The sequence below is a fragment of the Prinia subflava genome, chromosome 4 (assembly GCF_021018805.1).
Source record: "Prinia subflava isolate CZ2003 ecotype Zambia chromosome 4, Cam_Psub_1.2, whole genome shotgun sequence".
In the NCBI taxonomy this organism is placed as follows: domain Eukaryota; kingdom Metazoa; phylum Chordata; class Aves; order Passeriformes; family Cisticolidae; genus Prinia; species Prinia subflava.
The window spans coordinates 3,001,509-3,072,980 of record NC_086250.1 but is presented as its reverse complement, the minus strand read 5'-3'; the positions used below and the strand labels follow the sequence as shown (position 1 = coordinate 3,072,980).

The following is a 71,472-nucleotide window of genomic DNA, read 5'->3' as shown; positions in this document are numbered from 1 at the left end:
CGTGTTAATAGCTTTGTTTTTTAGCATCGCTGCAATGACAGCATGATTTTGCCACCGTGGAAAGTTTCTTTTCAAACAATTTCCCCCCCGTTTATTTTTTCACAGTAGCATAATATAATACCTTGAGATGATAAATTATAATATTTTGCTTCTATTATAACCGCTTATTAAACTGTCAAAGCACAAACTACCAAAATATTTAATGTAATTGCAGAAACAACACTTAGTCACAGAAATTAGTACTCTTTTGAAATAACACAGGGAGTTAGACCAATTTCAGACCAATTCATTTGAATTAGCAAATTTCCTCAAGCAGTTATCAGGATAGAAGGAGTGTGTGACAATGCTATGAACACTACAGAATGTAAAGAGGAAAATTAGTATTGCCTACCCTTTTTTGTGTGTAAAATGACACAATTATAATTGCACTCCAGCTTTCAAACTAACCAGTATCTTCCTAGCCAGCAGTCACTTGTGATCAAACCGAGTTGAGCATGCATTTTTCCCCTTTGAGACCTTGTTCTTAAAAACTGCTTTTAGCATGACTCACAGGCAAAGATTAAGTTGTAATGACAAAAAGGAGAGGACTATTTCTGCTTTTAGCATGGGAGATTTAAACTAATGAAGTCTCTTTCCAATGAGACACTGTCAAACCCTATAGTTTTGTACCACAGTCCTGTGGAGGCCATACCTTTCATCAACACCAAAAAGTTAAGAGGTGTTGAGGAGTGAATGCAGATGAAAAAAAAAAGCACATCTCCATGCACATTGCATTTTTGCCCTGCACAGACTTTGGCTTTTGCCCCACCAAGTGTTTCAACCATGCACTTAGTGCCTAGGAATCCATACAGCTAGAATGTCTTAGCTCCACTAGGGCCTGAAATAAATGAATTTTTTTTCGTTACAGTTAACTTACTTCCCGCGATATAATTTTAACAATAGTCATAAAAATGTTAATATTCACTTGATTACAGTTTTAACAACCTCTCATCTTGCTTTCAGCACAGTCAGCTATTGCCAAACAAGGGGAACTTGATGAGCAAAGAGCACTAGGGAAGAGCTGCTCTGAAGGCACGTCCTCGGTGGGGAAGTGGGCAGGATGGAGGTAAGCAGCGATAATAGTGATAATACAGTGAAAATAAATCTAGCCTTGCCTGGACCTGTCTGCTGTGGTGATGGCATCCTGCTCTTATCCTTTCTAAAACTAGCACAGGGTCTGTGGACCATGGGAAATTAATTCAATGTAACTCTCCCTCCTCTCTCACCACAGTCCAGCTCCCAACATACACAGCGAGGGCTTTTCTCAGAAACGGACAGTAACTATTTCATTTTAACAATCTTGCTAAAACGACAGAACAGAACCGTCCTGCTACTTTTAACTTCGTCTCACAGCAAACAGCACACGGCGTTTCACACAACGAAAATGAAGTGAAGCAGCAGCAGCAGCTCCGCCACATTTGCCCATTGTCGCTGCCTGCCCTGTGACCCCTGCGAGCTCCCAGCATGCCCAGACCCGCCTTCAGCACAAAATGGAAGGGATTTCAGCACAAACTGCGAGAAACAAACCGCAAACACGCAAGCAGCGCGGGGGTTTTAAGGGATATATGCTCATTACGGTTACAAACAGCCTGATCTACACGGGCAGCAGCAATAATAGTAATGGTATGTGTTTGCAAGCCCGCTGCGGGGGCTCGCAGCGGCGGCCGGGCTCGCACCCTCCCACGCGTGTCCCGGGGCCGCGGCACCACCGGGGCCTCTTGTCTGTGCGTGTTTCAAACGCGATTTCTCCAAGCACCGTCTCGCCGCAGGCTCCGCTCCCAATCCAGCTGCTGATTCCCGGCCTGGCCCCGCGGAGGTGCCGGGTCCCCTCCCCGCGCCCCCTCACACGGAGCTCCCCGCTCCCGCCGCCCCCTCGCAGCGCCCGCACCTCGGCCGTGCCCGCGGCGATCCGAGCCCCGCTGCTGCCCGAGCCCCGCCGCTCCCGGCCGACCCTGCCCCGAGCACGGCACTGCCCTCGGTCCGGCCCTGCCCCGAGCACGGCACTGCCCTCGGCCCGGCCCTGCCCTCAGCCCGGCCCCGCCTCGCCCCGCCGGCCGCGGGGGCGGGTCCCGCCCGGGCCGCCCTCACGGAGCCCCGCGGCGGCGGGTCGGGCCCAGAGCCCGGCAAACCTGGCGGAAAGAGAAGGAGAACGAGTGGAAAGCAGCGGGGAAAGCGCTGCTGGCTGATCACCCTTGGACACGGGGAAATTAAAGGCCCAGGCACGCTGTGCAAATCCCAAAGACGGCTCAAAGCTTGCCTGAAAGTCTCAGTATTTCGTCCCCTCCCTTGTTCTGGTGGGCCTTAACTATTACCAAAGGGCAAGAAAATTAAATGTGCTTGTATTGCCAAGCCATCAGCGCTGTTCCAATAGATATTCGTCATGTTACTTTGCAAAGTGAAACAGAAAATTGAGGAACTCTGCAGCTGGCCACAGACTTCTACCAGTGTGCTAAAAAATCATCATTTTTTACAGGACAGAGGGAACCCGGTGTCCGAGTTTCTTCAGGCAGAATTATGCTATTCCCACAGCACTCCTCATCAACAGGAGCAATGCTTGTGACTAAGCAGCTCATGATAAACAAGACTGAAAAAGATAGAGATAAATGCATCAGATGCCTAGCAAAGGGTTCAAAATGAATCCTAAAGATGTGTACACAGTCAGAAAGGGATCCAGTTTTTAAAGCTTCATCCTTATGGAAAAATCTCTACTCTTAAGTACATATATTCAGCGTTCACTAATGTTCTGTGCTTCATGTCCTGTCATGTCATGTCAGATTCCTGTGTAATTCTTAAAATCATGAAACACAACAAAACTCATTTGAGCAGGGACTGTAGTATCAGAACTCTTTTGAAATGTTGGTAGGAGTTGGGTTCAACAACCTTCGTTCTCACTAAGAACATGGCAAATCGTGTTTCTGCTGAAGTCAACAAAAAACTCACAGGGGCATGGGCCCATCCCAGGGAATGGATTTATTTCAAATAACGTGGAAGAATTTCTGCAGCTCGTGCCTTAGTTCAAGGCAGGAATTGTATCTTCATAGTTTTTTTACCACACCTAACACATATCATAATCACATGGTGTGACTGAAATAAAACTGTAATTATCTTCTATTACCACCTTTTTGTTTGTTTGGCTTTCTAATCCGTGTCTGCAGTCAGTTTAAAAAGCAGATAAACCTATTAAGTTATCAGTAAAACTAAACACACATTATTATACTTGAGAAGAAAAGCTGATAATTGATTTACACAAGTTCTCAGAACTACACTTAGAAACAACAGAAAATTGGGAAAAAAGTGATTTTCATTCATTGTCGGTAGGATATAAAAAGAAGCATAAATTCTACTATTTCCATGCTTTCCTTTGGATTTTACATTTCAGTTTTTCAGATAACTGGAAATTCAGATTGATTTATGTGAATTTATAAAAGCGCTTCTCAAACTGGGAAAGCTGCTATACTCGCATTCTTTGAATTTTGAGGCAAACACCTTGTTAATTTTTTTTCCCTACCCTCTTTGAATACCCCTAATTCTGAGAAAGAAGATTAGGAGGAAGGGAGAAGGACAGGAAGGGATGAAAAAGAAGAAAGAAGGAGAAAATAGAAAGAATTTTGTTTTTTTAGAAAAGCAAGGTAGGGAAGAAGATGATAAAAGGAGAGATAAAAAGAAAAAAGAGAAACTGAAAAATAAAAGGAAAATATTTAAATAGGAAATAAAATCAGAAAAATAGGGAAAACTGAAAAGGAGAAATTAAAAAAATTAAAAAGCAAGACTGAAATAAAGGGGGAAAAGGAAAGAAACGAGAGAAGCCAAGATTTCTTGCAGACCCTGAACCACTTAAAAGTTTCAGGTTTTAGAGGGAAGACTCTTAGAGGGCAGAGAATATGAAGAGTGCCAAAGTGGGGCCACAATCTGTACGGCAGAAGTGAACTCGTGCCCAAGGTCTGTTTTTTCTTTACAGTATGAAGTGCCTGTGGAACATTTGGGAATGAGGTTGGGTACATAACCGAGGTGATAGTGGCTCCTGAGGGGCCCATTCCCACAGCTCTTACTCATGTGAATTGTCCCTGGGATGCTAATGGGATTAATCTTGTAAATCAGAGATGCCATATCAGCCCAGAGCCCAGGGTTGTACTGATCGTGAAGAGCTCCATCTTGCAAACCTCACTCATGTGAGCAACCCGTTTTTATGACAATTTTCCCATTGATTTGAAGAACTGTCTGTGTAGCCAGAGACAGTAGAATCAGGACACGAGTTTAGGGTCAGCATAAAAGTGGGAATAAAAGAGTTTTTCATTTAACCTCCAGCAAGGAATGGATACTCCCCGGGAAGGCCAGATAAGTGCAGTCATTCTCTTTTAACTGCAAGGAGGGCAAAAGACAGGCAAGTATTGATCAGACTTGTTCTGTCCTGTCTCCTTCTCTGGCTCCATTTATTCACCATAATTAGAGGGGTAAAGAAGGTAGCAACCAAGTACATTTTCACCACACCTTAAAAACAAGGGCTTTTGTTCACCTTGATAATATAAATTAGTTTTCTTCTCCAAGTAAAACTGGCAAATTATGCTGCTTCATGAAATAAAACAGTGCTTTACAGAGTAAAGCAGATCATGAACACTAAGAGCCAATCCATATTTTAACTTAAAATCAGAAATGCCATTTAAATATCACAAGAAAACTGTTGCAAAAATGTTTAGTATGACGGACCTGAGTAATTTTTTGTGCTGCTCTATTAAAACCCGCACCTTCTGGTTAGGAAGCACTTTCACTGTATCAAATGTTGACACCTATGTAATTTCACTGTGATTCACACACTTCCTCTTCTTCATAAGACCTCAAGCTGCTGTCTGGTTTCTCCAGGGAACTGTTTCAAAAACTGCAAGAAAGGATCATTGTTCCTTTGGGAATGCTTCCTGCTGGGTATAGCTCAGTGAAGGCTTTTCTGGCATAAGTTGCTTTTTGGTAGAGCTTCTAACACTGAAAGAGCAGTGACCATCCAGTCTTTTATTCATGCCACTCTTTAGAGGACAACAGTTCTCAGTACTGGAATTTGCCCTTTTTTTTTTTTTTTTAGATTTCCAGATGCTCATTTGGGAGACAGAAATGATAATAAGTGATTGAAGTGATCAGTCACAGTGGGTGGTGACCAGCAGGCAGTGAGAGAAAAAGATACAAACTCCACAAAGGACAGGAGTGGTTACATCTGTGGTTATATCCCAGTTATACATCATTTATACTTTGTGCAGAGAGCCCACAAAGCTCATTTACTGCTCATTATCATGTTGTCATCTAATGTTGCTTAAAATCTTCCAGATCAAAAGTCAGGTGCAGAGCAATCATAAGAAAGAACACAACACAGGAAAATGATCTATAATCTGTGCCCTACCTGCTTGATGTGCCACTGGAGGAACAACTCTGAAAGGGACTGGAAAATCTTTTTAGTAGGTCTATACAAGGACCTTTTTTCCTTTGCCTTGATTCCTTTTTCACTGCATAAGAATACTGCAACAACTATCTTGCTCCTGAAATACATCTGCAGCACAGAACCACCCTTGCAGCTGGCAGTAATGCATGCGTGGTGAGGTGAGTGTTTAAAGCCCCATGCTGGACTGAAGGGGAAAGCTTCACTCAGCTTTTGTGATGCTATTTGAGCTGTACAGTTGTTTTGGTTAGGAAAGCAAGATATTATTACCAGCAAAGGACAAGGAAGATGATATATGGCCATAAAACAGATTTTGCAGGCACCATAGTAACTTTTTTTTTTAAACTAATGCAATGAGAGAGTTATTTGTTAAACGTAAGTACATACAGCTCACAGAACAAAACCTGATCCTTTAAAATAACACTGAAGTAGCAGAGGGAGAAAGCATTCACTATGAAAGCAGAATGCTTTTCAAATTTCACAGATTGAAATGACGGAGTGTAGAGAGCAAAATGATTTTTAAGACATTGAGGTTTTGATCATTTATATAAGAGTCCAGTGGGTTTTACTTGTTATTGTACTACTTCTCTGCTCCAGAGACACAAGGAAATTATAAAGCTGGAGACCAGACTGGAAGAGTTCTTGCTACAGTCACACTCCAACTGCACACAGAAGGCTTGAGTGAGCAACTGAGAAGACAGAGATGATAAAAAGTATCTAGCAGGAAGCTGCTAACTTCTCTCTGCTGACAAGAGGCAGAGTAAACAACAGACAGACCTTGTATGTCTATAGATAAACTGGTAAAGTTATAAAATGCATTTCTGAAGCTCTCCCTGATCCTACGTTGTACTACTTGTGTGGATGTACCTGTTTATGTAAGGCAGTGAGAGAGCTTGGCTCTGTGGATTGAAGCAAGCTCGTTTTCTCATGAGGTTTCTGTGCTACTCTAGCATGGTCTGAACTTCTGGTTTCTGTTAATCTTAACTGGATTCATACCACAGTTGAATGTCAATAGGCTAAATGATCCTGATGCACATTACTAGTCATCTAAATCTGGAGTTTCTTAACATTTTATTTGTATATATATATATCACTGATGGGATGTGAACCATGCTTAGCTAATAGAGCAGCTTCTGTTTGGCATTTTGGTGATGATTGTGAGAGCTGAAGGCAGGGAAGCAGAGGGATACTATTGCCCAGATGGTTATTTTTGAGGAGCAACCATCTGAAAGAATTAAATGTCTCGTGTAAGCAAAATATTGATCAGTAGTAATCACTTGCCCTTCCAACAGGCAGGTACCACTGTCTGGTGTGGGATTCAGTGGAAGGTCTGCATCAGAGGGTGTGGGGAGAAGAAACAGGCCCCCCAGATTTGGGGGGGATTTATTTTCATCCTGCAGGAAAGGAAGACAGGAGATTTCTGCCTTCAACCATTCAGCCCGTGTCCTACTCCCAGACTGAAAGGAGCTGTGTAATGAATGCAAAGTGAGTAGATTTTGTAAAGTTAGAAAAGAGTGCCCGGAGACCACTTGTCTGGGAGTTACATCTGTGTGTGAGCTGTTCCTACATAAGGGTTAAGAGGCAGGTAATGCAGTCACTGTGAGGCAAATGTCACTGTTTTAAAATATCAATTATCTGCAATCGTGGGGCCTACTTTAACAGTACCTTTGCAGTATGCAGAGCTTCCCCAGGTAGCACAGCTATTTTTATTAGTAATCTCCCCTCCTCCAGCTCGCTGTACAGAGCCAAGTTCAGAGTCAGCAAAATTACCTGGAACCAGCTCATTTTATCCCCAACAGCCCAACCAACCAGAATTAAACTGCATTACCATACATTAGGCTTTAAAGGGGTTCCTTTAGTGCAGTATGTAAAAGGCTTTAAGGAGAGACAGAGAGGCAAAGGGGAAGACAAACATTCCATGAGTAACAGGTTAAAGTCCTCCTCCATGTCTGTCCATTGACTTCAGCTGGCTGGGGGTGAATCCAGACAATTCAATATTTAACAATCAGCAGCTTTGCTTAGTCGGCAGGAAAAGAAACAATTTAAGGTCCAGAGCCTTCCCTGTGCTCCTTCTGCCTTCCCAAATCTCCACTCAGTTGCAGTGGCTCTCTCCTAGCAGAAATTACACTCCGCAGGGTTGGCTCTTGGATATTTTCTGCTGTGGTGCAAGACTACTCCTCGTGGTTTTATGGGGCAGCTGCAGACTTTAATAGTCACCCGAGACAATTATTCAGATACTGTATTGTGCAGTAAGATTGCTTTTGAACAGCTGCAGAAATACTTAGCAGAAACACACTCCCTAAAGCCCTGGGATGGGAAATAAAAACAAACAAGCCACAGTAGCAAGACAAGAGTCTGTGTCTTGCTTCATCTTTTAGCTTAGAGAAAAAAGGAGTTGTGTAATTGATTTAAAAGTTAATTGGGACAGGGACCATTTTTCATTTAATGATCCTTATACTGCCCAGTAATAATAGGCCACAAATACAAATAGAGTACAAATACTCAGTCACTACTCAAACACAAATCCTCTTTGGACAGCGTTGTGACCCCGTGTATGGTTCTTTGCCAGGCAATTCTCACTAAAAAGGTAAAAGATATGATAAGGGTGCAATTATTCTCTTCAGTAGTGATGATCTTCTTTGGAGCAATCCTGTTTACAAAGAACATCACAAAATCATACATTCCTCTGGTAAATATGGGCAATTTCCTTTCTCAAAGCTTCAGCCTTCCTCTTCTGATGAATACTATGCCTTAACAAAAATACCATTTATATTTTTTGCCTTCCAAGCCACTAGAATCAGTGTTTCTCTGTTACATTCTGTGGCAACTAATTAATTTCCTTGCCACTGCAATTCTAACTAGTTCTGGTGAAAATCTTTTGGCTGTTATATCATATTGGGGCTTAGCTTGATGCTCTCTGTTGTTTTAAGTCTCAAAATACAAAGGGTTTTTCAGCTGCACTGTCAATTTTGCTTGAATAAAGAGTGCTCATAAACACATAAAATTTTATGGACTCTCTCTTTGAACAGGTATCTGGTCATCAAAACCTGCCTCCAGCTCAGGACTCAGGAGGATCTGAAGTACAGCAGGGGAAGAGAAGTACACTTGCTTAGTTTAGACTCTGAGAGGTTCCCTGTTTCTTTTTAATCCAGCTGGGCTGGTGGGGGCTCAGTGGGCTCTGCTAACCCACTCCTCTGCTGGATCATAACTGCTTTTCCCTTAAGACACACTTTGAATAAATCCTCACCATTTTGTCCCAGGATGGCCATGCAGGCAAAGTCAAGCTGGGACAATGTTTTGTACAAAATACAATGCATGATATGTTGGGAATTTAGTGGCTGAAAGACTGCTTGTTCACTTTTTACTCATGTGTGCCTCGGTGAAGTTGCTCTTGATTTATAGCTGGATCAGCAAAATCAGAATCAGACCCTTGCTGCTCATTTCTGTGGGAGCAGGACCAGGCCTCATGTGCTCTTGTGCTCATTATGTATCTCAGCACCAAGTCTCTCAGCTTTGATTCATAGAGTTCTCTTTAATTTGGTACATGCAGCCTTCCAGACTAGATCACATAGCAGCAGGATAACAATCCTCAGGAGAGCATTTCAGTTTGAGAAATTCATGAAGAGGGTGACTTTGCTGCTTACCTTCAATGACACTAGTGGAATAGGAAAGAGAAGAGTGAATGAAATGGAATTGCCAGCCTGTTTCAAAATGTATGCTCTGTTATGCAGCAGATGACAAATAGCGTCCTCAATAACATCATTCTGGGAGCTGTGCAGGTTTTTGTTGGGTTGCTGTTTTTTCTTCACTATAATCTGTCTTTTCACACTTCGGCCAGGTTTTCTTACCTGTGTGCACTGCACACAGGAGCTCTGAAATGCTTCCTTGTGCCCTTCTGCAGGGAAAGTATCCACAGGCCTTGCCTGGGGTGAAGGCAGGCAGGAGGAACAGAGCCTCTTTTTACCATGCAGCAGTGAAAGACCTTGAATTCACCCCTTTTCTATTCCCATCTCCAGCACTCTGACAAGGAGTGTTGAATTCAGAGTTGGAGAGGAGTCATCACAACATGAGATGTTACAGATCTGAGACAGGTCACTTCCTCATGGAGCAAAACACACTGCTTTTGTGAGCTTGAAAAACCATGTCTGTGCCTCCTTCCCTTGGAGGGATGGCAAAGCAGTAACCTTGCCTTCTTCCAGCAAGAATGAGCCACTTTCCTACAGGAGAAGGAATTTTACTATAATATTTGGGTGTACTGAAGCTGAAGGGAAAATATGTCCTTGACAGTAAGTAGCTCTAGTGAATCATCAATATATGCATATGTATAGAAGGAGTGTTGGAGCTGTACAGCAAGGGAGAATGAGAAAGGCTTCCTAAAAGAAAAGTGAGCATCTTCCCACTTCAAGAACAGCAGGATTTTTCTCCTCTCTGTGGAAGATAGCTTCCCTCCCTGGTAGCTGCACCGAGACTATTTGGAATTGAGCTCTTGGTGCATTTCACCCTGTCCTAATTTCCACTCAGGTGCCTATTTGCAAAAAGGAATGTTGGCCTCCAATGGTAGCATTAACTGCCTTTGGACAAGAAAAACTACTTTCTTGTGAAGTGGAGCAAAGGATTTTCATGGCATTACAGGTTGAAAAGTGTTGGAGAAATGTGCTTGAGTGTCTCCTAAGAAAGGATCAAAGCAAAGATCCCTGTCACACCACCTCCTGCCAGTCCATGTCGTAGTGCCCTGGCAAGAGGCTCCCAGAATATGCAGATCACAGCCTGGATTTTTACTTCAAAAACGACCTGAATGATCGACAAGAAGAGGTGAGAGAAGCCTTTTGGTGAGGAAGCTTCAGATGAAGGATGGAAGCCAAGTTCTGTCTTAGTGCTGGAGCTGACTGTTCCTCCTGGGCAAGACTGCAGGGTTTGCCCCTTGACTTTATAATATATTTAATTAACTTTTAACAGAATTAAGTGATTATTCTTGGTTTGGAAGTGTGGACTATTTCTATCCTATTACCATTTTTTCCAGCTGTTAACATTGCACTGCATGATACACTCAGACACTTCATTGCTTTCCCAGCCCAGAGCAGCCAAAACAAAGACAGCAGCAGCTGAGTGAGCCCCTTTAGCTGCCCTGCATAACTTTGCAAGCCAAGGGCAAATTCTAGCCCCATATTCTTAGGTTTGATATCTGTTCACCAATACATTTCAGTAATGGTTTCTTTAAAACTTTCATGAAGTTACTTCAGTCATTTAATTCTGAAATTTCAAGTGCACCATCTCATTTTTAGCCTCTGAAAAGCCTCTCTGAAACTGTGCCCCCTCTACTTTTGAAACCAGTTCAGGGACTCTTTATCACTCATTCTTGCCTCTCAGTATTCCCTCTACTCTTCCCTTGACAAGGCAGATAAATTGATATTAATGCTACAGAAGGGAGGTCAAGGGCACATTAGAGTGGTCTGATTTGCCTGAATGCAGAGTTTCTGCTACTGGCCTTCCACAGAAGGTGCTGTTAAAATCTGTGGACATTCCATTCATTCCATGAGGAGGAGTGCAAGTTTCCTTCCTTCACTAAATTTTATTGAATAAACAAACCACCTACAAAGTTTCACGGCCTTTTACAATATGTTCAGAAACACCTAAAATATGGCTATTACTTAATGAGCTGTACTGACTTGAATTCAAGGGTTTTGACAATTATTCTTGCAGAAATAAATGTAGTTGATTTGTTTCTTCCTCTGCAATAGACCCAATCCAAATCCTATAGGACCCAAAAGATTTTTTTTTCTAATTTTTGGGACATGGCTCACATCCAGCTTAAGTGACACGCAAGGATTTCACTCATTCTCATGATTTTGAAAAATAACCACAGTCATAAGTAGTGGCACCTCCTTTAAAGCTGAATTTTCCTGTTGGTTAAGAAGATTAAGAGTAGGTGTTGAATGAGTAGGGCCTGTCTGCATCTCACCTCTCACAAATGCAGAAAGCAACAGCAATGGCATCTATTTTCTAAGAACTTTACCCTGCAACACCTAGAGATAACTTATCAGAATAAACACTGATGGGCCAAAGTTTCCAGCTAGTTAGTCCGTGCCAGCCAGTAAATCTGGCACCTCTGATACAGCAGTGAACTTGATTTTTCACTTCTGTGCTTTTTTGCAACAGTTTTAATAAAGAATAGTGGGTGGCTCCCTATGCAAATTCCTTAGAGAATCAAAGTTCATTGTGTGGCACTGCAAGGAGGGAAAATAGCATTGTATTTTATTGTATGGTATTGTATTGTATTGTACTATATTGTATTGTAATGTCTTTCTACAGAATGAATGGTTAAACCAGAATTTCTACATTTCTCCAGAATGGTGGTTAAAATGTGCTAGCCAAAGGTTTTCTTAATGTTTTGTTAGGCTGATTTACCTTTTGGGAATATTGGAATTTTGAAACTGGTTGGAAAGTAACAAATTTAATTTCCCTATTTTTTTGGTGGTATCAATGCTCTAAGTGTAGCATGCTGTAATAAAATGAGTATTATTGTTTGATTTTTTTGACTGGAGCAGTAGCTACAGGTTTCAGTTTAGCTCCATTCTTCAAAAGCATAAAATAAAAGTCAGACCTGTCAAAACACTTAAAAATGGATATATATGCTTAACTGTGCAATTGCATTAATGTCAGTAATGTGTATGTTGCACAAAATCTTAGACATGACCATAACTCACTGCAACATTCAGGCTCATTGGACCAGTAATAATTTTTTACTTTTATTTTTTCTACTCATTTAACAAACATTGAGAGAAGGTGACGGGAAGATTCAAAAGTTATACTTGGTAAAGTCTAATTATGTATTGCACAGCCTGGTGATGATTCCTGTTACATTTGTGGAAATACATGAAAGACACTGCAGAGGGATTTGGGCAGAAGGAGTTGAGGTATTTATGGAAGCTCCCTGTGTTGGCCTTACAGGGGCTGAGTGAGGTGAACTTTTCCTTGTAACCTGCAGGTGTTGTCTCATGCAATTCAGCCTTTCTGATGCCTGTGATCATGTTGCAAGTTCTTTGATACTCGATGCTTTTCCTGAAATCCGAGTCCTTCAGGCAGGTGAATCTCTGAGAATTTCTCTTGGTAATCCTTTGTGCTAGTAGGGGAGGAAGGAGTTAAAAAATGTGGCTGAGTACAGCCCTAAAGGTCAAACAACAACATGCAATACTGAGAAACAAAATCCTCATTCAGAAAGGGAAAATTCATTATAAATATTTCCACCTAAAGACTCTGCTTTGTCTAGACCTGATTTTTTAAAAAACATTGGTTTACTTCCTGAATTAGTTCATTTGGTTTTAACTTGGGTCAAAGGTTTGGCAACTGTTTCCCCATATTTTTATTTTAATGAGACTATCCCTGATTTTTATGTTGTCTATTAAAACAGTATTTAAAACCTGCAAAGTCTGCAAGGCCAACTTTTCTGGCCAGTTCAGAGTGTCCTCAGATCACATTGCTCTTAATGGAAATTAATTGTACTATGCCTACAGACCTTGGAGCAGTTTTGCAGATATTAGATTCTTAGACATCTGTGGTGTTTTATTATTGATTAAAGAATGAGAGGAAATCTCATGGTTTAAGACCTTGTAGTGGGATTTATGAATTAGTCTTTTTCCTATGTGACCCTTGGCAGGTCATTGAATCTGTCTTTCAGTTTCCCATCCGTGAAGCAAGGAATAATGATGATTTTCTGCTGCTGCTCTTTGTCCATCATGCCTGCTTAAACACTGCACTCTTTGGAACAGGACTTGCTACTGGGTAGTGCAGAGAAATTTCATCCTGAGTTAAGATCTGCAGCTGTAATACAAATAATTAATATCAGCATTAAACAGTCAAAGGTATTACATCCAAGATGCATTTGGCCTGAGGCCTGCATAGTTCTTAAAATGATGGATTTTTAATTGATTATTTGGAATGAGACCTTTTCTCAGACTAGCTAAATCGCTTAAGACCCACGCACACCAGCTATATTTAGAGGTGAGGAGGTGGCAGAGTAATTCTTAAAGTGCTCTGTTTCTAATAACCCAGGTGAGTGACAGTCTGGGAGTGCTGCCTCTTTTAAAGCAAACGTGACTCACAGCCCCCAGGCTGCAAGCGTGTGCAGGTTAGAAATTGTATTGAACTGTCCCCATTCAAGGAGCAAGGAAATGCAGCCAAATTCATAAACATTTAATTTAATAATTTCGGGTTAGTACAGCAAGGCAGTCACACTAATGGCTTAGCATCTCTAACAGCAAAATGCAAAAGGACTGTGTAGAATTGGGGCAAGGTTAAGGTGAGTCTGGAGTAAAGAAGGCAATATCTTCCTCCCACAGCACATGTTGGTGCTTTCAGAAGGCATTCTGCAGAAATCACATTCTTGTAAGAATATTTCCAGAGTCCAAATCAAAGGCAAAATGGGAATGGCCTATTTTGCTGCACTGCTATTTAATTCTCGTTGAAATGGACACATGCACACACCCTTGGCTGCTCCCAAGGCATTTCTTGTCCCAAGCAATTCCCAGCACCCATGAGTGGTGTCTGTGTCCCTCAGGGAGTGTCCATGGTGAAATGGAACCATCAGGAACTGCCAGGGGGTGCAGGGGAGGGGAGAGCATCACCCCACGCCTTTTCACATCTCTGAGCCAAGCTAAAAGAAGCAGCAAAACAGGGCAAAACCGGTTTCCCAGTGGGAGAAGAATATTCTGGCTGCTTGAAAGATGCTTTATGTCACTTTGGCTGCTGGAGACAATGGACCCAGTTGATTCTTGTGTTGTGTCCTAAGCTTGTCCCTGACCTTGGCACCCAGCCACATCGCACTGTTTCTTTTTCTGTGAGATTACCCAAGCTCTTCTCTGAGAAACTGAGTGTTGCCAGGAACTCTCGCTGATGCAAAAACTTTCTTTCATCACAAGCTGCAAAGTTAAAAGCACATTTCAGTTTTAAATGCAGTAACAATGCTCAGCCAGGCTCTGGAATAGTTGTGTCCTTGTTCCAGCAGATTCTCATTAAAGAAGTTAATGGCTACATGAAAAATTAAGCTAGTTCTAACTGCTTTTCTTTTAAAGGGAGTTCCACTGAAAATCAAACATGGTCCTTCTTCCCTCAATCATTGCCTCTTTTTAAATGATTCCCATGTTTCTTTCCCAAATATTTGCATTTAATAAGTATGAAGACAGATGGAAGACACAATGCAGAGGTTTTGGTTCTGAGTTTCCTCACCTCCTTTCTTCCTTTAGAGCAAACACAATATTGACTTTGTGGTTGCCTCCCACTTCTGCTCCTGAGCATTGAACCCAGTGAGAGGTGAAAGCAAGGCACAAAATCTGCTTAAGAGCCAGTGCACACCCAGCTCTGCTATGGCTCATGACAATTTCCCATGTCAAAAAGCCAGGTAATCATTACTCAGTGGTTTTGCACCACACTAGGAATCTCTGCACTTTACAACATCTCCTTCACGTGCACCTGAGGGAACCTGACAGGTCTGAAAAATGAAGACCAGTAGCATGCTGCAAGAATCTGGTAATGAAGGATGTTCAGTGTCCTCCCACCCACCTGCAAACACGCCCTCAACTCTGACCCACTTTGCTGGGCGGTGCCTTTTTAAGATTTGTGTGTGTAAATAACTGAATTCTTTTATATATATATATATATATATATATATATATATATATATACACATCTCTTTCATCTTTGTAAAGAGGCTGCCAAAGAGGGATTACTAGGTATAAGGTTCATCTGGTTCCTGGGGGTGTTGTACAAGCTAAGATCGACTCAATAAAAGCATGGGGAAGGCTGAGAACCAGTAAGAACTGCAGTGTGCAGTGCTTTGTGTAACATCTCTTAACTGGAAGTATTTTCATGCAAGTTATTGCCAAAGATTCAGATTTTGTTCTACTTTCAGTAGTTCCTTTATTTCCACAACACTACAGTTAACTCTTTAGTTGGGGGAACCAAATTAAGGACTCTATGTCAGTTTAAGCTGCTCAGTTTATAGTTGCCAAATATCTGAAGCATGAAATTTAATATCTTTTCCTAACATTTGTTCCTCAAAATTAATAATTCTATAGATAATTTTCATTGTCTGCATAAATATCCAGTTCCTTTTTGTACCTTGTCAAGTTCTTGGCTTCCAAGAGAAATTAATCGCAAAGTCCAATTATAGCTGAGTAAAAAGTATCATTTTCTCAGGGTTGGATTTTATTCTTCCTAATGGCATTGAGCTGAATTTGTCTTCTGGCTCTGTGTTATGAGACAGTGAGAAAATAAGCTCCCTATATCTTTGTTACTGATACTCACTTTCAGGATTACCCTTTTTTATAAAGGACAGTCTTATTATCCTCATTTAACTGAGACAACAGTTTCAGGGAGAGATGGAGTGATTAGCACTTGAATCATACTTATGTTTCAGGCTAATATTCTCAGGTTTTTCTTTTCTCAGTATTTGCTTCTATCACAACCAACTTCCAAGAAAGGCTTTCCATCTGCTTCCTGTGCTGCCCCCTCCACACTTTTCCTGCTGTAGTTAACCCTTTTTCTTCCAAGCTCTCTGCCCCCAAAGTCCAATAGAAACAGTGGGAGGTCCCTATCGATTGCAAAATTCCTGTAATCACGTGGAGGTGAGGTGTTAAAGGGAGAGTTTCTTGATTTTTTTTTTCTCTTCTGACTCAGCCTGGGAAGATGTGGCACCATTTCCAGATTGTTTCAGTCTCTCTGAGAGAGGACTAGGATTTAGTTTTGTCAGTTTAAGTAGAAAAATTATAATACATAAGCTGACCTTATCTCCTAAACCCAGGACTCTTTGGGTGTGTGTTTATTCCCTGTAAGATTCTACTTAATGTGTTGTTGCCCTGAGTTGTAGGTTCTGTTTACTACAAGATCTAACTTGCTTCATTTGTCTGCCTCCACAATACAGGACTTTAATGCTGAAATCATATCCCCTATAAGCCATTAGTCTAATCAGTGCAGCTCTTGAGAAAGCTGATAAATCAACAGTAATCTGAACCCCGGGTTCCCTTCAAGGACCCTGTGTCAATGGGCTTGGGCGTTCGTGTCATTCCGTGTAATGAGCTCTGCCCTGGAAGGACAGAGAAAATGTGGCTTGATAGCTGATGAGTGTTTGAGCTTCTTCCTCCTGAGCAGGACTGTGATCCTCCTGCATTTCAGTAAAATACTTACAAGCTAATTTAGTCAGCGTGTTGCTGGTGGTTAGATGTGGATGCTTGACCACTAAAACCTGAACTGGCAAGCTACATGCTCCTTTCTGCTGAAAGTCACTTAAGAGAAGGGGAAGTGATTATCCAGAGTGAGCTGTCAACCTTTATGCCAGCTTTCCTCCTGATATGATTTATAAAACAGCTAAGATAACCTCTGGGGGGGAGCTTTGCAATGGAAATAGCAAGTGATTTTTATTCTAATGAACATAACACTGTCACAAGTTTAAAGTTCAAATCTGAGGTACGAAGGTTTGGGGGAAAAAAAGAGCCCGTAAAATAGGAATGTGACAGCACATGTGTTCCTTTCCTGCACAGTGTATGAAACAGGAGAAATAGGCAATCTTTATTTTTCTAATGAGGTTTAAAATATTTTTTTCAGTCTTTATCAGCCAGAAGGTCCTCAATACCAGGTGTTTTTTGGTGGCTGAGTTTTTTCTTTTCCTCCACAAGCTTCCTGATTAAGATGAGGCGTTTTTCTCGTAGCAAGTTGTGCTGTGCCCTTTGGTCCTTCAGCATTGCAAAATGTCCTGCCACAATTGGCACTCAGTAAATAACCCTTGGTTGGCAGCTGTGGCCAACAGGCAGAGGGCTGAATAGACTGCAGGAATTTAAACTGCTGGGAGACCTTGTCCTGACCAGCATTTAAAAACACCAAACGACAATTCTTTGCAGAACTTGGTTCTTCCCAGTCTGTTAAAAAAAAAAAAAGGCATCAATTAGTGGTATTTGACAGCTTTCATTGTTATCTAGCTTTCTTCAGAACTGCTTTAAAAATAAATTCAAACCCTTTTCTAGAAATTATTACACGCAAAACAAAAACAACAGCAACAACTAATTAGAAAGTTTATTCATCAATGGCAGGTTAACCTGCCCCTGAACTTATCCAGCATATTTCTTATGATGAGAGCTGTATGAATGCAATTTAGGCAGTGAACCATGACATCTGCAGGCTTGCTGAGGCTGATAGCTTTTCACTTTCTAGCCAGTACCTTTCTGTCTCAAGGCTAGAGTTGCACTACATCCTATCAGCCCAAGTAGAAAGAATCAGCTGAGTAAAAATGGAAAGTGAACTAAAACTTTCCCAAAGCTCTAAAAATGCTTAAATTCTGTTTATTAGCCTTACTTCCACCTTGAAACCTTGTATTAACAGGAAATTCTCCTGTTGTACCAGCTTTGGGTCAGAAATGAGGTGGTGGTGGCTCCTGGGATTCGGAATTTCCATGTTGGACTTTTCCTCAGTGGCCCCAACAACAAGAGTGTGGCAAACTCCTGCTCAGTGGAAACCTGGAACTTCTCTGTGGGACATCAGTGGAATGGTTATGACCTGGAAGAAGCAATATTGAATATATCAAAAATAATAATAAAAATCCTTCTGATGGTTTGGTAAAGTTTGTGTGAGTTGTACAGAGGTGTTCACAGGCAGTAGGAATAGGTGCCACTGCCATGCACTTGCTTGCTCTGGAGTCTTGTCATGCTGAATTTCCATAACTAGCAGGAATATTAATTTGATCCCCTTATTTCTCTTCCTGTGTAAGTGCAAGCTGTACACCAATAAAAAGGTACTGAATAGCCTGAAGACACAATGAGTTTAAAAAAAGAAGTATAGCTGGGCTTTCCTATGTGTCCCATGCTTTTACCTCACTTTTCTGTTGTGAAAAACAGAACAGAGCCTAAACTGCTTGCAAAAAAACAACAACAAAAAACCATTATTGGACAGTATTTTCTTAAGCTTTGTCTGTTTGAGCAACTAACTGCTGGGACAGATGATAGATAAAAAAAATCTCCAGGAAAACCCAAAATCCCCTTTGAATTTTTGAAAAAGAAGAAAAAAACCAAGGAAAATTAAGAGATGGTTTCATACTCCAGCTGTTCCCAGATGACAGACACTATCACACCATTGGGAAATTTGTATTTACTTTGGGAACCTGACTGCATGAAGACTTACCTGATACTCAGGAAGAAGTAGCCAGGGGACAAGTGTGCTGTCTCTCTGTGGCACAAAATTCACACTGGGTGGGGAAAATGCAGCTCAGTTTTCTTCCCCTCAATAATGTCTCCTGAGATATGGTCAGAACAGAGTTGGGTTAGGGAATATAAAAGCTCAGTATCACAGCTTGTTAAAAAAATCAGGAAATCACCAGGAGTTATTTCTTACTTTTTCAGCAAAGTTCGAATTTCCAAAGGGGGAATAAAATCAGTAATTTCTGATACATCCAAAGCTTAGTATCACAAAAACTGTGTATGTAATAAAAATAAGCAACCTCTCTATTTTCCATTAGCAGGTGTCTGAAGCTTTGCTGAGACTCCTACTGGCACAGAGAGATGCTAAATGCAGTATTTTGCCACCGTCACGGGGTGATTTATCTGTGGAGTGTAATTTTTTATGCAGCTGTTATACCTCAAGTGGTAAATAAGGCTTTGTCTGCGCTCCAAAATTGTGCCACTTTAAATATACCGCTGTAATTAAAGTGCTACAACCCATTGGCTGTTGTTACAGCCCTGTAAAACATCGTTCTGTCATGTACTTGTCCCTGTACAGCAAGGGGAGCAGGGTGATTTTGTGCTGTATTGCACACTGAAGCTTTCTATTGACGTTACAGTTACATCTAAAAGAAAAAAAAAATAAAAGGCAGCTAAAATGTTATGCTGGGAGAGGTCTTGAGTGTAGATAAAGTCTGAATCAGAAAGATTGTGAGCAGCTTCAGGTACAAACTACATTTTTCTGTGGCCAGGGATAATGGCAGCACATTAGAGTCTGCATTAAATACCATTAACAATGACAAGAGTGTGGCAAAAACATTTCACCAAGCCAGGAAAACACGAGGTTTGTGGCAGTAGCATCAGCAGCCTCACCAGTGAGCACAGAAGGATTTCTTTCCAACCCATGTGCAGAATTAAGACCATTTTCTGTTTTCTGTCAGCAGTCCCATTGTCACCGTGTGACAAAGTCACTTCTGAGAACTGAAGTCTTGGCTGTGGTAAAAAATTGCCAAATACTTTGCAATACTTGGAGTATAGTATTTGTTTCCTGATTTGAAACAAGCAGTGAAAAACTATTCCTGCCAAGGGTTTCCAGCTGGGTAAAGCTTATTTTAATGCTCAATTTCAAAAAATTTTAATGTTCGATTTCACTTAATTAATTTGCCTTTCTGCAAGGCAGAGCAATTTAGAGGATATCTGCCTGGAAAATTTCTGTGGGCTCTGTGGGTTATTCTCCCAGCAAGACAAATATCAACATAGTGTTCAGTGTTGTGACAGAAAGGCTTTAAATGGTGTGCCCCACACGTAAAGCCCATGTTTGTCTGATTGTTACACTGTTGAATATTTTGAAAAGGCTTCTTTTTTTTTCCCTCCCCCATGTAAAATTTGTAGTGGCTTTGATTCATCCTTATGAAGTAAGTTTATTTAGGATCTTCGTTTTTCCTCTGATCTTATTTAGGAGTCTTCATTTCTATATTTGGCCCCGCTGTTAATTTGCAAGGGAGCCCCAGTTTCTCTGTACCATAACTGACCCATCTCTAGTAACATTCCTTGCCTATCTGACAGAAACGTGCCAGACTTAATTAGCAGCAGACAATGTTTTCAGAAGTGACTGCTTAGAGACATCCTGTGAAAATTGACGCTCTTCGAGACTATCAGCTTGAGCCTCTGGATACACGTTCACACTGAAAATTCACAAATGACTTGAAAAACAGTTGGTGCACTGATAAGATGCATTTTAAACACATCACTGCGTATCACAGCAAATATATTAATGGTTGCTTTCATGCACATATTTTGAAACCTAATTCTTTCCCTTACTCAATGCCAGACTTGAACGCCTACCTGCTCTTCGTTGGTGTATTCCATTTTGTCTGGCAGAGAAGGGCAAACTCTGCCCATCCCACCTGCAAAATCCAGAGGTGAAACACACTGTGGACCATGAGAAGAAAGAACTTTAAACTTCAAATTTAAGCTTGGATCTGCTCAGGATTTTACAGCTCCATCAGGATTTTACAACTCCATGAAAGCGTGCTTGTGTGACTGCCAAAATCCTTGCCTGTGAAAAATGTGCATTGTGGTTTCTTCACCAAACTTCACTTCACACAGGTGCTGTACAGCTGCTCGGGATGGATCTCCTGCTTGCTGACCTGATTTCCACTGGTGTTAACTCAACACAACACTGTAAACTCCTCTGGATGATTAGAAAACATTCCTCTGAAGTATGAGAACAAACATGAGCTACGAGCACTGTGCTGGAGATTATCTTATAAATGTAACATCTCTGCAGTGGGACAGTATAACTGCTGGTTTTTTTCTTCTGACAGCTGCATGGATTTTAACAGTTAGTTGCAATCATATTAAACATCTCCCTGTCAGTTTGTTTTTTAGCTGGAAGCGTGATTCTTTTCTCTTGGAAGGAGCCAGACCAATTTGTGTGCTCTACCATCCATAAGTAACTGTAAGAACTGGTCTGAATTCAGTGTTTATTTTCAGGTGGTGCAGCGTGGTAATCTGAGAGACATAAACTCATTGCGAGTCTTCCATGCCCATGGAATGAAAACTTGAGATTGTGAGAAGACACTGGAACCAGAGGTGTCTTCCTCATCCCCTGAAACACTTGACAAACTTTTTTTTTCTATTAAAACCTGAAGTCCTCTCTCTGAAATTGATGCCCACTGTTACACGTGGAGAAAGGCAAACATTTTGGTGCCAGGGCTGAATCACTGTTAAACACTGCAGCCCTTGGCACACAGGCTTCTCCTTCACCACTCCAGCTCAGCCAGGGGAGCTGGGTGAGGAAATTAGGGTGTCCTTGTGTTTTTCTTTTCCTGTCAGATCCCAGTGTGATAGCCAAAACTTGGTTTGCATTCCTCCACCTTCATCTCTCCTGCCACAAATACAATTATTTGATCGTCTCGCTAAGAGATTTCATATCTAAGATCTTCAAAAAGTCTGTCAAGGAGGAAGCAATGGGGAGAAAAGCTGAGGAAACTCAAATGTAGCTTTAGGTCAATGTGCATTATGAATGTGACAAAACTATTGATGTACAAACACTTATGTATCTAACTGTAAAATGTGAGCACCTAATATCAAATTTATTTCTCTATTACTCCCTTTCTTTCTTTTTGAGTTTAGGCTTTCTTCCTCTAAGAGTATCAATTATTTTTCAATAGTGTCTCACATCCCATTCTTTCTCATCTCTTTTTCAGTACCACCCTTTTCTCTGCTAAATCATCAAAGATATTTTTGTTCTTTTATTGTGGCAGAGTCTGTAAACACAGCCTCAGAAAGAGAATTTCTAAGTGCGAGCATTTGGGATGCATTTGCACTAAAAGCTTTGAATTGCTATCTTTGATAAAGCTATTTGGTCTGATTATATTGTTTTGGAATCACACATTCAGGTGCACCTCTCTAAAAAAAATGAATTTTTCAAAATGTAGTACATTGCACATCTCAAAATGGAGGAGGATTATTTTTAAACTCAGTGCATTCCATGTAAACAATTGCATTTCTGTCCTGAAATTCACGCACCGGCACTTAAACACAAATTTTAAATCCCGTGTTTAAAACCAATAACTCCGGATCTTAAAGGTATATCAAATATAAATAAAGGTAATAATTATTCTAGTTCTATTTCTCTTAAATTGCTTCCATGCTTTCCGAACTGCCTGGGCAGATGTTGCAGACACCTCTTGCATGGAACATGACAAATACTCAGTGTGAGCACTGAATAGCAGGTGGAAGAGCCACTGGTGTGATCCTGAAGTGGAAATTGAAAACAGCACTTCCAAATACAAATCCACATCTCACAGACTGCAACCTAAGTGAGGGTAACTGTGCTTTGGGAAATGCAGTGATGCCTGTAAAGAGCCAAATGCAGCTAGGAAAAGGAGCATTCACACCATCAGAGGCCCAGAGGTGCAGCCAGCATGAAGTTATGTGCTGTGCTGTGATCAGGCTTGGGAAAACCTCCCCTGCCTTCAGAAAGCAGCCCTGCACCCACCCAGCCCATCAGTGGCAAGGACTGTGCCAGCCTTCTGCCACCTGTCTAGGTCCAAATCAGCCAGGTTTAACAGTAAATGGGGTTGAAAAAGTTAATCTGGTGTATTTCTGTTGAAGCTAATTTTGGAACAGTTCTGCTGTACGTATCCCCAGATTAGGAGTGGAGCTTCAGTTTTGCTCATTTTAGGCAAATTGCTGACAGTAAAGGACATTGCAGCTGGAAGTATCACCTCCCTTAACCTGCTGACCATGCTGACACCTTCCATAAAGACCAAAAATTCCATTAAAAATCAGTTTTAATGAGAAAATGTTGGCCATTACAAGAGAAGCACTTTAAATTCTGCCAGTTTCTCCCTCAGCCAAGACACTCAAGGCACTGTAGACAGGGTCTGTAGTGACTCAGAGTTTTCTCAGCTTTTGGACATTCAAGTTTGCAGATGAATAAATAAAATTATGTTACACTACTTCCTGTACCAGTTTACAAGGCAGAAATGTCTATGAACAGGTAAAGGAAATAACAAATGTTTGAAGATGACTGTCTGAAATTTCCTGCCATCAATTTTTATGTGATCATCTGTGTATAAGAATTTTATATGGGCAGACAATCTGGGGTTCACATGACCATTGACACGTCCCATGCAAATTTGTGAGATTCCAGATGTTATTTTGTGGCTCAAACCAAAAACTTTGAGGAAATACTTTTCCCTTTGTAAAAGGATGCTCTGCTGGCTCCAGCATCCAGGCCTCGTTTCTACCATTCTTGGACCAAAACTGCTTTTCTCAGACAGTGCTTTCTGTGTCCTGTCTGCTGAAGAATTTCTCTTCTGCAGACATAATTAACTATTCGTTGACATGGAGCCTTGCATTTGCCTCCTCCCAAATTCCAGGAGAGCAGCCCTAATCTGTAGGTTACAAAGTCAGCTCCTGCACAGCTCACAAAGCTTTACACAATGTGAAGCTCCAGCAGGAAGGGTTAAAAGCTACCTGGGCACTGCAGTGGTTGGAAATCTCTTCACTGAGGTGGGACATCTACTGTCAACCCCCTGCTCTGCTCAAAATAAAGATTTGCTTCTAAAAAAGATGCTGACACCTTTTCCTGGCTTCTCTGAAACCAGTTCTGTAGGGTGAGGGATGAATGTAGAGCAGAAACTCCACCACCACACAGTACTTATATATGTATTTTAGAATACTAACCACAGTCTGCTAAATGGACTTGAATATAAATGAACTGTCACTATGGGAGAATAGTTGAAATCATCTTGGATGTACAGATAATATTGTCTCAACTGTGAACTCTGCTTTAGAATCTCATTTCAGCCTCTACCTAAAAACCTATATGTCAAAAGAAAATATCCTGGGTGCCATCTACAAACTATAACATGACACAAAAAAGCCATCTTTCTATATGATAGAGCTACTTCTAATTTTCCCATTAGACCAAACGACACCATAAAGAATATCTGCCAACAACATGATATAAAACCACACCATGCATCATGAAAAATAATTACAATTCAATTACTCCTGAATTATAAAACCGTCAGCTAGGTGCAATAAAGACAAAAGCCTTAGAACATATGATAAACTGCTTAGCATAGATAATTATATATGTTTGAACAAAATCCCCAAAATAAAACACGTGCGGTTTGAAGGAACAGGGTAATCATGCCAAGATAATTCTCATTTATAGTAAAGGTTTGAGGATCAGCAATTTTAAAACCATCTCCCTGATAAAAAAATTATCAAAATAAATTAGCACTCATAGAGTGTAAAGTAAATTTCTCACTCAGAGAGGTCATGCCCAGCAATAGGACAAGAAACTTTTTTCTTCTATCATCTTTCTTAGAGTCTACTTTGCCAAAATATTTTGTGTTGCTGCTCAGCACCACAGAATGGCTGAGGTTGGAAGGAACCTCTGGCAATTTTCTACTCTTCCCCACCTGCAGCAGCTTGCTCAGCACTGTCTCCAGTTAGGTTTTCAAGATTCCACTTCATCCTCTCTGGGCAACCTCTTTTGGTATCTGACAACCTCACAAGTTTTTAATTATTCCTAAACTGAGTTCCCTTTGTTTCATTTTGTGCCCGTTGCCTCTTGTCCTGTCGCTGGGCACCACTGAGGAGAGCCCATCTCTGTTCTCTTTGCACCTTCCTTCAATTATTTTTATACATTAATAAGAACTCCCTGAGCCTCCTCTTCCCCAGGCTGAGCAGTGCCAGCTCTCTCAGCCTCTGGGCATACGAGGGATGCTTCAGTCCCCTCAGCATCTTCTTTTTTCTCTGGACTCACTGCAGAGTGTTCATGTCTTGGGCATCCTTGTACGGCTCTAGGTACCTTGGACAAAGCTTGGAATTCTTGCTTCCTGTCAGTTCTGTGCTTTATCCACACTCCCTGCTTAAAGAACAGAGATAAAGAGAGGAAAAGAAATTCCTCTGTGGGAAAAGTGGGATTCAGGAAGAAAGCTTTTGCAGGACAAGCAGAGAAAATAAAGCTTCTAGCAGATGATGTGTGTCCACACCCTCCACCAGGACCTCTGGGGCATTCTTGGGAGAGGGATTTAATTCTCCCTCTTGGTATGCTGCATTTCAGCAGAATGAAAAAAAATGGCTGTCTCAAATAAGTTTTGATTGTTACTGTATTAGGAAAAAGCAAATATACTTCTTAAAATACAACTTTTCCCTAAATTAAAGTCTTACCTTGACAATTAAAGTCTTGCACTTTGACAGACAAAAGTGACCATGGAAAAAGAGACATAACATCCCCCCTGCAGCCAGGCAGAACTGGGTAAGGTTACCAGTTAACATCTGGCTAAAGTGTTGAAACTTTTGCAAAAATACTCACCAAAGGGAGAATAAAATGATTCAAAGTTGATGTGGTACCATAGTTCCAGAACTTCTCAGAGAATCTCTCATACAATCAGTAATTTTAAGAACTGGTTATTTCACAGATGCCTTTTTTCAGCCTTCAAAATGTCCTTTTGAAACATTTGAGAGACCTTTGCAAAATAAAAAATAATTTTATTTTAGTAGATTTGCTAACATAACAGATTTCATAAATTGGCTTTCTCAGACTCATGATGACTACATTTCAGTTTCTTAATTGACCTTTTACATCCTTCACAAGCCTGAAGGGGGTTGCATGTATTCATTTTTCTGGTATGTAGTCAGACAAATATTAGGCAGCATTTTTACTGATGCTGATGAAGTTTCTCAGAGACATCAAATATGGGTTTGAAATGCTGGGAACTCCAAAAGAAGCACTGCAATATTTCTGTCACAATTCTCCTTCAGTCCAGAGTACTCTGAAACTTCAGTGACAGGCAGGGCAGAAATCACTAAAAAAGTTGTCTGATGTAACAATTTCAAGAAAAGAAGTTTCAATATTCACCTGTGAAATAGGATGTAGGGCATAGGAATTAACACATTGTCCAATGTGACACCTAAAAATGAAAAAAGAGAGACCAAAAAAAAAATAGAAAAAGACAAAGTTCACTCTAGAACTAATTTTATTTTTTTAACTATTAACCTTTTGCTCTGAATTTCTTCTGTCTTTTAAATTGCAGTCCTCAGGTCATTGGTCATTGAACCAGCTTCTCAAACCATGCAAGTTCATGGGAATCCTGGTGCTAACTAGAAAGATTTGTCCCACGTAATTATTTATTTACAAGTGTCAAAATTCTTGTGTTGCACTGCCAGCCTTGTCCATATCAATTTTGTTTCCACCCCAGATATTTAGCAGGAACCACAGCCAGTGCTATGATGATGGGTAACACCTCTCACATGTTCTTTAAACAAGAGGAAAGCTGAATTAAATTTACTAAAAAATTAGAGAGGCTGACCTTTCTAGAACACAAACACAGGTCTAAAGCCACTGCTGCCTTTTAGCTAGAAGAAATGTGCTGGACACTGAAGTTCTGCCTTTTCAATTTCAGTAAATTACCTCTACAATAAAACCCTGACAATTATCCCTTGTCAGAGAAAATTAGTAAAAAAAATCAGTTCCAACTGACCAGCTTTATTCACTTGCCTAATGTTAATGTGTGGGTTCTAGTATGGAAATAAATAACCTTTAACCTGGAGTGGTGGAGCACCAAAATCAACTGTTTTATGAACACCCAGACCCTCTAGTGGGCTGACACTGCCATGTGAGAAAAGTATTTTTATAAACCTCCCTCCAAGATGTGACTGCCACATTTTCAGATCTTTAAAGATTTTTTTTTAAAAAAACCACTCGAAGTCCCTACTGGCAGTAGGGCTGGATTTTGAAAGAGCTTTTATTTTGTGTGTCCAGTTTCAGTGCATGTAAAGCTCTACAGATGTTAATGCAAATAACAGAGGTTTTTCATCAGGCTTCATGCAGTTCTAGCACCTGAAGGAGGAATAAATAAGAATAAGCCAATTGGATGCCAGGTGATTCAACTCGAATCACTAGAAAAAGTGTCAAGTAAATAGTCTGCCCACCTGTAATTGCTGCAGGAGTGATTAAAAAAGTAAATCAATGAGGATCCTGTTGTTTCATGGAGCTGTACATTCTCTCAGCACTGAGCATGTTAATCATGTCCTGATTGATTGATTGATTGATTGATTGATCTGTGACTGTCACCACCACGCCCTCCTTGATCACATGCAAAGGCAATTCAAAAGTAATCACAAAAATCACTGCTTCCTGCTTTCTAGGGCATTTATAAGGCTCACTCAATTATTCCTTTTTCCCAGCCTGTGACCCCAAATTTGGGTAAATTAAACCACTTGAGGGCTGAGAGCCATCCCAGCGAGGAGCCCTGCTCTCTGGGCTGCTTCCCATGATGTGATTTACAGTGAACTGCTAGCACCCATGGGAACAGGTAAACTCTAAAGGAAAACAGAGTATTTTACATTCAAATGTCTACTGTAGTAAGAGTTTATTTGTCCTTATGTGTTCTATCTGATGTTAAAATACAGCTTTATTTGCTTAAAAACCAAAAAAAAAAAAAGAAAAATAATTTTCTTTGTGAACAGTTAGGTAAAAGTAGCTTCATGCAACAGAAGATATGTGCACTTTTGAGGTAAAATACTTTTTTTTCTTTGGCCTATTTTGATTTGAGATTGGCTTCTTTAGGCTTTGATGAAGAAACTAAGCTGGGTTATACTTTTGATTTCTCTGGCTGGTTTGCTCAAAAGAAGATTATTTTAGCTATCATGGATAAGAAAACAGAAGTAGTTCTTGGATGTTATAAGTCACAGCTGTTTTCACCAATTGAATGTCTTTGAAAACAGAGGGTTTTGCTGTCTGAGGTCTTGCTTTAGACTTGCAATAGATTAAAAAAATATATTTAATTTAAGGATACAACTTATTATCTACTACTACTCAAATTTAAGCTTCAGAGTTTTTGGCTTTGTATTTGAATCATGGGAGTTTTTTGTTTGTTTGTTTTTGGGGTGTTGTTGTTGTGGTTTGAGTTTTTTGGGTTTTTTTTTGTTGTTGTTGTTTTTTGGGGTTTTTTGTGGGGGTGGTGGGGTTTTTTGGTGTTTTTTTGTTTTTGTGGGTTTTTTGTTTGTTTGTTTTTGTTTTTTTGGGGTGGGGTTTTTTTAATAATCATGGAATATTTCTCCATATTGATTATACACTATTGTGCTTCTGTTCTGTGATGTAGTAGTTCTCATACTCTAAACAGATCTGAAGAGGCCAAACCTGAGTAGTTTTAGGGGCAGATGGAAGCAAATAGCAGAACCCATGTCTCAAAAATGCCATCAGGAACACTGAGAGCTCTGTTTAGAGAAGCTGACCTGGTTTTCCACTTCCTTGTAACATGTGGATGCATTTACATTTGCACGAGATGGATGTGGGGTCCTTCCCTTTGTAGGTGGGAGCATTTTGAACAGGTTTTAATGATCTTAATGAGCTGCACAAAATGGAGATGCTCACCTGGGAAATCAGCAAACTTTGCTGTGGACAAAGCAGCAGGAATATTATGAAACACATTATAAAATATTATATGAGTTTGGCTCTTCCAAATTCCCTTTCAAGGCTGTAATATCTTTTGTTTGATATGAAAGAATATTTCCTGTACCCCTGCCCCTTCTGGTAGCTACAGGGCAGAATCTGCCTTAAGAAACAGTTGTGGGCTAGGCTGCCTCTAGATTGCCTTTTTTTCTTTTGAAAATAAATTCAACTTACTTTATTTTAAATTTTGTTTTTTTAACTTAAACCTAGTAGCATTGCTTATTTTTATAATTACCTTTATCTGAATTTCAACCAGAAATAGCACATTCATTGGATGATGTTAACTTTAAAAAAAAATCCCTGTCTTTATCTACTTGCTGTTTTTCACTTGTTGCCTAATTAAAGTATTGGATTATTTTAACCAAATTATTTTCTCGATCTGTTATTTGAATTCTGCTGAAAAAGTTAGCTTTTGTGTGTGTTTAAACCTTTATCTTTAACATACAGATTGAGTGTAGCGTACAGTATTGGATTCATGCAATTTAATAGGCAATATAATTCTGGGGAAAAATCTCTTTCACCCCCAAGTGAGATAATTAAATAAACTACTTAACTGCCTAGTGTTGCTACATTCAGAAGCTGGAGTGTTCATGTAGTTCTTTGATTGTTTGGGTTTTTTTTTTAAATACTCTTTGATCCTATGTGTAATATCTCAAAACTGACAGGTGCCCTAAGAAATTGTAGTAGCAGAGTGTGGAATTCAAAGCCAGAGTCTTACCAGCCTGCTAATGACAGCGGAGGAGCACAGAAGTGTACCTGTAACTCCAGCTGATCCACTCAAAAAGGAAAGAACAAGACAAGCATGCCTGCTGCAGACAGAAGAGATCTGCAGGGATTGCTGAACCACATGGCTGAAAAGGAGCAGCGACCCAGGAGAGGTGACCATGCTGAGAAACTCGTGCCTCCAGCTGAGAAGAAGCTGCACGAGGCTGTCTGTGTGCTGCTGGTGGAGCTGTGTGAGAGGTTCACCTTCTTTGGCATCGTCTGCAACATGATCCTCTTCTGCACGGCCAAGCTGGGCTACCGCAGCCACCAGGCAGCCATGGTCAACATGTGCTTCGTGGGCACCTCCACACTGACCCCCGTGCTGGCCGGCTGGCTGGCAGAGCACCTCGTGGGCAGGGTCAAGCTGGTCTGCATCTGCATGTTCCTGCACTTCCTAGGTAAATCAGTAGTAAATTGTGTTTTACTGATTCTCTCGTGGAAACGCGCTCTGGAGCGTTGTTTGGCATCTCAGGGTTTTCCCCAGCCTCTTCTAACAGCTGATTGCTTATCTCCTCCTCTACAAAATGCACTGCAGTGTTTTCACCTCTGTATTTTTGAGGCAATGCTTTCAACAAGGAGGTTTGGTTTCTCTGATGTCCATAGTGCTATTGCTTTACATAGAAACATCCAAAAAGTTTCTGGAGGTTTGGTTTCTCTGATGTCCACAGTGGTGTTGCTTTACATAGAAACATGCAAAAAGTTTCTGGAGGTTTGGTTTCTCTGATGTCCACAGTGGTATTGCTTTACATAGAAACATCCAAAAAGTTTCTGGAGGTTTGGTTTCTCTGATGTCCACAGTGGTATTGCTTTACACAGAAACATCCAAAAAGTTTCTGGAGGTTTGGTTTATCTGATGTCCATAGTGGTATTGCTTTACATAGAAACATCCAAAAAGTTTCTGCCTCTTTATAGAATTATGCCTCTCCCTCTTTACACTTTTCTGTTGTGTATCTTTTATTTTCCCTCTCTCTTTTCAACATATTTGCTCTAAAAAAAATGCAAGTCCTGTTCACCTGATTTGAATTCCTTTCAAATGCCAATTTTCTTTCCATTCCAGGCACAGCACTGTTACCTGTGGTGTCATTCCCCTTCGAGGACGTTTACGTCGACAGGCGACACATTCTTCTCACCCTACCCAAAAGGGAGCAGAAAATCGTGTTCTACTTTGCACTCCTCACAGCCAGCCTGGGAATAGGAGGCATAAGAGCTATTGTGTGTCCACTGAGTGCCTACAGCCTCGAGGACTGCGGGCCAAAGGAGCTGCTTTCATTTTTCAACTGGTTGGTAATTTAATGTTGGCTAAATACCTGTTGGGAGTCATAGAGCGTTGCCTTGAAATCCTCAGCTGAAATTCAAAGATTCTGTGGATGCTGGAGTTCATATTTTGTCTGTAATGGCAAAACTTTGAGATTTTGGAAGCATTTCCAAGAGTTAAAACTTTTCCCGATTTTTTCTTTTTGTTAGTAGATGATAATCAATTTTGGCCTCCTACAGAAGTGTTCAGTCAGTGTTTTCAGGATTAAAAAAGTTGCCCAAATACTCAAAAAACTTGCTAACCTTGTTGCTGTTGGAACAACACACTCCATTTGGTTTTCTGCCTTTAACAGAGCTATGCCTTTAGGATATTTTGCTGTTGCTCCCTAACAGTGGCAAAATTCAATGATCTATTGGGATTTACATCAGGGTGAATTTTTACCAGGGACTGCTGGTTTGCTGGAAGTCAGGATTACGAGTAGTCTCAAACTAAACTCAGGGGTTGGGATCTGCTGTATTATTCCAGCTTTGTTGCTGCAAAGCTCTGGCATCTGCTAAACCACTTAGCATTTGTATCTTGGTTAAATTATTTTTCATTCTTTAGGGAAAATTGTTCTTAAAAATCAGGGTTTGGATTTTTTTTTAATTAACTATTTCTTTCTCCATGCATTACCAGGGAGGTAATTTTTGATGATTTGGTTGCCCTTATTTGCCCCTTCTGTAGCTCTGCAGAGAGTGCTATATTTTCTGGTTAAACCATGCAGTGAGGAAATTGCAGTGGGACTCTCCACATTCCTGCTTCAAGGCAGGGTGAAAGAAAGCCCTAAACTGCCCCCATTTTTCTCCTTTACACACACGGTTATTAAAATAAAAACAGAGCACATTTGCATATTAATAATGCAGTGCTGAAGAATCAATGAAGATCTTGGTGAATCAGATCTCTCCTCCTTTGGGGATGGCTTTCCTGGCTATTCTTTTTTCCTCCAATTATGTTAATATCAAGGAGTTTTGAATTAAATCCAAACTTCAGTGAATAAAGTAGCTTTACCAAAGGTGGATGAGACTCTTTTCGTTCCTTAGAGCAGATTCTGCCTCCTTGACCTGCCCATACGAGAGAAGACAAAAAAAATCCTTCCTTTTTACTCTATTCTGAGTTTTAATCCTTAATTAGCAACATCATTTTGATTGAGTAAGGCTCTGGGGGATTAAGACTGGAGAGCAATCAGTTGTTCTGAAAGATAGCTCTGGAGAGTTTATTGTACTGTGGTCCTAGCCATTCAGACTTGTGTTTAATCAAAGTGACATTTCTCAGTGTTGATTACAAAGGAGATATAATACGGATAAAAAGTTCCTTGGGGGAATCCAAATGGGTCATTTCTTGCAACTTTGGAAATATCAAGAAAGGCACATGTGCGATTCAAAACAATTTAATTCTTGCACTGGCGCCCAAGGAGGGGATGTTGGGATACAATCTTAAAATTTAGAAGAATGGGGGGGTTCATTTTTAATCTCATTAAACCCTTCAGAATGTAATCACTTTTTCTTGGTAGCATATTCTGTCTTGGTGGGTGTTTGTCATGGGATTGAATTTTAAAATGATGTAAAATGAGATTGCATACTCTTGATGAGCTTGAGTCTGGTCTTAACCAAGTTCTGTTTAAACAATCAGAATTATTGAGCTAAAGATTGGGTTAAAAGTCCTGACAATTAACTGTTTTCTAATGCAATCCTTCAAGAAGTTTACTTGGCACATCTTAGGGCTTGGTTCCAACCATAGTGTGTATTATGGCTCTGACCTTACAAATAAACAGAATATACCAATTCTAAGTGAAGAAGAAACTTGCATTCTATTGGATTAAATTTTTCTAGGGCCTCCTGCATTTCCAGGGTTAAGGTTATGGACTGGTACTACTTTGCAGCAGGAGAAATAAATTCTGTCTGTGGGGGCAGAGAATGAGAGCAAAGGGTACAATGAGAATGAGCAAGAGCTGTATCTTGTTCTACAGATTTGCAGTAAAAAACTGCAGAGAACACGGGACCACTGGTGTTTTCCATCCTCACTCTCTTTGTTTTGTTTCCACATATTGCAGATAAATTTCTGCCATCTTCCTCAATAAGCTTTACTTGGACTTTTAAAAAAGTTTTCTACCTCTTTGGGATTTTTTTTCCCCACTTTGCTTTTTTCAGAATGGCTATGGAGTTCTCTGTAAAAACAAACCTCCTCCTACAAAGATGTATAAACATAAGCAATACTTTTCAATAAGAATCACCTGGATGTTATTTCTTTCAAGTTTTCACCACAAAGGCATTTCTGTAAAATGTTTTAAGAAGAGATTCAGGTTTATGTGGGCTTGTAGCATTTAAGTTTGTATCTGGCATTCTTGAAATGAACTCCTCAAAGTTGGGTTTTGGCTCTCGTTGTGAAGAGGCCTCAGAGTGCTGAAGCTTCAGGAAGGAGCTCTTTCCTGCAAAGCTGGACAGGATTTTCAGTTTGATGTATTTAACTAATCTGCCCTGCCCTGCCGTGAGCTCTGGGACTTTTTATGTAATAAAGGCCAGAATACTGATCTGCTGCTGTCAGTATGATATGAGCACACCCCAGGACTCTGCTATGTGTGCTGAGGTTAGTCCATCCTTTTTGTTTTGGCCATAGGGATGCTAAACACAATAGCTGGGGGTTTTTTTCTTCTCATTTTTTGTAAGAGGCCAGGAACTTTACATTTCAGTCCTAAAGTAGGTTGCTTGAATGAAAAATGAAAGTGTTCTCCCATACTCCAGGGTTGTCTTTGGATGCTCCTGTTTCCAGTCAAACACTCATAGAGTCATGAGGAATGTCTGGACTTCAGGTAGCTCAGGCACACTTCTTTAGAGAGTTTGGAAAACAGCCACTAAAGCTTCTAACTTTAAAACTGTCAGTTAAGAATTGACTCCAAACTTATACACAAATTCCAGCCAAATGGATCATGTGATTATATTTTTTTAAAAGCTTTAGTTGAATGGGTCAATATTTTTATGTACAAAATCCCTCCAACTGTATCATCATTGAGTAATATAATTCCAAATCTTTTGCTACTGAGAAGATAATTCTAGATTCATTAGCCCAAACACTCAAGTTCAAGCAGTATGCATGATGCAGAAGTGGCACTGAGCAAGAAAACAAGCTTTGCTTCTCCAGTAATATGCATTAAGTTTTATAATTATGCATTGGCGTGTATTTCACCTTCAAATGAAATCATTTTGCTCTGGCTCCAGCAAAGGCAAAGGAATCTCTTCTTGCAGTTGCTTCCAAACTGCAATCTTTGACACATTGGGACAGTACTGCTCAATAGTTGTGCTGTTTTCAGGGGTTCCAGACTGCAGCAGGCCTGTCACTGGTGGTGTGCCATCTGCTTCCAGGAGTGTGGGATTTATCCTTTGGATACCTTCTGTGATTTGGAGGGGCTCAATTCTTACTTGGGAAGCACCTCTGCTACCAACTACAGTCTCAGAGAAAATTGTGTTAGGGAACCTCCTTGTCAAGACATTCCAGAAGTCAACAAAAATTCAAACTGAACCTTCCAACTAATAACTGATAAACCAAATTTTAATAGTCCTTACATTTTTTAACATTTAATATTTCTTAACCAAAGAGTGGTGGCATTAAGACATTTCTCTGTTAAGCCTGAAGCATATGATTTGATGATATTTCATACACAGAACTTGTTACCAGATATTAAATGTGAAAATGGTAAATGTTGATGTATTTAATTAATGTCACCCACAAGAATATTTCCAGTACTAGACTGATAATTTGTTCAGCTCTACTGCCTTAGTACACTTACTTTAATCATACACCTCCTGGAGCTGAGACATTGGAGTGAAAATCGGTTTTAATTGCTGTGCTAATGTGTGCACGGTACTGATGTTGTCCATGATTACTACACTTAACCATGCCTTTAATTGGATGTTTTAATCTTCTGTAAAGGCTTTTATATCATTCAGCCTCTCCACTTTTCTCTCTCCTGTCTCCGTGTTGCAGGTTTCATTGGCTGGTTAACTTGAATTCAGCAGTGGTCTTTGTCAGCATTTCTTACATCCAGCAGTCCGTGGCCAGGAACCTTGGCTTTCTTATCCCATTTGTGTCTGGGCTGATGGCTATGATCACAATTCACATGGTTCGGGGGGAAATGATTTATAAACCCAAAGCAGGTAAGAGGCAACTCTCTCTTAGGAAACGTCTTTAGAGATTACTTTCACAGAAGAAATCAATTTGCATGTCTAAACTATTTGTTCTATAACTCTGCCGTGTTTGGTTGGAAATCCTTGGGTTTTAGCCCTCCAAAATCTGCATGTGAGAAATGATATCCATCCTCTGGAGATTCTGGGTAGGTTGTAAAAGTGGGAAGCAGTCTCTGGTAACCAAGCTCATGTTTGTTTTCTGTTGTGTCAGGGCGTGTGTCACAGCCTTTGCAGTAAGAGCTGTAACATGCCTGCTGCTGGTGGAATTGGTTTTATCACTTTTCATTCAGCCTTTTGTCTGCCCATCCCCTCACATTCCAAAGGGAAGGAGATGGCCATGGCCATCCTGGAGGCCAGGTCAGATGTGCCAGGGCACAGCTGTGCTGCTGCTTCACTGAGCTCTCTGCTGGGCCTCTCATGGGGCACTCAGTGCATCTTCCAATTTCAAACCTGGCTGGGTCCAAACCCTGGCAGAGCAGGAACTCCACTTCACTGCTTCTTATTCCCTTTGTGTCACTGTCCATCTCTAGTGTAGGGCAACACAAAATATCATTTCTCTAACTTAAAACATCTCATTACGGGCTCTGCCAATGAATTGAGCTAATACCAAATTTCTTTTGGTATTATCTTTTATTTACTTCTGAAATTAACTCTGCTTTGAGAAGACCCCCAGGTCCTACTTCTTTTCTGGTTAACTTCTTAGTCAATTCACTCTGGAATTCTGAACTTTTTTTCCTTTTCGTCTTCAAATTTGCTCTTAAAAGAATCTAATCTGAAACTTAAACATCACTTACAATGTGCAATGAGAATAGTTGCCTGGTACAGCCCTACAGAACAATAAAAATCTCTGTTTTCAGGTTCTGATATACTATTTCAGATTTTATTCCATAGTGACAACATTCTGCGGGTTAATACCACACAGCCAGGGAGTTTTAGATATTTAGTTTATCTAATAAAATGCCCTTACTCAGTACTTTAAAGCAAGTGCTTCCAGTGGGTATCAATGGATATTTCTAGAAAACCATTTCCACATCAGAGATAGTAGGGGGAAATTTTCATTCTGCAGTCTTAGTTCACTTTGGGGTTTGGAAAGTATTTATTTATAGATACTCAACTTATTGTCGTGCTTCAGTGCTCAGAAAAGCATAGGAGTGCCATAACCCCTTTTTGCATAGGTGGCAATTTGCCCGAGGTAAATGAACCTGCATTCCCAAGCCTGAAGCTAACAGTTTTGTGCTCATTCCACTTCTATTTCATCTGAAAACCAAGTGGGCAATTCCTGAGCACAGTAACCAGTCAGTAAGTTTTAATATGCCGAGTACTAGGCTGGAAACTCCTCTTTTGTCCTGCATACTGCTTGGAAGACCTGAGATGATAATTCTGGCCTTGAAATTCATCCATTAAAATTTTCTTAAGTCGTCAGCTGTTTAATTTTAAACTCCTTTTCCTTCTCATTTTGCTACTTCCCTTCCCTTGCCAGTGAACTTCAGCAGGCATTCAACAGGCATTCAATAAATGGGAAGAAAAAACAAAGGAAATTAATACTTTACCTGCTCAACCAGAGAAACACATTGTGGTATGTTAAATAACTGGTAATAAAAGGCACATGGAGAACCATGGCTGTTGGACAGGACTGGTAACAACTGGATTGTGAACCAACTGGGTTCAAAAAAGAGGGTTTTTTAGCAAATCCAAAGTTATTGCCTTTCCCCTCCCTAAAAAAGCATAAAGGTGAATATACGAGCTTGTCTTTTTGCTCCCAAAGCGTTTTGTCTTGGCTTGCTTGCCTTGGCAGCAGCTCAGGGACACACCAGTGTCTGATGTCTGTCGCTGTGAGCCTCGCCAGAAATGACACACGGAGTCCGGAGTTTGGGCAGATCAGAGCAGCAGGGAGAATCCCCCGCTTTGTTTATTATATACTCATTATATATTATTTTATTCTCATATTATATTCTCATTATATACTTTTAGCAAGGTGCCCATGGCTTGGAGAGTGGGCATTCCCACCTCTCACCCACATTGGTCAAGGAGGCTGTCATTCAACCTTGTCTTCTCTTGGAGAAGAAATTCAAAACAATGACAATATTTACAAAATACGATCTCCTGTTTACGTGAACGAGCGTGAGAAGGTGCACACTTCTACTTTAGCATGAGCCCTCAGCAAACCAGGGAAATCTGACAGTGTCTGCTGTCTCTGGTTGCTGGCAGGCAGCTCCCTGCGGACGGCACTGGGGGTGATTTTCAGCGCGCTGCGGTCGCGGCAGCGCCGCCTCGGCACGGCCCTGCCCAGCTGGCTGGACCACGCCAAGGAGAACCACGGTGGCCACTACAGCGAGACCCACGTGGAGGGCACCAAGGCACTGGCCAGGCTCTTCCCCTTGTTCACCTTCCAGGTCCTGTACAGGACGTGCGTGATGCAGGTGGGTGCACAGCTCTTAAAGAAAAGTCTTGAAATGGGCTCTGAAATGTGTGTAGGTGTGGTTTTTCCTGACTGTTGCTTTGCCAGATGAGCAGCCCTGCAAAGTAGCTTTAATTGCCCAAGGATATACCTTGCTGTGGCCTCTGTTCTCCTCAAATAATGAAAATTGGTCAAGACTCATTGAGAAGCTTGTGTGAGTGCTTGCTGCTCCTTTCTTGGAACCTTTTTACTGGCTGAACCACCCTGTGTGAGAGTCCTGTTCCCCTCATGATGCCTTGTCACAGTTGCCAACACTCACATTCTCAAAAAATATAATTTTCCAATTTCCTAAGCGTTCCCTCACTTCTGGGGAGAGGTGGAGGATCTTTATTTGCTGTTTTGGTTGCCTATTTCCCCCTCCTGTTTTGACAGGACCGTGTGGCTGTTGTACCTACAGTGGAAGTGGGTGGGTTTCCATTTGTGGAGAGCAGCAGTCCTCTCACAGCCCCTCTGCCAGGGCTCTTTCCACTTCTGAGCAGGTGTGTGTGTGATATAAATGTAAATGTGTCAAGAAGCTCCTTAAGCTGACACAGTTCCTTCAGATTCCTTTCTGTCTGGATGATCCTGGCTAAGCAGGAGCTGGAGGTACCTTCCCTTTGGCAACTGGAATCACAAGTTTACGAGCCAGCTCCGAAATTAATTTCTACTCATTGGTGTTAAAATGCTGCTTAAGGAAATTCTTACAAATATGTGGCATGTGCTGCTTCATTGACACTTCCTCATGCCATCATTCCTCGTTCCCATCCATCTGCCTCATCCTTTCTCCTCTTCCCTCCCCAATTCCTCCCCTCTCCCCAAAAGCACAAAAAATCCCAAGATAAAAAAAACCCATTCAAAATCAACAAACACACATACATGACCAAGGTTATGCATTAGTGACCACATGAAAATTAATCAGATATTATAATTTAGCAAGTTTATCATTAAGTGTTTGCCTAGAAAATATAGATGTCTTTCCAATGCTGACAGAAATTAATCCTTTGGCAGAACTTTAAATAGTTTTAAGGCTCTTTATCAAACTCAGAGATCAGTATCCTTTTTTAAAAAATTATTTGTTTTTTCTTGATATTATTAAGTTAACAGCTTTCAGTGCCTGTCATTCATGTTGATGATGTTTTAATTCCTATTAAGATGTCAATTCTTATTTGCAAGAGCCATTGGAAAAAAGGAACTGACAAAACTTGACTCAGTCCTAAAACACACAGATTTCTGTTGCTATTTATTCTCCCTTTTACAATTTATATTTCCTGTTGGAGGTGGAATTAATGTGAAAAATCTTTTTGTTAAGAGCTAGCATTTCAGTAATTCTTGAGAACTGAACAGACTCACAGTGGTTAGAGTTGTCTGTAACCATTGTTGAGAAACCCTGCACAAGCTCACTTAACAACTATACATTGATTTTCAGATGGCTATAAAGCAGCAATATTCTACCTGGGTTTGTAATTACTGATCATGTTGAAGAGTGTGCAGGATGTTTCAGGAATCCAGAACACAGTAAAAACAGATACAAGTAAAGAAACCAGTTCTAGGTTTTCTGACATGACCATACTCTGAATTGCTTGAGCTGGAGTTTCCCAATTTTTAAAATAGAGTAGACTATGGCTCCCTGCTGCATTTGAAATTAGTCAATCATAGATATCCCAGACAAACAACAAAAAAAAACACTGAAAAATCTATGAATCTCTTGGTAGAAGCTTTCAGGATTTTGATTTTACACTTTTTTATAAGCTCAACAGCTCTTCTGTATAGCCTCACACAAGCAGGAGGAACTATTTGCTTTTGTAGTGAGAGAGTCCTAAAAACCTACCTGATTGTGTACCCTGTTGACTGCCACTGGGAGGTTCCTCATCTGCTTCTTTTTGTCTCTGGTTTTCAGTTCCCCCAGGTAAAAGGAACTCCTCTCTAAGTGCTCTGACTGTGAGTTGCATTAAGCTGTCCTAAGGCTGTACCCAAATCTTCATTCCCTGTAGTTTTAAAGTGCTCCTACCCTGAGCACACAATCATAAGTCCAAAATCACTCTGTGCCTTGCAATTTTAAAATCAAATCACGCTGCATTTTGCTGTTTTAAGGTTCTGTTCTGTTAAACACGGTTTGGGTAAAGTGATTGAAGTTTTGGGTGGAATCATTTAGTATATTGGCTGATAGCTCTAATTAGGGGTGATCAAATAAACCTTTAGACTATTGCCTAATTTGTTAAATGTAGGAGAAAATCTTATAAAAGGGAAATGTTCTGGCAGAGAACAATTGTCACTATCTGAAAGGCTTTCTTCATGAATGTTCATTCCTTATTTTTTGCCAGCAGGTATTTGGTTTAATGTGACTTCTTCAGCAGGAAAAGCATGGAGAGGTTTCCAAATATAGTGAAAATCTTACACATGGATTGTGGTTTTATCCTTTAATACAGATTCCTTCAGGATATTATCTCCAAACCATGAATTCCAACCTGCACTTCAGTGGATTTGTCTTGCCAGTTGCAGCAATGAACGTGATAAGCATCGTGCCCCTGCTGATTCTCGTTCCTGTTTTGGAGTGCATTAACTCTTGGCTCTTTAGCTCTAAGGACACTGGGTATTCTCCAACAATTTACATTGGTATGTAGAAAGTACATGTGTTTATACTGCTTTAATGTGTTTTCTGGTTTTTAAAGAGAAATTTCAATGGGATGAATAATCCTAGACAATTACATCTGACTACAAATATTAAGATGGACCTGATTTGGGATGATGCTCAGAAGTAAATTTGTTTGAAAGGAGTTATTGGAAAAAACAGTCCTGAAACACTTACTAGATAGTAAGAAAAAAGTATAGGTTTTGTGTAGGACAGATTTCTCTGACCAATAGAGATTTTGAGGCACACTCACAAATAGCTAGGGGCCATCCTACAGAATTGGTATTGGAGAGAAGCAGTATTAACTATTTAGGCCTGAGGATTACTTTGGTTTGGTTATCTTCTATGTTTCTTTATTAATCAGCTTTTGGAAAGTTAATTTGCAATCCAAGTCTTTTTTAGAAATTAAGAATCCCTTTGGTTAGTTGCTCCCTGGTACTGGAGAAATGTGTTGCTCAAAATGATGAGTTTGGATTCAGGTAACTCAGTTAGGAATAAAGGCTTTCTTTTTCTGTGATTTTTATGCTGTAAGTGCATTATTGTTAGGACTGCAGCTCATAAGAGGGAAATTGTATTACCATTAGAAGAGTTCCTTCCAGACTCTGCAGTGGCATCATAAATGAAATAGAAATATCTAAGCTAATTCTGTATGTGCAATAGGGTTTTTTAGAATGGGTGGGCAAAAAAAAACATGCAGAAAACTTTGCCAAACAAACAGGTGTGTATCACAGGCTGCTGCTCCCATTGAACAGGCTGAATATTTCCCAGGTGGAAGGTCACTTGGAGAGGTACAGCCTTCCTCCCCAGCACTAGAGTTCTCATTAGCATGTCTAATTGTTCAAGTGTTTAGTATTTGCAATTTTAAAGTCCTTATTGTACCCTCAGTCACAGCAAAAAGGGATCTCCAAAGGTGAAGTGTTGATGGGGTAAAGGAAATTCTTCCCTGTTGTAGATTGACACTCATTCCAGAGAAATCCATAGCCTAGAAGCAATGATAACTTTAATAAGTGTTGGGCTGCCTTCTCTTGGTACTGATGTAATTTCTTTTATTTATTTGTTTTTTAATTATCCCCCAAACCTCTTACATTCTAGGGTCTGGAGGGATCCTCTGCAACACTCTTCAGATGTCAGCTCCATGTAGTACCAGCATTAAAGCAGCTTCCATTCCTTATTCACTTAAAACTATTTCCTTTCGTAGATACTCTCATTAAACTTCCTACATTTTTTATCTTCCAGCCTGCATTGCAAACCTCAGATGAAAATATTTATAAACCGCTATTTTCTCAGTGTGCTGCTATTAATTCAGTGCCCCATGGCAGGCAGCACAGTGAGTACTGACACACACAGAGGTATTAATCTGACTAAATTAGCCTAATTAAGAGTGTTATTAAGTTTTATACAAACCAGAAGCATATAACACAGCAGGCTGCAATTAGCCTAGTTTTTAAAATAACATCTGCATTAAAACACAAAAAGCACATTCAGATAATCATTTTCCTTTAAACCACGGAAACTTCAAGTCAGTATTAATGCTCTATCCTGTTATGTTGAACAGCAGTAGAATGTATGCAGTGGTTTATTCTTAATAGGTTCATTTATCAAAATAGCCTCCTGTTAGGGGTGATAAACTACCTGAGGCACAAAAATACCTGTGAGTGCAGGCAGTGGCTTTAGATATCCAAGTAGATGACTGCACCTGCAGGTATGGTAGACCTCTAAGTGCCAATATTTTTGCCAACAGTTAATTAGGTTCTCAATTATTTTCAGCAACAAAATTGGAAGTATAAATAGGCAGTTGGTGCTAAGCCAGCCTATAACTGTATTTTAATTCAACTCTTGTAAGAAGAAGAAATTTAAATGGTTTTCTGGAAATTTTCAGCATGTTAAGTTTTCAAGGATGAACCACTCAGGCAACTGAAATATCTGGTTGCTCTGTACTAAAGGTCTACGTAAAAACTGTAATTTGGCACTCTCTCTCCAGTGGTTGGTTTATTCATACAAGTCCAATACAACCTTAGTCTCTAGATAATATAAAAAACCTTGTCCCAGAACAACCCCTAAATATTACTAAAACAACTTGTTCTCCTGTAAATCCAAAGCTTCAGACAGTCATTCCAAGCCCTTGTTTTAAAGAGGACTGAAGAGAGAAGAGTAAAGATGAAAACCATATCTCCTAAGGTCTTGGTTTCTTTCTCTCCCACGTAAAGTCTTGGGGAAAAAAAAAAGTTGACATTTTTGGGAACCTGGAGGTTACTTTTTTTCTGAAATGTATTGGCTTTTAGTAAAGGAAAATGCTTCAAGTTTGTTGCACTGTTAGGAATACTGAGCTGCTGGAGGATTCTTTAGTACCAACATAATTTTTCACGAGGAGAACTCTTGCTTTGGACAACTACAGGCAGCTCCTTGAGGGCTTTATATTTGGCTTTGATAAGGTGCAGTGGCCAGAAAAGGCTCCTAAATTCCCTCCTGTCATCAACTTTCAAGCTATAATTCATTGATATTCTCGTTAAGCACTAGAGGAGCCTAAACAGAAAAACAATTTCCAGGGCTGAGGTTAGGCAGGGGTGGATATTTAAAACTGTGAACATTCAGGAAAACTCTGCCAGAGGAAGGGTGTGAGAGTTTGGTGCTGAGAGAGGAAACACGCAGCAAGGCTGAGGCCACTTAGCTTAAAAAAAAAAAAAAATTAAAAACTACATGAGTTTTTCATCTCTGCTGTCCTGACACTAAAAAAGACTAAGTTGTATATATGTTGTAAATATAACACAAAACAAAAGCTTTTGGCTGTTGGTGTCCAATCTAATAAGTGTGATTACCAGTCATGAGGGCATGGTAAGAAAAACAGTCCAAGTATTTGAGCCAAAAGCATCAAAAGGAACCAAATTCTCCTCATATTATGGCTTAGAAATGCTGGCAAATCAGACTTTTAGTCAAAATCAATGGGAGCTCAAACCATGAGAAGTATACATAATTCAGGTTCAGAGACTTACTTGGAAATTTTGCTTTCTTTGTGTTTTTCTGAGAGGACACAACCATTTCATACTGCCAACATCGAGAAATATAAAATAATAATTTTAATAGTACTCTCTATGTAATGAGTGAAATGTGGGGTATTTATAATACATCCTAATTTTTAGAAATGTTTCCTGCTGCCTGGTAGTTTCCTGTCCTTTCTGAAAGGAAATTTGTATACTTTTGTATTTTGTATGTTGTATTATCTGAAAAGACATTTGCCTCTTCTTGATTTTCTCTTTCCTTGTGTCCCTCAGTCTTCAAAAAAAAGAGTGAAAAGCTCTTCTTTGTGTGTGAAGGAAAGTTTTTCCTCTCCCATTTATTTAGAAATCTGAAATCCTCTCTGTGCTGAGCTGTGTCCTTTTGCCACGTACACATAGCAAGCGCTCTTTATTCACATTTAGGCATTCAGAAAAAACGATTTGTGGTGGGGACAGGAATCTTGTCTTGCATTTCTCCGGGGTTTGCCTCCCTCTGAGCACTGCTGCCCTGCAGTTCAGCCCTGCTGAGTGCTCTCTGTGCTCCTCTCCCAGTCGTAGGTCACTTCTGTGCCGCGCTCTCCGTGGTGGTCGCCGGCGTCTCGGAACTGCACCGCAAGCGCTTCCCCCGTGTGGAGCAGACGTTCTCCCAGGAGGTTCTGCTGGTCTCCTCCATGCCCTGCTTCCATCTGGCTCCTCAGTACATCCTGCTGGGAGTGGCTGAAGCCTTGGTGACTCCCTCCTGTGAGTAAAGTGGAATAGGCTAAAGCAAGGGTGGCCTGATTCTGAGAGAGCCATAGCAGCTTCCTAAAAATAATTACTGTCATCTGATATTTTATCCTTGGCGGTCTTCCATGGGTTTAATGAGCAGATCTGTGCTTTACCTGCTTCAGAGAAGCCTGATTTGCCTTGCTGGCTGTAACTCAGGATGAGCAGTGATGCTCCAGGGAGGGAGCACAGTCCAGTCAGGTCCCTGAGGGGCACAATCCCCTGTGTGCTCTTGAGGATGAACCTGCCTCAGGCAGGGGCTGCACTGCAGCTCCTGAAGCCCCTTCTGAACTCTCCTGTGATGATTTTATCAAGATGGAACAAAAACGTGAGAGCTGAGCTGTGGTTGTGCTCCCCTTAAAGGCCACAGTCAGAGCAAGGTGACTGCTTTCATTTTTGATCCCAGCTAATGGAATTAGGACGTGTTTTTCCCTGGCACAGAGCGTATGTGGGCAGGGAACAGTGACAGGTTAACCTGGTTAATGGTGTAGGCAGCTGCCAGGTCTTTGGTAGTGCTCCAGTCAGGAGAACATGCCTCCAGAGATCACCACGTCCTGCCTGGTGACATGGAGCCAGAGATAAACACTCCTGTTTTCCAGAGCTCAGGCAGAGCCTCAGACTGTGCCTGCCATCCACACATCATGTAGTCAAGCTCTTGATTGTGAGTCTGAACCTTCTCTGCTTTCCCTAATTTACTTTTCTGTGTCTCCACTGACATTTTTGAGGCTTATTTTCTTCTGAGGAGCATGCAGAGAGCTTACCAGTGTTTTACCTTGCAGAGACTTAAAAAAAAAAATTAGTATTATAAAAATAATCTAAGCATCACTCACTTAGAGACACAGGTAAAATAATTGACTGGCTGATCTCTGCAGGCATTTAATTCTATGGGTTGAGTGTCTCTTGTTCCAGTACAACCCCAGAAATGTTCAGGGTTTTATTTAAGAGCAAGAAATAACTTCAGTGTCTCAGCTTCATTCTTATACTCTGAGACTACTGAGAGCTGTGGGTCACAGTCTGTCACTAAAAAGGTAATTTTCCCTAGTTTTAAATACTTAGCACTTTCATAATGCCTCTTCATCTGATAGCTCTCAAGTACTTAACTGCGCCAGGTTTCTAGGCAGGTAATTTGGTTTCTAGGTTACAGGCTAAGTGTAACTGAAAACTGTGTGACCTTCTCTGTTTAGCTTAACAAAAAAAAAGAGGTTAAGAGGTGACTTGCTTACAGTCTTCTCATGCAAAAGCAAGAGGAGAATACTGCTGGTGGAATAAGGCCTTTTAATCCAGCACAATGGGACACAACCCGAGTCCAATGACTGCAGGATTACATTAGCCTTTAGAAAAGAAATAAAACTCCATCTTAGGGGGTTTCTTCCTTTTATTTTTTTTTTTTTCCTTTTTTAAGATCTTTTTTAAAGGATTGTGGTTCGAATTTCTTTGGAAGAAAAGCTGTCCTTCCCTATTTAAGCAGAGATTCAGCATCGTGCTTAGAGCTGCAGTGAGAGGTGTGACTGGAGAACCCAGCTAAGTGGGACTGAGTCTGAACATGAGACCTGCAGATAAAAAGCTAAAAGGAGGTGCCTAAAACAGGCTCTTGCTGTAGCTGAAGGGAAGAAGGACTCCATTCATTGCAAAATTGGTGTCTGGCCCTGTTTATCACGGGTGTCTAGGCTGTGCAGGCTCTCTGGATAGGAACCTGGCTTACCCCAGGTCTTGCACTGTCTTGCACAGATTGCCCAGTGCAGGGGGCTGAGGTCCCTGAATCTTCTCCAGCAGCCCTCAGGCTCTGCAGTCAGGCTTCTGAACCCAGCTCTGGCTTTCTGCTTCACTCTGAACTGAATTGCTGTTCAGGAACTGTTTTCAGGATCTGGTGGATCTCCATGGATGTTAGTGACAGCCTGGACGCTTAGAGAGTTCTCACCTTTCCTGACATTTACTGCCTTTCTTATGCAGAAGGTCAAATTCAATGATCATAATAATTTACTGGACCTCACAGTACATGATCCAAGCTGGAGAGGGAAATACTCTTTTAAGCAGAGGGAAGAAAGGAGATATTTCTGAAGAGTTTGGTTAGAGAAGTTAGATGTGGCACACTGAACTCTTTATCTTCATTAGGACCTCTCTTACTGAAGTTGTTCAGCCTGGAAAGGAGAAGGCTTCAAGGTGATCTAATTGTGTCATTTCAGTGCTTGACAAGAGCCTGTGAGAGAGAGAGAGATTATTTACAAGGGCAGGTAGTGACAGGACAAAGGGAACAGCTTCAGAGTGAGTAGGTTTAGGTTGGATATCAGGAGGAAATGCTTTCCTGTGAGGCTGGTGAGGCTCTGGCACAGGTTATCCAGAGAAGCTGTGACTCTCCCATCCCTGGCAGTGCTCGTGGCCAGGCTGGGCTCTCATAACCTTGTTTAGTGGAAGGTGTCCTTGCCCATAGCAGTTGGAACTGGATGACCTTGAAGGTCCCTTCCAACCCAAGCTATTCTATAATTTGGTCCCTGACATTTAGAACTGTATTTATACAATACATTTCATTACCTTGTTGATAGAGTTTTGAATAATCATCTGCTTCAGGTGGCACGAGCATCTCTTACAGCAACATCTGCCACTAAGGAAGCCCTAAAAATAAAATAAAACAATGGCCCTGCCCTCCTCCACAGTGCCACAAAGTTCTCAGTGGCCTCTGACAGGCTGAGTTTGTGCCCCCAGCTTGGTTTAAACAGGAAACTGCAGCTCTGTTAGTTGGAGGATGTATTGGGGATGGCTTTGGGGATGCAATAGTCTCCAGGGGGAAATTCAGCAGCTGTTTAACAGCAGCACCGTGGGGAAAGGGGGGATTGGAGCAGCCTATTGAAACAGCAGGGCTAATTTAGGTAAGCAGGAGGCAATCACCCGGGCTGAATTTGACCAAGATGCATGTTTTGAACCTCTGCTTTCAGAAGGGAGGAACAACCAGGAACTCTGAAGTCTTTTATTGTCTCGAGTTAGCTGTACAGTGCTGCAGACTGCTGCATCTACAGATGGGGTCCCAGGCTCACCTGCTGCCTCTTGCCATCAGCCTTCTCTTCCTACTGTGAATGAGGGGGCAAACACTGTTCTTTTCCCCTTCTTTTTTTTTTTTTTTTTTTTCTCTTTTTTAACTTGTAACTGTATCTGCTTCCTTCCTAAGGTTCCTTACTTTCCTTCCAGCTGGTGCCTGAGGGAATGAGAGGGATTTCCATGCATTTTTTAGCCCTCTTTAATGGAGCTGGCTGCTTTATGGGAGCTCTCTTTGTTCAGACAGCCCACGCAGGCTCTCAAGGTAAGAGTGTGCTCATCATGGGTGTTCCTGAGCAGTTTTTTAATATTATTGATTTGGAGAATCAGGCAGCAGAATTAAAAGGGATGCCAAAGTTTTATTGATTTGCTCTCACAATTAAGATGGAATTAAGATAGGAAATAGCCTTCCAGCTGTATTCATCCAATTTTAATGAGTCATCTTAGGTTTGATAGTCGGGGTAATTAGAGGATGGCATCTTGCAGGAGTTCCTCCTGTCCAATCTCTGTGCTTCTCTTCTGGGAGACTGAAAATAAATTGGCTAGGAAGGACCTTTTTTGGGTTCATGAAGAAGTACACTCGTGTTCTTCACACTTTCATGGAAAACTCTGGCTTGGAGAGCAAGATCTGTGCTTTAAAGGGTGGAGAATATTCCTTTCTGTCTCTGGTTCCCCCTGAGTGCTGCAGGAGCAGATCCTGTGCCAATACTGTCTCACTGTGGGCTTGCCCTTTTGCAGATGAATGTGCATTCCCAAGAAAATTCCCTGTTTCAGAAGGAGTTATTGCAGGTTCAGCCTGTTGAGGTGGATTTAGTGGAAGCTCTGTTCCAGGGTTCAAGATAAGCCAGGAATTTCTTAAAGTAATTTTTCCTTTGCTGATCAATCTTTGTTCAATACAGAAGAGACTTGTTCCACAAATAAATTTAACAGGTAAAGCATTTGAGTTCTTGAACTGAGGCACAGGGATCCATCCCTCTGCTCACAAATTTGAAATACTGAAGGAATATTTCTAAAGATGCCATTGACATCTCTGGTGGAACTGTTCCAGAGAAATGTTCTTTAGTGACCACAACTAATGCAGGACACCACTGCAATTGCCACAGCTGCAGCGTTTTGTAACTGTGCAAAATTTTGGGTTCTTCCCTTTCCTATGCAAAGGCTCTGTAATTTAAAAACAAGCAGAAGTGGCTGTTTTGAAAGTGTGACAAGAAAATTTTATTCTTACCCACAAGATCTGAACAAACAAACGATGCTTTGACACACAGTCCTGTTTTTAAGTTAAAAATTCAATTAAAATTTTATTAAGAGGTATAAAACATCACCTGGAGATGGGTAAAGAGCAGGAATGCTTCCACAAAAGAATCAGGCAAAGAACTACTAAGTGCCAAGGCTTCCAGTGTGGAGAGCTGAGCTCCTTGAATATCAGTGGAAAAAGTTGTTTTTCATTATTGTGAGTTCAGTGTAATATGTGTTAAATGAAACAAACAGCTTCACACAGAATGTGTTGCTGATTTTCTTTTTTCTTTCCCTCCCAAAATATGGGAAGTATTAATTTTTATGAGATTGAAATATTTAGTAAAACTGACATATTTTACTGCAATTTGACTCTGGGAATAATTAAATAATTGCAAAATAATTAAGCATTATGTCAGCACCGAATTATTTTGCTTGTGTTGTGTCACTATTATAGAATTAACTTCTACAGAGAGTATTTCTGTACTCTGTGATAGAGGAAACCATTTTTTGCATTTGGTTTGTAAATTCAGTTGATTCTTGTCTGGTTTTCTACCAAGGTTTTTTGTCCTTTTTCTGTGAGTCTGTATGAAATAATTTAATTAATTCACAAAAGCCAATGTTCTTTTCTTGCCAGAAATATCTTTTAACAGAGATTGTGAGTTCTTATCCTGGCTGAGACCAAGGCTGAACTCTCTAAATTCTCCACAGGCTGCAGTTGTCACGTTCTAACCCCTTTTGCTCAGGATTCCTGAGCAAACTGAAAAGCTTCCTGGCTAAAATATTCCTCACTCCTAGAAAGTTGAGTGGCAAACTTCTCAACTTAGCTTTTCTTTTCTTTTCTTCCCTTGTTCCAAAGCTGTAACTTCTGTCTTTGTTTAACTCTGTCACACCTGCTGTTCCTGTAGGTGGAATTGACTGCACCATTATCCTGAGCAAAAGTCACTCTGGAATTTCCAAGGGAATTGGTGACAGCCTGTATTCAGATTAAGATGCTGTAATGGGAATGACTTCTGCTAAGCAGGAAAAGTCCTCTGCAAAACTTGAAAAGCTTTAGAGAAAATAAAGTGAAAAATGCTCAGTGATTGCTCTGTTGCTCTAGCTGGGAGAGTGTTAGAGACTGCTTGCCCTATTAATATGTAAACAACATATTACTGGGCTCTCACTTTTTATTTTTAAAAATAATTGGGATCTCACTGGGTGTTTCTTTCCCAGTGTTCCTTGCTGGAATAAGATGAATAATTCCAAGTTACCACAATTCACAGCTTGTAAATGCTGGTGATATTCCTGTGAGTTCATTTGTGTTCCAACACTCCTCTGCTCATCCCAGGCTCTTGTCCTGCTGCCTCCTAAATCAAAGCAGGTTTAGGATCAGACTCTTGTAGGTGGGGATAGATTATAGCAAAACAAAAAATGTGGTTTAGGCTCAGTTTTGATTTTTTCCTAGTTTGGTAAGAAATGTTATACACACAGGGTTTTTGTCCAACTGTTCTTCTTAAAGTGGATTCTGGCACTCATGACAATCTGCAAAATAATATTTGTTTAATTTATTTAAACCTAGTGGTTGCCTAATGAATCCCTTGAAGATGACTGCTGTAAGGAACAAATTTGTGGCCTCTCTTAAGTCAAATTACGGTTCATTTACACAAATTCAGCTTTTTTTATTATTATTCCCTTTGTTTTTTTTATTTTTCAGATCTGTTCAAAGAGCTTGTAAATATTCAGTATCTGGACAATTTCTGAAACTGGTAGCAAAGCAAACCAACCAGATCTCCTTTTTTCTGCCTAAAAAAAAAAAAAAGCTCAGTTTGTTTACTAATTTATTTCTATTGGAAGAACAAGAGAGGAGAGTGTTGATGAAATGATTCTGTAAGATTTAGCAAGGTTTAGTGAGTGACTCCTGGGCTGTGAGTGCTTTTGTCTTGTCCCATGATTCTTGTTTCACTGGAGCCTGAGCCAAGACTATTTCTGTTCTCCCATCTCGAAGTGAGACCATGTTTGCCATGTTCCTGCAGCAAAGTAGATCCTCCACTGTGTGCTTTGAAGTGCTGAAGCACAGAGGGTGTTGACAAAATTTAAACATTTTTATCTCCCATTTTATGTCGCTCGTTGAGGATTTTATTTGGGTTTTTATTGGCAAAGTTGATCAGATATCAGTCACAGTCAAAGCTGCATTAATCATTTTTAACGCAGCTATGGAGGATGGTGTGAATATGATAAAATAAGACTTTTTTTAAAAAATCTGACGAGTGCAAACAGATGATGGGTGACAGTGATATTTTCAGTACAAGCTGGGAAACTGCTTTCTTTTGGATCTCTTACCTCTCCTAACATTTTAACGGAAGAAGATGCAAGACAAAACCTGTCCTCTTATGCCAATCATCTCAGAATATATTTCTCCAAAAATACTAATATAAATATGTAAGAAAGAAATAAAAATAAAAAAAGGTCAGAGGAAGGAAACTGTCCCAGACAGTTTTCCTGCTTGCATTTAGAGAATCACTGGGGGATTTGTGGTTTGAGCTTGGGGGTTTTTGGGTTTTGTTTGAGGTTGGAGGTTGGGTTTTTTGGTTCTTTTTATCATTTCAGTCTTGTGTGATTCTAAATACCAAACATGATAAAGCTAAAGGATATTTCTTGCAGTCCAGATGGTGGTGGCCACTGGTGCCTACTTAGCTAATAGGGATTAGAGGCAGAGTGAGACTTTAATTTGGATGTGATTGAACACTAAATACATGCCCACTAAGCTGATGAAATGAAGGAAGGCAATACAAACCTTTTTAAAAATATGAAAGTTTTTCTATAATCCTAGCAGAGGTTGCAGGATAGCTGCAAAAATGCAGGAATGATGCAGGATAGAGTAACTTCTGGCATGTGCCTGTCTTGTTTTTTCTTTAAGGTTTTCCCCACACTAAAATAGGATAGTGTCACTCAGAAAAAAATCCAGGATGCCTCCCTGTGCAGCTTTTTTTGAGGGTGCCACCATAGCAGCAGATGTGTTGTGTGCCCTAGTATTTGTCAAAGTCTGGCCCTTTTCAGGTTTTGTTCTGGTGGTGTTGCCAGCAGCTGCTTGCTGAAACAGCCCAGGAAAGTTTTTGTCCATGTCCTGATCTCTGCTTCACCTCCACCTCAGCCTCTTTTGGCAGGATCTGTTGTTTCCTCTTGGTGTTGTGAATTATTCCCTTTTCTTGGACCAACTGGAGCAGTTTTAATGTCAAATTGACAGGACTCCAAAATGTCAGTGAAAGTTTACCAGGTGCTTTATTTCCATGACTGTAGAACAGATTTGAGGAACAGACTCTGCCTAGGCTTCATTTTCTGACTTGTTCTAAATTTGCCATAAAACACATAACCAATTCACCTCTAACCAGTAGATAAAGTCTATTTAAAATGATGCACCTAAAGGAAGCTTCTGTTTCTTTGTGGTGATTCATGCTGCTAAGTATTTCTATTGTAGGAATAAAAATGGAAATCAGGAGCTTGTGCGGAAAGTTAATTCCCAGTGAGCAATTATCTGTGTGACAAACCAACCTTGTAATTGCCACTTCTGCTGGCAGTCTCCCCAGAAAAGTAAAGGATGCACAGAGCCCAAAGGCAGTATCTTTTGGGGAAAAGTGAATTGTTAGCTTGTTGAATGCTGAGGCAAGGGTGGGAAGGTGCTGGACTCTTGAGCCACAGCGGTGCCCAATTCCAGCAAAACTAAAAACCTGGCCCAGGGAATCCTTGGTGTTGATGGCTGAGAGTGAAATCCTGAGAGGATGAACCCCAAAGGCAGCCAGGGGAGGGTGCTGGAGGCTGAGGCAGCCTGTGGGAGGTGTTGGTGGGGTCAGGGGTGAGAGCATCTGAGGGAAGTTTTGGTGCTCAAAACACACGGGTGAAGTTTCAGCACTGGTGTCTTTTCTCTCAAGACTTCCTGCAGGCAGAGGAGAGGATTCTCTGTCAAGTGAGTGTAAGTAGAGGTGTAAATGTAGTCCAGGTTTATCCCCTATTTTCTGGGGAAAAAATATTAAAAAGGAAAGTAATGAAAGAAAAAAGAGTGAGAAGGTGTGTTTTGGTGGGGTTTTTTTGTTTTGGTTTGGTTTTTTTGGTTTTTTGTTTGTTGTGGGGTTTTTGGCTGAAAGTAGGAAATGGTTATATTGATTTTTGCTGCATCCACTGATGAACATGTGTACTGGAAGGATTATAGCCTAGATATCCTTAGGAGTGCTGCCATCCTTGTTCCTCTGCAGAGGAACCCTACAAACCTTGTTGTCTCTCTCTGAGAGAAAAGTAAACCTTGATCCTGCCCTTGCTTTGGAGGAAAGCAAGAGCAGGAAACCAGAGACAAAATCATGCTCCATGGCAGCTGGAGCCTCTCCATATCCTGTCTGATTTTGTCCCTGCCTGTGCTGCTGATCATTTGGATTTTCCAAAAGCTCTCTGTCTTTATCCTAGCCTCACTGTTTAAACACTGGAACTCCTACAAGAAGCAGGGAGGAGACAGAGCAAGGGTCTTTGACCCAGGCTGGTGGGAGTAGCCTCAGATTTCCTTCTTGCCAGGCTGTGTGCCATCCTCCCCTCACAGAACCAGCCAGCCCCACTCTCAGTGCTTTTACCTGGTGCCTTTATCAGTGATGAGGCAGAGAACGGTGCAAAGGGACCTTTGAAGCTCAGAAGCTGCAAAATTATTTTCATTTACTTTTTAAGTGCATGTTTTCTGTTTGGGTTGTGCTGTAAATGCCATTCCTCTAGGAAGCTGCTGCTGCTCCTGGTGTTATCCTGGCCAGGGTGAATATCCTAGCAGGCAGTGAGAGCTCTGCTTTGCCAAGCTGCAGTGCAGACCCCCATGCATGATTTTTCTTTCATCACATCCACAGGCTCTGTCTCTGCCTTCTATTGGCCCCTGGGGGATGCAAAACGAAAAACTACCTGATTGTGAATGATGACAGTAAAAGTTTATAAGCTACTAAAATGAAGTTACAGCACCTAGGAGCTCAGTCAGCCTGCAGTGTTGGATGAAGGGCTTTTAAAACTGGCTCTGAGATAACCCTGTAGAAGGAGGGGAGCAGGCAGAGGTGTGGTGATGCTGCTCTGTGACAAGCAAAAAGGTGACATGGCATGGAGGGAGCTGTGGAGAGACTTAGGGAGACTGCTGGCATCCTTCTTTGCCAGTCCCAGGAGAGCTACAGGCAACAGCCCTGAAAAGAAATGTGTTTCTAACTCTAAGAGGTGGAGGGAAGAGAAAAATGTAAATACATGAATGTGTGTTTGGCAGGGTGTGATCCTGGGACTGGTGTCTGTCCCGTGCTGTGGAACTGCTCTTTGTCTCTAATTAGAAAAATATTAACAATCTAAGGGTGACAGTCAATGTGTAAAAGTGACATTAGTGGCCAAAACTCTGTGAAGGATCAGGATTTTACAATCCAGGTGTCTAGGAGGGCTGTTTTCCCTCTTTCCCCACCAGCTCACTCAAGGGGTGGATAGCCCCAGTGTTTAGATGGGCAGGGTTTGATACCAGACTTTCATGCAGCAGAGAGAGGTGATTTTGGGCACACTGATGCTGGTGGAGTTCAGATCAGGGGTGTGCTTGTAATCTAAATCTCCTAACCTCTGATTTGCAGAATGATCTTGGAGCATGAAAACAACTGAATTCTTTCTAGAGGGAACTTAACAACAAAAAAACTGTTAATTTTTTTAATAAACAACAAGAAAATGAGCTCATGTCTGATGTGTTCCAGCTGTTAGTGGGAACTGCTGTGATGTGAACCCCCCTGAGCTGTGGAGAGTGTGGACATCACATTCTCAGCTCCAGCTGCTTCACACTCTGATTTTTTTCCTTTAATTGCTAATGAAGACAGTCTATCTGCCCTCTTCAAAGGCAATGAATGTCCTCCACTCTCAAATCATGCACATGGCCATTACAGCCCTGTATAGGTCTCTGACATTCTGTAACTCCAGTTTCTACTGAAAGTTTATTTTTTCACCTTGGTTTGATGGTTCTGCTGTAGTTGATTATGGCACTTCAGGTACTGATTGTCTTCAACTGCAGACTGACTGGGGCTGGCTTTGTTTTTATCTTAATTTCTGTAGTTATTTGTTTTTATTTTAATTTCTATAGCCACCTGAGCTTGTTTGCAGGCTGGTTGTAGTGAAAGGATTGAGAGCAAGACAGCCCCGAGCTGGAGTTCACAGGAACACAGAGGCAGGGAAGGCTCTGTAGGTGCTGTCCTCTGCTGAGTGCCAAAATGGCCCAGGCACTGTTGCCAGAAGCTTTGGCTGGAAAAGGGCTGATTTGTGTAAATAAACCCTGAATGAAAGAAAAGGACACCTTACAGGCTTATGGATAAAGGCAGCTGCAAAAAAAGTAAAATGTCAGGTGGTATCTTGGTAGTGGAGCGCCATCCAAGGCACTGAGTGGATGCTTTTGAGTTTTCAAAATATTTTTTTCATTCTTTCTTTTAAAAAGAGAGTATTAAAAGCATGAGAGATACAAGCAAGAATTTCTACAACCCATTTTAATTCTAGCTCTTCCTAAAGTTTTTGCAGTTGACTTTGATTTAGTTCTGTGCACAGGACAATACAGACAGAAGATTTGCATGATTAGGTTTTCCAGGACACTTCAGATTTATTAGAGAAGTTCTTTAGTTTCTGTAGATCTCTGCTGCCTGTCTGCAAAGCAAGAGTAGGCTCAAAAAACCCCATGGATGCTGTGAGAATGAAATCTGTCATTTTGGGGGGTCAGAGCACCTGAGGGGATTGTGTCTCACACCAAGTTATCTTCGTGCCTTCCACCTCTCCTGCTGCAAGGCAAACTAATCCTGCTTAAATGTCTGCTTTTCCAGGCAGCTGGTTTCCACACTTGCTGCATGAAGGTAAATTGGAGAGATTCTTCTTCTTCTTGGCTTCCTTGATGATGGTGAACACCCTGGGGTTCTGGACCATTGCACACAGGTACGTGTGAGAAAATGGAAACCCCATGTTTCATTTGTAGGTGCAGGTAGAAACTCTTGTAAAGCCTGTGGACTGGGGTGAAATAAAGAATTGGTAGTGATAGATCATATGGGGAGAGAGATTTTACTGCAAAAATGTGGTGAGGTTAAAAAAAAACTGAAACAAACAGATGTAATTAACCTTAAATAGTTAAGGAGTCTTATTAATATAAAAAGCAACTTTATGCCACCTGTAGAGCCTAGGTTTAATCCCTGGATTTTGCCTGCACAATGCAAGGAACTCACAGCTCTGGGACATTTAATCCCAGTTAATTTTCTGCTGCCAGCATTACAAATCATCCTGGGAGTCAAGAAGAGGGAGAGGAGCAGCCTGTGCCACCAGGGGTGGCAAGAGTCACCTCCAAGTGGCTCTGGAAATCCTCCAGGAGCCCTGATGGGGCAGGGATGGGATGATGAGAGCAACAGAAAACTTCCAAGGGCAGTGAACTTCTGGAACTCTTGACAAAAATTGTTGGGTTTTTCCTATTACACACAGCACCATCTTGTTGATTATTCCAATGTGATTCTCTTCTTTTAATCGTGAGCTGGGTCACAACAAAAAACATTTCTCCTGAGTGTACTTTGTACCCCTCATATGGGATTTTATTCTTCTGTAAATGGAAATTCTCATTTGTGGCATTCACTGCTGGAAACTGAAAGGTTTTGGTTGTGGAAATGTTACCATAAAATTGGCTTAAACTAAAGGAAAAAAAAATCTCCCACAACTTAATGTTTTTATGAAGAAATCTGCTGACCTCCAATCTTCCTAAAAATAGAAAACCAAACATTTTTTAAAAGTTTATTTGAAATCAGCATTGCACTTTAGAATCAAGGTACCTCATTTTTCAATAACACAACTTTCTAGAAAATTACATTTTAGAAATATGTTTTTTTGAAATCAATTGTAATTGTTTCCTTTTTTGATGAATAAGAATTCTCTGAGTGGGAAGGAAAAAGAGTGAGGACTATTTAGATAAACACTGATTTAGGCAGATGGGGAAAAACAGACTTTAAATCTTGGAATAAGAAAAAATATACTGAAATGTTTCTGAGGGAAAAAGCATGTTAATTATTAATTATTTTTAAAGGACACAGTACAGGTATTATTAACATCTACACCCAGTTTGATACTTCTCATCCTGAAGTTCTGAAAGGCTCTAGAAAAATGCATATTTGCATTTTCCTGGATCTTTGGCTGCCTTGAAGTCCAGGTCTCAGAAGGCACTGCAACTTAAAAAGTATTGTGTACAAGCAAGGTGTGAAACTCATACCTTAAAAGATTTAAGATTTACCAAAAAAAATTTTGTTCTTTTCCTTCTATATCCTCTCCCCCAGATACAACAATCTGCACGAGGATTGCACCAACGACTTCAGAGGAAATTTTCCTGGAGAAAAACTTTTGAAGCACCAAAAAGCCATCAAGCATTATCATGCTGTCCTGGAAAGTTCTCCCATTTTGTCTCCTGTGGAGAAAACCTGATAAAATTTCACCCTTATTTGGCTAAATTTTGATTTTGTTGCGCACCTGCTCTCTAATGATAAATTACCCTTAAAGTGCACTTGAGTGGAGCACTGTCCTGGTATTTATGAATTATCTGATGAATGATAATGTTATTTATAAGTTAACAAAACAGCATTCTTCATGGATTTGGCCTTGAAGGAGGCTGCACTGTCATAACTCACATCGAGGCCAAGGAGAGCTCACTGCTTGCCACAGCTGATGGGGGGAGAGGCTTTTAATCTTTATATGGAAATAGGAATCCACATAAATTTGTATTTAGGAGCGGTCAAAAATTAATAAACATGCAGACATTTGTTTAGCACATTACTTTGTGACATTATAATTTATTAATGGTGTTGAAATCTGGCATTGGCTGGTTGGGATTGGGGTTGGGAGCCTTGTGCTCGCTCTGGGCTCTTGCTGATCTTCTCCCCAGCCTGCAGAGAGAGGCTGCTTTGGTTTTTATAAGCATATAAACTTTATTTACAAATTGCTTTGAGATCTACCAAACACTAGAAACAAGAGCCCAGCCATCAGTCCATAAGGTGAGTGGTGGAACCTTGGTGCTTGAGGCACCCACCAGGCAGCAGCACCTGAGATCTGCCATTCCCAAAGGATGGTGTAAAGAAAATTTACAGAGGAAAGAGAGAGTGGAATTAGCATCAAAATTACTAATTGCAGCCTATCTGGATAAGGGGGAAGGGAATTATGAAAAGAAGATTGGGAAAGGGTTGATGCAGCTGGAGATGGGGGAAATAATTATTAGTAATAATTATTATTAGTAGTAAAATGCTTTCCAGTTTAAATATCTACACAGTGTTAAACACTCACAAAATTGGCTGATTTTTGTTGTTGTGAGGGATGATAATCTAACCCTTCAAGTTTCTTTTTAAAAGTCATATAACTAAAAAGAGTGATGAGAAAAGTGAGGTCTTTATGTGATAAGGAAACATATCGAACCCAAAAAACCTAAAGGAGCACTTTGAAATCAAGATGTTCATGAGGGAAGGGGCAGTGAAGTCAGAATGCTTGCTAGATATGAGGGATGCTCTGCCACAGGAGGAATTAAAAGGATGTAATTCACTGAAGAGCCACAGTTTGTGAGCTGAAACTGTGAAAGAGCTGGTGGAGGAAATGTCTTCTGCACTGTTAACCACATTTGATGCCCTAACTTTAGGTTGGGTATCGTGGGAGTGGAAGAAAAAAATGCAGTGAATGCACCCCTGCCCAGCAATTTTTTTGTTTCTCCAGAAGTGGCTGCAGAGGCTGGGCTGAGGCTGAGAGGAGAGGCAGCAAAAGGCTGAGGGATCTTTTCTCTGAGGGCACTGGAAAGTGTGAGACGAGTTAATTTCCACATATTTGGGTAAATTTATCCAGGCACCTGACAGTTACTTGCTTGTAAGGTATTATTTTCTAAATCATATTTGTACTGCAATAGACCCAGGTTTAAGCCATGAAAAATATTCATTTCTTTCCTGAGGAATTCTTCAATGCTTGACCTTTGTCCTTGCACAGAAAAGCTACAAAAATGCTGTTGGAGTCTGCTGACAGGAGAGGTGTGATTGTTCTCAATGCATTTGAGACTTATACACAAAAGGAGAAAAACTCCTGTGTAATACAAGGCTAAAATTTAAATTTTGTGCAGATGAATATGATTGGGCTGCAGATGTTTTAATGAACTAATGATAATTTATGTTTTTAAACTGCAAAAGTTAAAAACGTTTGGTTTGGAATTGCTTACATCAAAACCAAGAAATTTTATTTTAAGGTAAAATGTTTAGTCTGCTGGATTCTCAGACTGAATGGCCTCAAACTTCCCAAGACCACTTTGGTTTTTTTCTCCTCAGAAATTGAAACGTGAGAATAGATGACAGCAAATAACAGAATGCAGGCATTGGAGCTGAATTTTCTGATAAAGATAATTCTGCAAGAAAAAGAGGATTGGTTAACTCCCTGCACAGGACTTCCTTAGAATGGGCTTTGGGGTGGAGAGCTGAATATTGAAAGTTCCCTGCCTTCTTCACACAGACAGGAGAAACATTTTCTATCAGCTTTTATAAAGAGTTTGGCCTTTCAGATGGGTGGCAGAAGAAAAAAGGGCACTGGCTGCAGAATTTGGGCTTAGTTCAGTTTGTGGAGCAGAGGAATCTGCATGCAAAAATCTGTCAATCAATCTCTGTTGTGACAGAGCAATTTAGCACTGAAAATCCACAGACAGGAATTTCTCTTGAACTGCAGCATCTAGGAGTCCATCCAAAGCTGATGGAATCCTTTGTACCTACAGGGCACTGCCTAAATTATATAAATCCTGTCCCAGCACACAGTGAAATCGGTGTAAAGGACTCTAAAGGTTTGGCCTTTACTTTGAAGGAAGCTGCTTTTCACTTCTGAAAATTCTGAAAATTTTAGAGACTTTTTACATTAAAAAAAAATTAGAGGACAGAAAAAAAAAAGGATGCGTGTGTGAATAAAAAATGATGCAATAAACAGCTGGAAAATGTTAGGAGAGCCTTCTTTTGTGCAGCATTTTGCTGATCTTTGGCAGTTTTCAGGGGAGATAAAGCACTCAGATCTGATTGCCTGTTTGAGGTCACCCATTGCCATTCTGGATTGCTCTGCACAAAGTAAATTTAGGATACTTTGGCATGTTTTAATCCTCACCATAAAGGTTGATAGTTTTGAAATATATTTTGGAAAAAGTTGCCTCCTAGATTGGAGTGACCAGCAACATCCCAGTTCAGTTTTCTGTTTGATTGCTGCCTAAATTTTCCAACTCCCAGCACAGAGTGAAATTAGTATAAAGAACTCTAGAGTCAGAACTGACTTTGGAAAAAGTTGCTTTTGTGCAGCTCTGGTGATAACTGAGTGGGTGCTGTGCTCATCAGAGGTCATTGCTAGCCTTGAACAATCAGATTATTTCTGATTACAGCTGATACACTTTGGGGTATCTTTTTAATGGTTAAATGTGTGTTTTATACTGTATTAATGGACACACACATATAAAAAAAAAATGCAACTTCTGTCCCAGACAGTTCATGGACCATCTCCTAAATGCATGGGACACCATTTTGTGTGAGGGAGGGGCTGAGGAAAACTCGATGGAGAGGATTAAGATCTCCATCTGTTAAGTTTGCACTGATGATAAAACACATGCTCCCAGTTGGAACAAGATGCATTAAAAGAGCAATTTCACTTCTACTGCCTAGCAACAATGTCATTGAGCACCTGCAATAGTTTAAACATTAAGCATAATTGGCTTTGCTTGACATAAATCTGTGGTTTTGTAAATAAGAGCAGTTGAGTTCCTATGTAACACCAATTAGCTCTAAGGAATGCTTTGTTTGCTGAAGCCTGCAGCTTTGTGGAGGAAAGAGGGACTTGCTAAGGCTCAGCAGTGGCAGTCAGAAGGTAGAACCCAGATTAGACAATTACACAGGCTTTGAATATCCTTGTGCAAGGTACTTAATTTGTTTCAATCAGTTTCTCTAAGTACTAAAGAAAAAAATAACTTTTTTTTTTTTCTTTTTTTTTTTTTTTGGTAAAGAACTCTGTGAATGTCTGATCACAATACCCTGGAGGTAATTTTACAGCCCTAAACTCAGCTGTCTTGCTCTATGTTGGATTTCTTTTCCCTTCTTTTAGTGGAAGCTACTTGAAAATTCTTGAAACGTCTCAAAAATTCTTGTAAATTTTCTAGAGTCACTTGTTTTCTGCCAGGGGTGGAGGGAAGAGGTGCACGATCCACTAGACATGAAAATCAGTCTTGTTCAGTTCCTGTGGGAATTGTGAGTTGGAAAGATGAGGTAGGAGAATCCCCTCCTTCTGGCATTATAGAGTAGAACTAAAGCTTTTAATTTAAGCTTGGTGTCTGTTTCCTACAACATGTATTAGATTTGTCTTGGCAAGAGCAAATGCAGCTGCCTTCCAGAGGATGTTTTGGAGGTCTGCTTTTTTTATCTAAAATAAAAAATAAAAAATAAAAAATAAAAAATAAAAAATAAAAAATAAAAAATAAAAAATAAAAAATAAAATAAAAGGGAAATTCACAGGTCTCCCCATAATTTCTCTGTTCTGAATAAAATAAAAATTACCTTTTCCTTTCTGTCTACCTGGTCTCTAGAAAGTCTCCCCATAGAAGTCATATTCTGGTGATGTGGTACTTTAACTTATTCTAGTTTCAAGCTCTGTCTGTAAATTTAAATGTAGATTTCCATGAATCAGAGAAGGTTGACATCTAAAACTTATGAAATCTACTACTATTGGTGCTGACTCTTTAAGGTTAATCAGTTCTAATACTCAGTGGCAATCACAGTGAAAGAAACTGCTCTGACAGGGATTTTGCAGTGTTCTGGAATTATTTCATCTCTAGAGAGTATTGGATATTGCACCCTAACAGTACCAAGTTGTAAATACAGTCTATAGATTTTTTTTAATTTCAAAAATAAAATTGGCAGGGTTTTTTTAAATCCCATGTGACCAGCATCTTTTCCTACTTTGACATTGTCTGTTTATTTTGTTTTGAGGCTGAATTTTTGTTTTTGTTGTCTCCAGCTTAAATAAAGGAATTGGAGCATGTACATCTACAATTGACTGGGGAGTAGTCCACAACCTTACCATCACCACAACTCTATGCAGAGCTAAAATGTTCTCATTCCTCTCTAATCAATTCTGAGAAAATGCCCAGGCCTAGAAAATATTGCAGATATTAGCTTTACGTTTTTGAGGGTTAGGCTTCTTTCCTGTCAATATGGGAAACTCCTGTTCAGGTGTCACAGCTGAGCTTTGGGCAGAGGTTTTGAATCTGGGTCTTGAATACCCAGCAGAGTGTGCTGCCTGAATCTTTTCTGGATTCTCCTTTTGTTATTTAAAATATATATATCTTCTTTTTCCCTTCAGATCACAGGAAATGCTTTGAAAGCTGGAACACTTAGCAAACAATCCGAAATACCCAAGCACCTGAGGAGGAGTCAGTGGGGACATCAACAGGAAAACAAACCTGAAAGCAGTGGCTGTTTGTCCTAGCTGCTTTGTAGCCTGGTAAAAAGCATCTTTGAAAGCAGATCGTGAATTCTTTTACTGTCATTTTGTGTGAACTTCAGAAGCAAGGCTGCCATGAGGCTGGGGGTAGTAGCACTCAATAGAAAGGCACAGGGACTCACCTCAGTTTCATTTCTTGCATGGTCAGTGACTGTGATATGAAGATCCTGCCTGGCAGGATGGAGCAATCCGTGATAAAAAGCAAAATCATTAATTCAAAACTAATGTTGAATAGTAAACCAAAGGTTGCAAGAGGCTGCTGCTTGAAAGAGAATCCAGCATTGCATGCAATTCTGAATTTTTTCACCTGAGTTCATAGAGTTTTGCTGTTGTCTTGAAATTGTTCTCTTTCAAAGTACTCAGGAGAAAAACCTGAGAGATTTTAATACAATGCTGACAGACCATAACCCCCTCAACAAGCTCTGTCACTGGTTATAAAGAGCTGTCATTTAGTGGAAATGCTCTTTAAACTTCAGCTGTTTGTAAGCTAAACTTTAAAGGTGAGAATATTGTGTAAAACCTTAACAGCAAAAATATTATGCAACCTTACATATTCTGTAAAAAAGAGCCGGGAATGCCTGTGACTTTAAGGAGGAAACTTCATTGCAGAGATACAAGTACAGAAATTATGCAGGCCTTGCAAAAATAAGCAGTTTTGAGAACAGAGAACAGCAAACTTCATAAAGAGGGGAGAGAGGTGATTATCAGCCATTTGAAAATGGTGTTACTCTATTCCTTGAAGCTTTTGATTGATGCTCCTTGGGAGAGGAAATTCGTGCTTATGAGAATATGTGAGAGTGGAGGAAGGTCTGGTCTGTCAGACTGCACAGGTGTTAAAAAGTCTAAATACAGTGGCACTAAGGGCACACCTAAAGTAGCTATTTGTTTATTATTGTTATTAAAAAAATTACCAGAAAAGGCTGCTTTTGTAGTTCTGGCTTAAATGGCTGAAGGGTGTAACTTAGTAAATCCAGTGCTGCTTCTCCTGACAGTTTAAATGTGAATTACCACTCAATTGATTCCTGCCTTTGCCAAGTTTGTTCATCTGATTAATGGCTGAAATGGACTTTCTCTGCTCAATTATTTAAAACAACAGCCTCTGCTGTAGCAAGGGTTAACTAAAGCAAGGTGATTTGGGGTCTGCTCTTTTTCCCCAGTTAGCATTTTCAAGCTCTCTTCCTATGCATCCAGTAATTGTTACACCCACCTTTCAACACGCTTTAGTAAATGGCATTTTAACTCTCTTCAAGCCTTTGTAAGATGCAGTGAGTTCCAAACAATCACTTGCACAGATGTTCATAAGTGTTTTGGGCTGGGTTGGTTTGTTTGTTTGCTTTTCAGGGGGGGTGGTTGGGTTTTTGTTTTGGTTTTTTTTTTAGATACATGTGCAGTTCTGACACAGGCTCAGGCATGTAGATCCTTCAGAAATGCTCAGAGAGAGTGGCCCAATTTAAATTATCTATTGAATGCTGAAACACAAATTGCACATGAAATCCCCAAGCTTCAAGGGTCCCTGGCAGGTCACATCCCACCAGTCAGTCAAACATTTAGTCAGTGCTACCCCCATGCACCTATGAAGCTGAGGCTGTTTGACACCTCTGAGAATATTTCTCGTGTTAGATCTGTTGTAAATGAGCACATGGTCCAGAATAATTAATGGTAACACTTCAGTCCTTTTTTGACAGAGTTGTGTTTCTCGTGCAGTTTGTGCTGGTCTGTCTATTTAGCTGCAATCAGCCATGCCTGAAAGACAGCGAGGAACAAGACGGACAAGTGTGTCAGTGAGTAAACCTCCTTTCTGTAATTAGAAATGCACAGGGAATAAATTATTCTCTAATTCAAGCTGTCCAGCTCACACTAATAATAACAACTCAGGAAGCAATCTGTTTATAAAAATCAAAACTGGATTTGTGAGACTCCTTGGTGCAAGACAGGATTTACTGAGTGGCCTTATTCTGATTTATCGGGGCTCTAGGAAGGCAGGGTGAGTGTTTGGGGCTGGGCTATGCAGCCATTTCAGACACAAATTTCATATCACAGATGATTAGCTAAAACATTAATCAGAGATCAATACAGCAACTCTGGACCAAATTTTTCTCCGCTACATTAATGACTGATAAGGAAAAAATGCCACAGAATAAAGGTGTGACTAAACTTGGCCAAAGTCTTCTCTTTATTTTTCTTTTGTGGACATCATTTAATACTTTTTCAATCAATTGTTGTTGGTTTGCCTGGGCAAAACCTTTCCTGTGGAGGCACTGGAGAGGATCCTTAGCAATGCCTCAAAAATCCCTGTTTTGCATACATAAGTGCAATTAAACTCTTCCTTCTCTGGGCTGTAGGTTCGAGAGATGGGATCTTGAACTTTTGTGTCCAAAATATTTGGCTCGAAGGATTGTAACTGTTTGTTGCAATTGTTTTTGCCACTATTTTCTCCTAAATTTAGTAGTTAGCCATAATTAAAGCCTGTGCAATTGTAGCACCTGATTAAGATGCACAAAGCTGAGCACTGGAGAGTGCCAGGCCCTCTTCCTTGACTTCAGCTTGGAGTCAAGTGGAGATGAAATGTTCTGAGAGTGGAGGAGGTGCCAGAGAACCTTCCCAACAGTGAGCCTGAGAACGAGAGGGCACAGTCTCCCTCCCAAACCTGAGAAAGCAATCAGGTCTCAGGATTAGACATGTTACTTATCCTCTCTGAGAGCCAAAAGCTGTAAAGAAACTGCTCCGAATCTGAGCAGCTGTCATAAAGCATCCCTGACATTTTTAAGCAATCTCAGATCTTTGGATGAAGGGCCACGATAGTAATTCCACTTTTTGGAAGGCTGAGATGTACACAATGAATTCTGTCTGTCAGACAACACGCTGCAAAAGAGAGTGGTGACTACCAGAAGTCAGCCTAACAGGTAACAACATTTTTTATTATTATTATTGTGAAATCTCAGCAAATCACTCTATCCATTTCATTCCTCATACAAAGTGTCTGTATTATGGTCAGCCACTGATCTGAAAGTACAGATGAGGTCAAGGGGAGGCAACAAAAGCCACTGAGGTTTTCTGGTGAGTTTGTACATATGCATCACTTCAAAACAAGTAGAACGAGCTTGAAGACACTGTCCAGTAAGTCAGAGTGCCTAATTAATTTAATTGCAAACCATTAAATCCTGAAATTAGTTTATTATTCAAATATATTCACGTACTTCCCTCCCTCAGGGCTCTCCCCCTCTAAACCCCTGCCTTTTCAGCTCAGCTCTGTTTTGTGAACATCTGAAACCTGAACAAAAGAATATCCACAGTGTGTCAGACCAGTCACCCTTTTACACTGTGTGAGGTGAGGGGGAAATAAAGGACAAAGCACAAAATCCTTCTGATAAACCCTTTGAGGAACCCAGGCTGGAGGAGGAGATACCTTTACTTCTGTGTTTCTGCCATCCCAATAGCTTCTGTAACAAATCAGAGCACAAAAAATAGCTAAACATTATCCTAATTGCCAGTTTGGTACAATCTAGTTTAATGTTCAGTTCAGGTTCTTGTTTTCAGTTTACATTTGCTTTCAGTGTCTTTGTGGCAGTGCTTTTGCTCCTGGGGTTTTTATGCCTTGCTTTTTGAGGTCCTGTCCAGCTGCAGGCCTGACTCTTCCCTGATCAGGCTTCTACCAGGAGCAGGAAGGGGATTTTGGATGGAGGAGGGAGAATAAACTTGCATATCACCTTCACAGAGTGCACACTCTTTAAATGTTATTTTGTCTGAGCCACCTCTGCCCTTCCCATGGCTTTATATCTCAACATCTAACATCAGGGGCTGTGCTAATGACAGGAGGTGAGGACAGAGCTGGTGCTTTTTGTGGTGTTTCACTCTCATTACAGGAGTGAAATAAGTCAGAGGCTATCAGAGCTTGAGTTTTCTATGTCCACAAAATCAACGTGGTTGATTTGAAGCTAGCTTTAGAATGTGTTTGGAGGAAATTCCTTCCTTTAAAAACAGGATGAGCTCTTCCCTTTTTATCACAGTAAGCAAGGCACTTGGGTCTTCTTTGATTCAAGAATTAGGTCTGGTTTTTTGTCACACTTGAAAATAAATAAAAATGAGTTGATGCTAACACCTTGGCTTCTATATCTACACATGAACTTAAACTTTTCATGGCCTCGAAAGAAGGATGTGTACAAGCAGCCTTCCTGGGATATTTGGGGGTTTGTTTGTGTTTTCCTTTGCCTTCTCCAGCTTTCATCCACCAGTGCCCTCAAAGCTTTGATGTGAAGAGCACCCCACGGTGTTACAGATGTTCTCCTTGTTTTTTCAGCTCTTTTGGCTGCCTTTGACAGGCAGCTCTCAGCAGCCTTGTGCTGGCATCCCTGCTCCTGCTCACCTTTCCTCTCCCCCGTTATGGCACGAGGGTCTGTTTTTGTCTGCCCCGTGGCACGCAGTGCTCTAATCCAGGCTTCCCTCACATCTCCTCAGAAGTAATTCAGCTTTCCCGGCTCCCTCTGAGGATCTGTCACCCAGCCTCACTCCCTGCATTATTAACCACCAAGCAGGCACTGAGAGAACCTGGTGGGAGCTGCATTCAAAGCGTGTTTTCTCTGTGTGTGTGTGTGTGACCTGTGCTTCCCTGCCTTGCTCCCGCGTGTGCCTCTGTGTGCATTGGGAACTTGATTTCTGTAGGAATCATCACTGCCCACGTCCTTGCACACTCACAGCTCTCTGTCAGGTCCCCTGGTGACGCCTTGAGTTTCAGCTTTCATATTTTCACATTCTGTGCTGCCCAGGGGTGCAGTTCTGAGCTCACATTAAGTGTTAGTGAGCTCTCTTCACACAGCAGGGACACAAAACAAATCCTTCTCCTGCTGCACACCAAGGACAACTTTCAGCCCAAAAGCACAAACAAGGGTGGCTGGAGGGAGGAACAAGAAGGATGGGACCTCACAGCCTGGAGCTGGAACTGGACAATTAAACCCCAATGTGCAAATGGACCAAAACTTATCAAAGTGTGAGACCTCATGACCCTTTGTCCATTTTGTGACCATTTTTTGACCATTTTGGGTCCACCTTGGGTGCAGCCCTGCCCAGGCTCTTGTTCTGCCCAAGGTGTACCATAAAGGCCTTTCAATAAATCCCTGCTTTATTCTCTGGCTCTGTCCAGTCCCTGTTCCAGCTCAGCCCTCCCAAGCCATCCCTGTTTTTGGAGCTGCCAGGGAATTGATGTCTGAGCTGCATTCCAGGAACGGTGGGGACATCCAGTGGTCACACGGGTTATAATTAATTACTCCCGAGCCCGTCCGGGAGATCACATTTCCAAGCTTTCTTGTTTTCTCGGCGTTTGACTTGTTTTTCATCATAGCTCATTATGCTGTAAAGTGCCTGACAGAAGGTTGGGATGACTTGTTTTCTCTCGTCTTTTTCTTCCCCTTATGTGATGTTGCTTCGTATCTATCAGCAGCAGAAATCAGGAAGTTGAGTCTCTCGCAGACAAATATCTGGGGATATCTTTTAATTGCTTTTCAAATTGAGGATTTGGAAGAAAGAGTAAAGAAAATATGAGCCTTCCTTTTGAATGCATAACACTGGAATAACTGGTAAATAAATGTTATTGCTGGTGGTGACAGGGATCTTTTTTAATTTTTTTTTTTAAGTGGTGACAAATAATCACGACTTAAACTTTTTATACAACTTTTTCAAATTACCTCATGCATAATGCATGTGCACCTTGGTTCATCTGGCGTCTGTAATGAGGCTGAGAGGAGCTGTCTCCTTCCCTTTTCTGAACTTGGCAGTGATCAGATTCAGTCCCTGCACGGAAGCAGAGCCTCCCATTTTCCCAACTGAGTGGTTTCTTTTTTTTTTTTTTTTTTTCTTTTCTGGAATGATTCTGAACAAGATAGATTTTAAAATATACAAATAAAAATAGACCTGTTCTGTGGTTGTCACAATATAGCATAACTGTGAATTCCAGACCTTTCCATCAGAGGATGGGAGATGCTTCTTATCCTGTCCTGCTAAATTTATTCTTCATGTATATATACATATATATATATATATATAAAATCTGTTAAATTAAGTTTAATCAATTTAAATTAATTGAATATATATATATATTTAATTTGTTGTATAGTCATGCAGAGGATCCAACTGTCCTTTGCTCTCTTGGTAACTCCAAAAATGGCACAAGCTGATCTTAGAACAGAAAAATGTCTTTTTACTCTGCATCACTGTGGTCAAATGTGCTCCCTCATTTTTTTCAGAAATATTTTAAAAAGTGTATGAATCTTCCAGGGATTGAGAGAGCACATAAAAACCATAACTTATTTTAAAATTAATTTATTATAATCTTGTGTAACATTACTACGTTTCTTTTAGTCAATCCAATAGTATCTTTGACTGCCTTTATTTTGTTGTCAAATTATAAATTAGTTTAAACAATATGATTGTTCCTCTGCTGTTTACCATTTCCACTTTGAGATAAAATTTGTGGAAGCCATGGGAGAAATTCTAGGAAAGGTCACTGGCCTAATCATAAAATGCCTTTAAAAGTTTTATGATCCTTTAATGGAGTGCAGAATGATAATTCCTCCTGGAAAAGATCTAGCTCTGGAACAAAGCCTTTTGAAGGGACACTGCAGCTTTGGCACAGCATTTCTTTTCCCCAGGTTTGCATGTGGTGCCGTGGTGGCAGTGACCAGCCAAAATGCTTCTGTCATTTGGAAAAAATATGGTGCACAAAGAAAGCAAGAAAGAAGTCATGGAATTTTTTACCTCTGTGGAAGAGTGTGACAATTTCAAGGAGGCAAATTCATATAAAGGAAAGAAAAAACCCTAAAATACATTTGACATTCAAGCAAATTATATTGAAATACCTCCACTTTTTTTGTGAAAAAACTGCCCTTTTTCAGTGTACTATGATGGTTAAATTGCAATAAATCCTTTTTTTTTTTCTGGGTTTTGGAGATGGTGGGAATACCAGACTGGAAAAGCCACGGTGCTCTCTCCTTTTCTCCTCTTCCCTGCTGGTATTTTCCCACTCAAATTCATCTTCAATACCCACTTCAAAAATATGGATGAACATCGTAAGCTAAATAATGGGCGTGACTGAATTTATGTCAGGGGTGAGCATTTACAAAGCCTAACTTTTAAATAAAACCACTTTGTCTTTAGGCCAAAGTGCCTTTTACTGCCTGGTGGAAACCTCCCTAGCAGTGAGTTGCTCCTGCAGATTCTGAGTTCTGAAAGAAATACATTTCCAAGGCCTGAACAAACATCATGTACAGCATTTCATGCTGCTGACACCGCAGTGGAGACTGTTATCACCTCCTTAAAGCAAAGTGGGGTTCTGGAGGTTTGAGGGGTGTCAGGAAGGCTCGGGGCTGTACGTCCTGTGCAGCAGGACATTAATCAGCTGGGGAGCAGAGCCTGGCAGCTCACCTGCCTTCCTCCTCCTCCTCCTTCTGCAGGGAGCTGCTGCTCCTGCTCTAACGCCCCCCAACAACCCTCAGGAACACGAATTTCAAGTCGTGCTGTGCTGGTTTGAATGCAAAACCAGTGAGACTCCGAGTCAGAAATAGAATTTAATAGAGAGAGAAGAAACAACAAGAAAGATAAAAATAAAATAAAATAAAATAAAATAAAATAAAATAAAATAAAATAAAATAAAATAAAATAAAATAAAATAAAATAAAATAAAATAAAATAAAATAAAATAAAATAAAATAAAATAAGATAAATGCAGTAGGACAAAGGACCCCTGACAGAGTCAGAATGCAAACCTGACACCCTGTTGCTCAGGGTGTTGGAAGCAGCCCGCAGTGAGTCCTCCCAGAGTGACAGATGTGGCTCTGTTGGAGTAGAGATGATCCTCCAGAATGGGTCCAGTCCTCCTGTGGGAATCCAGTGGGAACGGCTCCCTTGGTGTCTGGGATTGCTGTTTTATCCCATGGAAAGGCTTTGGCTCCTCCCACTGGGTGGAGCATCTCCCAATGGGATGAGGTGATGTTATCAGTCCTGTGAGAGCCTTCAATGGCCCATTCACAGGGGATGTCCCTGGGAGGAGGATGGGTGCAGGAAGAGATAAGGAGGCCCTGCCTTATCTGGTGTTATCAGGTGTCCCATTAACAGAAGGCATCTGCCCTCTTTCCACCCCTAGAGTTACAAGAGATAAGGAACATTATCTCCCAACCGACAGATGAAAATACAATACACATTTTTGGTTACATTTTTCAGCCCAGGACTCCTGCCAAAGGGAGGTGCAGCAGTGTTTGACAGCAGCAGCAGATATCGTGAAGGTTGGGGGGTTTTGGGTGGTGTTTTTTTTGTGTTTGTTTTTGCATTTCTGGAGATGAGCCTTTCCGTTTGAGCTTGAAGCTTTGCTTGATTAATGTATTCATTAGAGAGGAGTGACGGTAATGATTAAACAAAAACAGCTTTAAAATGCAGAGTTCATTTCAACCCATTTGGTTTTGTTGCACGCAAATTGGATTGGCATTGCATCCTGCACAGCAGGTACTCCACTTGAAATCAAAGACAGATGCTTTTATAGGATTAGAAAGGATATCTTGAGGGGTGGAGGAAGAGATGGAGGCTGGGGGGCTTCTCTTGCTTTTTCTTGTGACTTTTTAGTAATAATGGTGAATTAATAACGATAAGGCTCCTGTTTTGTCTGCCTTGAGCACTAATAATATTGTTTGCTCACAATTAAAAGGAAATAAAAGCTTCATTGTAACTTGAATTCTGAGCAAATCAAGGATACTTAATTGAGATTCTTTCCCTCATAAATAACTAACGGCACCTGAGTCTGTTTGAATTTTAATGCTAAATGGCTCTGAATGAAAATATTTGACTGCTGAGTCATGTCAGGCTGCCACACTTATTTTTTTAATTATCTGACTGTATGTCTTTTAAAGAGCTTCACAAATTACTTAAGCCCAATCCTTGCCCAAACAGAAGCCTAATGAGAGAGCTGCAGCTTGCAGAGGACTGCAGCTGGTTAAAATAAATGCCATTGAAGCATGTCTTTTGAATGAGAGATCTCAAAGATTGGGTTGAGCTGCTGGAGCAGCTTTGATTTTTCCTCGAATTCACCACTGCAACAAGAGGGGAAGGTCTAGGGTCACTTCCATGGCCCTGGCAGGACCTTCCAGTCAAAATGCCCCTTTGGGCTGCCCTTTGGGAGAGCAGGTGTGATCTGAAGGAGTCCCCAGCACCCTTGAAAATCAAGCTGTGGTGAAACATCACCTTGAACACCCAGATCCCGCTTGTCAGCACGTGATAAACCAGCATCTCCCACGAAACATCTTCAGACTGCTTTAAAAATGATCCCATCCTCATGTAGGCTTTGGGGCTCCTGACTTGGAATACCTTCCCTCAATCTGCTGTGCTAATCTTCGGGCATTTCTGCACACTGGAGCTTTTCTGAGAGTTGTTACTGTAGCTTGCATTGTTTACTGTCTTCCACGTCCCAGCCACATTGATGGCTTAACAAAATATTTCTTATTTAGTCTTTTTTAAAATACATAACTCAGTGAGCTTCTCCTCCCTCCTGACACTGCAAAAACCTTAGGTATTCCCAGTGAAACTGTAAAATTTTTTTTTTTTTTAAATAGTGGATTATTTTTAGTCAACACTTCACCTGTACAGAAGAGAGTTGAAGGGAGGAGCAGCTTGCTACGAATATTCACCTGTTTTTAGTGTCACTGTTGCTTTCCTCAGTGTGTCCAAAGATTCAGATTACGTGCAGGGTTGGCTTCTCTGTGTGTTGCTCAGATACAACAGATGGAGAGTGTCTAACCTCAGAACTTGTCAGTGCCTTATCATAAGACCAGAATTCTGAGAAACAAGAGGGAAATATCACATATCCCAACCAATTAAGACTTTTCTCCAGCTGATGCCATTTGATAACACCACTCCATGCCACTTGAGTTTCCTCTCAGCTGTTGGTGAACGCTGTCTGTGTTAGACCATGAGAATCATGACTGCACTGGACCCTTGTTCAGGGTTTAATTCCTGCTTTCATTCTGCTGCC

The 71,472-nt window shown here is 40.7% G+C and overlaps 2 protein-coding genes and 1 long non-coding RNA gene across 3 annotated transcripts in view; 2 read left to right on the top strand and 1 right to left on the bottom strand.

The window, feature by feature from the left end:
* MGST1 (microsomal glutathione S-transferase 1) overlaps positions 1–2,087 on the bottom strand; it is a 5,384-nt gene extending 3,297 nt beyond the window's left edge. Inside the window, exon 1 of the mRNA XM_063395179.1 lies at positions 1,928–2,087. The gene's annotated coding sequence lies outside the window, so the exon portion shown is untranslated. The remainder of the gene's footprint in view (positions 1–1,927) is intronic.
* Positions 2,088–26,686: 24,599 nt separating this feature from the next.
* Positions 26,687–56,747, top strand: SLC15A5 (solute carrier family 15 member 5). The gene is made up of 9 exons (XM_063395178.1): positions 26,687–29,802; positions 30,462–30,684; positions 34,677–34,846; positions 37,085–37,296; positions 39,740–39,926; positions 43,488–43,676; positions 46,861–46,992; positions 54,782–54,890; positions 56,264–56,747. Exons 1-9 carry the CDS (start codon positions 29,442–29,444, stop codon positions 56,406–56,408), a joined length of 1,728 nt encoding a protein of 575 aa, XP_063251248.1. The 5' UTR covers positions 26,687–29,441; the 3' UTR covers positions 56,409–56,747.
* Positions 56,748–62,168: 5,421 nt separating this feature from the next.
* LOC134549296 (uncharacterized) overlaps positions 62,169–71,472 on the top strand; it is a 10,884-nt gene continuing 1,580 nt past the window's right edge. The window contains exon 1 of the long non-coding RNA XR_010080053.1: positions 62,169–63,247. This is a non-coding gene — a long non-coding RNA (uncharacterized LOC134549296). The remainder of the gene's footprint in view (positions 63,248–71,472) is intronic.

Coding starts and splice junctions, on each gene's coding strand:
- SLC15A5 (XM_063395178.1), top strand. CDS start 29,442: ATGCCTGCTGCAGACAGAAGAGATCTGCAGGGATTGCTGAACCACATG. Junction 43,677..46,860: donor AGCCTTGGTGACTCCCTCCT/GTGAGTAAAGTG, acceptor TTCCTTCCTAAG/GTTCCTTACTTTCCTTCCAG. Junction 46,993..54,781: donor AGCCCACGCAGGCTCTCAAG/GTAAGAGTGTGC, acceptor CTGCTTTTCCAG/GCAGCTGGTTTCCACACTTG.